Source organism: Aplidium turbinatum, chromosome 10, assembly GCF_918807975.1.
Source record: "Aplidium turbinatum chromosome 10, kaAplTurb1.1, whole genome shotgun sequence".
NCBI classification, from domain to species: Eukaryota; Metazoa; Chordata; class Ascidiacea; order Aplousobranchia; family Polyclinidae; genus Aplidium; species Aplidium turbinatum.
In genome coordinates, this window is record NC_137481.1 from 13,110,893 (window position 1) to 13,167,468 (window position 56,576).

At 39.0% G+C, this 56,576-nt stretch overlaps 2 protein-coding genes across 6 annotated transcripts; one reads left to right on the forward strand and one right to left on the reverse strand.

Moving 5' to 3' along the window:
• Positions 1–16,239: 16,239 nt before the first annotated feature.
• Positions 16,240–32,596, forward strand: LOC145778597 (rab11 family-interacting protein 2-like). Of its 2 annotated transcripts, XM_082590119.1 has the most exons (11): positions 16,240–16,423; positions 16,858–17,005; positions 18,105–18,191; positions 18,359–18,513; positions 18,985–19,114; positions 19,757–19,872; positions 24,451–24,606; positions 25,606–25,720; positions 25,937–26,066; positions 26,688–26,803; positions 29,903–32,596. In XM_082590119.1, the coding sequence occupies exons 1-11, from the start codon at positions 16,240–16,242 to the stop codon at positions 30,021–30,023; spliced, it is 1,458 nt and encodes a 485-aa protein (XP_082446245.1). In that variant the 3' UTR covers positions 30,024–32,596. The 2 variants fall into 2 exon arrangements, with proteins under 2 accessions (XP_082446245.1, XP_082446247.1); XM_082590121.1 differs by lacking the exon at positions 24,451–24,606.
• Positions 32,392–55,318, reverse strand: LOC145778595 (broad substrate specificity ATP-binding cassette transporter ABCG2-like). 4 transcript variants are annotated; one of them, XM_082590115.1, is made up of 19 exons: positions 55,179–55,318; positions 53,474–53,535; positions 53,200–53,290; positions 44,971–45,030; positions 43,961–44,075; positions 43,576–43,728; positions 43,273–43,430; positions 42,945–43,096; positions 40,119–40,217; positions 39,866–39,949; positions 39,030–39,161; positions 38,396–38,517; positions 37,890–37,975; positions 36,533–36,622; positions 36,169–36,293; positions 34,970–35,124; positions 33,749–33,838; positions 33,434–33,564; positions 32,392–33,134 (listed from the first exon to the last, which is right to left on the reverse strand). In XM_082590115.1, exons 1-19 carry the CDS (start codon positions 55,250–55,252, stop codon positions 32,966–32,968), a joined length of 2,148 nt encoding a protein of 715 aa, XP_082446241.1. In that variant the 5' UTR covers positions 55,253–55,318; the 3' UTR covers positions 32,392–32,965. The 4 variants fall into 4 exon arrangements, with proteins under 4 accessions (XP_082446241.1, XP_082446243.1, XP_082446242.1 ...); XM_082590117.1 differs by lacking the exon at positions 39,866–39,949 and having other exon boundaries at positions 55,179–55,317; XM_082590116.1 differs by lacking the exons at positions 53,200–53,290; positions 53,474–53,535; positions 55,179–55,318 and adding an exon at positions 45,875–46,263.
• Between the last annotated feature and the right edge of the window lie 1,258 nt (positions 55,319–56,576).

Here is a 56,576-nt window from a genome sequence, read left to right on the forward strand (position 1 = left end):
ACGATGGTGGATGTGTGATAAATGTAAATGCATTTACAGTAAAGGTGTCACTGGAAAAAAATTGTTTAGTGACTTGATCACCGACCGATTGATCGCTATAGTGATTAAGAAATTTTCTAGTCGATCACAATCGATGAGAAGTTGGCCATCCCTGGCCTAGTGTATAACAGGAGCAAATTGTAATAACTGCTTCCGAAGTTTGCTTAGGCTATATCTTCTTCAACAGGAATCCAAAAATAGTCAAGTGGTATAGCGTTTTGAAACAACTTTAATCCTTGAGTTCCGTCAGTTCAACAAAGACAACTTGACAAACCTTGCCTCGGAATTTTAGTATGAGGCTCAAATAGAACTTAAGCCTAATCTTTTTGTTCTTCAATAATGGTGAAAACGTCTGCCCCGAATGGTCTGTGGATAAATATCATATTTTAGTAAAATAAACAAAAAAGCAGCAAGATCAAACAAAAGTAATTTTTTAATTTTTGGAGTAGGCTATGTAACTATATGAGCTTGAGCAATGTAGGCTACTTCAAAGCAGTTCTCCATATTCAAATCTGGAAAACAAACAGTAGGCCCATAAAGAACTAACTTCATAGGACCTCCGACCGACAATTTATGCTGACGTCTGAAAATCAAATCATCCTCTCAAATCACTAGTCTGCCTTCAAATTGCGAGTCGCTTTTTTAAAAGTATGTTCAGATTGCGGTCCGTCCCGATAGCTCAGTTGGTTAAGCGCCCCCCCCCCCTTTATGCACGAGAGAAACCGCAAGGTTCTCTGATTCAGTTCACAGGGTGTACGTACGAGCAACGCATTTTAAGGACAGTTTGTTTATATTTCTGACCATCACAGCGAATAACAATATATACCAAACTTAACAGAGGTCTAAAAAAAGTAGGAGCGACAAAACGCGAAAGTTAATGACGTGCTTGACACCAAAATAGAATAATCAGCTTAAAATATGACACAAAGGTAAGCAAGAACTATCTCGAAAAAACTATCCTCTTCTTCAGGCGTACTGAGTAAACTTAGAAAATTTACTTCTAGAAAAGTTCTCATCAATATTTATTAGCCTATAGCATTGTAGGCTACACTCGCACCTACAATATGGAATTATCAACTGGGGATGCGCACCCACAAAATACTTGAATAGAATCCAAGTTAGACAAAATAAGATAATTAAAATGAAAACTAAATTACCGCCACTCTATCAAGAAAATAAAATAGCCTACTAACTGTTAATTCTTTCTCTTTAGGTATCATAGCAGATACAGCCCTCGATGTACAATGATGTTCCAGTTTGATCGATCTCGTGCTTCTTGCCAAATTTTAGTAGGGTTTTTGATAAGTGGTTGAAAATTGTGCAAAAATGTGAATCTTTGTGCTTCTCTTGACCGTTTTCCTAGAATTTTTCCACTTAAAGATAAATCTTCAAGTTCGCCTTTCCTTATAATGTGACCTAAGAACTTCAGCTGCCGCATTTCTAAAGATCTCAGTATCTGCTGCTCCTGGCCCATCTATTGGAGAACTGCTCTGTTGGTTCGAAAAGCTGTCCATGGAATTTTAAGAATTCTTCGGTAAAACCACATTTCTGCAGCTTCAAGTTTTTTTCGTGTTTTTGCCGTTAGTGTTTGATTGATTGATTGGTTTATTTGTTGTGCAATATTATAACAGCAAAATCATTAAATGATGCAGTACGCTTAACGAACACAATTGAAACAAAGAAAAATAACAAATGTACACTGCATCGTTGATAAGTAAATCACAACGGGAAGCTGCGAAGTGACCATGACGGTCTTCGAGTCAAGCAGCCACCCTCAGCCAAGTCGATGAATAAACATTTAGTAAACATTACACTAAAATATCTACACTAGCAACAAAGAGTCAAGATAGGAAACAAACTTGCTTCCATGATATGTCAAAATTTTCACATCCATACATCAAAATTGACCAAACAAAGCATTTTAACAAACGAATTTTTAAGGTTTTGGAGAGCTTTCGATCTTTAAAGATTTTTGCCATGGTGTTGAAACTTGACTTTGATAATGCAATGCGTCCAGTGGCGTAGCCAGAAAAAAAATTTGGGGGGGGCCAAATATTTGATGAATTGAAGAGAGTAACAAAGTGTTTGATTTAAGCCATCGCCAGTTGATGTGCAGTGGCGTATCCTGGTGGGCTGAGCAAGGGAAACAATGAAAGTGGTGGGGGGGTTAGAGCCTGCCGAAGGCATGCGTTTTCTAGGGGGGTCCGGGGGCATGCTCCCCCGGAAAATTTTTGAAAATTTACACTCAAATAATGGATTGTAGCGCTTTCTGGAAACACTTAAGGTAATATTTGTAGGCTATGAAGTTTATTAGCAGATAAACAGCTATTAACTTATTAAAGGTAGCTCTTACACACGAACGGCAAAAACTGCGGCTAAAATTAGAGAACACCAAAAACTCAGCTACACAAAAACTCAATAACTAGCCTACAGTACATAAAAACCCAACAGAGTAAACCATTCTAAAATTGCTTCCACAAGTTAGTTCAAAGAAACGTAAACCGCGTAAATTTTGCGCGATTTACGATTTGCAAAATTTATTGGTGTCTATCTGTGTGTCTAAAACAAGTCCTGGGGGGTGTTAATAACCAAATGTCTTGGAAAACGTCATAAATTTCGACAAATTTTATTACATTTTCAACAAAGAGCTCAACTTCGGATTCCAAAGTTGGAAAATTTGGGGGGGGCCATGGCCCCTTTCGCCCCCCCCCTGGCTACGCCTATGAATGCGTCGTCTAATTTCTTCTTCACATCGGGTGCTTGGATTCAGTATTGAGCCCAAATATTTGAATTTTTGAACCTGTTCAATTTTGTTATCATTGCAGTACACGCAAATTTTTGGTTCAGGAAGACATTGTTAATTCTACTTATTTAAGTTACTTAAGAAGACATTGTTAATTCTACTTATTTAAGTTACTTAAGAAGACATTGTTAATTCTACTTATTTAAGTTACTTAAGAAGACATTGTTAATTCTAGTTAATTCTACTTATAGCCTAAACTGGAAATAAGCAAATTTATGTTCAAATTTTATAATAATAAACTACCGGAAAACTTCAAAACTTTCTTTACACATGTATCAGCTATTCATTCGTATAACACCCGACGTTCAAGCTCTAATTCACTTTATATTAAACAGGCAAATACCCAATTATTTCAAAAAAGTTTAAAATGCATGGGAATCAAGGTATGGGACAGTTTACCTCAAAATATGAAAAAAAAACATGAAAAAAGGCTTCAAATCTTTCAGTAAAATGTGCAAAAAACACTTCTTCAATAATCAAGAGCTATAGAAACGACATCCACTACCTGACTATGTTAATTGTTATTATTTTTTGTAGTATCTGTATTTGTTTTTTTCTGTTCTTCCTTCCTTCTTCTTTTTTGTGTCAATTTGCTACAATATTTAAAAACCCAATAGGCCTACTTTCTTTCGTATAACTATTTGAATGAGAGAGTGCAGACTCGACGACCTCCTACGGCCTACGCCTTCAGGGCTACGGTCTTTCGCACTCTCTCATTGGATGCACACTGTCAGTTTTTGTTTTATGTATGTTTCGGCGTTTCGCATCCAAACAAAAATAAAATGACCATCCATCCATCCAACACCTTCGAAGAGTTTCAATATTTAGAAAACCGACGAGGAAAAAAGAGCAAGGAAAATTTTTTAAATTTATATTGGTAAAAACAAAAAATAATAAACAGTTGCTATGTTGATCGGCCTTGGTGCGTTATCAAGAGTGTTGATGGTCTGGAGGGGTGCGTTATAGTCATGGGGTGGGTGTCTCATCATGGAGGAGAGCAAGCTATTGAAGGTATTGCATCATGAAGAAGAGCTCCATTCAGCTACACTTACTGGATGGAATAATAACAACACTTCAGCAAACGGAAACTTCACTCTGCCAATCTAGGTGACCGGGCCAGCGGCGGTGGTTCAAAGCCTCTATAAGTAGGCTATGGGAAACTACAAGAATTAAGCTTTCAAAGAAGGTTTTTTAGTCCAAGAATAGAAACATCTCAAAATCAATTATCATTCCGTTGGCTACACCTAGTGCCGCCGCTCGGCACACTACGGTGCCACGGCATGCTGGTTACAAAGTAGCCCACTGGGCTGTAATGATGTTTCTGAAGAAAGAAATTTGAAAACCTTTACTTTTGTAGTTGGTGCATATAGGGCTTGGATGATGAACTGTTTTATTTTGATCAACGACGCACGAGTACAAAATAATTGACACGGCGAGAAGAACACAATAAACATAGCCAGGTCAGAGACTTTAAAGAACCGGCCTGCCACGCCCCGTGGAGGCGGGAAGCGGCGTGATTATGGGGTGGCGATGCACCCGGAAGGGAAGTCCACCAGCTTAGGTCGCGGGGGCCGGGCTGGAGAGTCTAGGTACCTGTGGAAGGAAAGTGTGGATCGAGAATTTTGTGCGACTCGTGCGCAAAAGTTAGAATGGCGGAACGGGCCAGGGAGACGGGCTTTGCTTTCTGCAAACGCAAAAAGGTCAGCTCACGACGGGCCGGGCGACAGAAGTTTTATAAAGCCAGGCAGCGCCCACGTCTCCATCACGTGACCGTAATACAGGTACGTTTAACTCCTATACCCGGTCTGCCCGTAGGCAGAGCGGATAAACTTTGGCGTCTCCCACGAGGAAGAGAAGCTTAGCTACAAGGACGATTTGAATACTCGTGGGAAACGAAAATTATATAAAATCTGGAGCAAAGGCTCAATTAATTTGTGTAAAAAAAAGATGGCAAGTGGGAATATATTGTATGCTTTACCTACCGAAAAAGTGTTGACGTTGAACCAACGAGCACGGATGTGCACTGGCCAGACGTTGAGGCAGGTTCGCCCAGATAGATCGGGGGGACTAGCGATCGAAGCATAGATATGACTAGGCTACGTTACCAGGAAAAATATAGAATAGTGGGATGAAACTTTGGAGGTTGCATCGAGTTGATCGGGAAATCATGTTTATCGATGAGTTAAAAGCAACGCGAGGTTGATCCGAGCGGGAAAGAGCAGCATATCGGGAGAAGGTAGTGTGTGATAATCTAAAATATTACTTTAACTGCAGACAGTGCACACCGTTTCGACCTCCCGGTCTCATCAGTGCAGTAGTTAAGGTGTTAAACTGTTTTATTCGCATCAACAGCGCACGGGTACAAATAATTGACACGGCGAGAGAGCACAAACAAACATAGCCAGGTCGAAGACTTTCAGAAACCGGCCTGCCACACCCCGCGGCGGCGGGGAGCGGCGTGATTTAGGGGTGACGATGCACCCGGAGGGGTAAGTCCACCAGCTTAGGTCGCCGGGGCCAGGCTGGGGAGTCGAGGTACCTGTGGAGGGAGAGTGTGGATCGAAAACGTTACATGACCCGTCCGCAAATTTAGAATGGCGGAGCGGGCCAGGGAGACAGGCTCTTTCTGCATTGACCAGAAAGATGGCCTGCGACGGGCGACCCGTCGCGTGTGGACGCTGGAACCGGCAGTAATTGACCGCCGGACGGCGCCCACGTCTCCCTCACGCGACCTCGGCGCAGGTACTTGACTCTTATACCCGGTCTGCCAGTAGGCAGAGCGGATAAAATTGGGGTCTACCATGAGGAAGAGAGTCAACTATTTAAGGATAATTTGGCTCTCGTGGCAGACGAAATTCAAATAAAAATGTGGAGCAGAGGCTTCCCATTTGTGGTACCTAAACAGTAACCAAAAATGGTAGCCTACTACTGCCTGATATTTTTTCAATGTTTTTGCAAACATTGCGAAGTTAGAAAGTGAATTGGCTAAAGACATTCATCGTGTTTGAATCATCATCATCATCGATGTATGAGCAGGTCTTTCCAGGCTAGATTGGAGGGCAGGAAGTCATCAGCCACTCAACAGTCTCGTCGTTCAGGACCCTTAGGCCATGCGCACCGTGTGGAGGCCGGTGGATTAGGCAGTGGTGAATGACATGGTCTGCGGTCTGTTCTGTGGCGCCACACTCGCATTCTGATGGAGGAGCCAGGCCCCACTTGTGCATGTCCGAACGAAAGCGGCCGACGCCAGTTCGCAGGCGGTTAAGCCTGATCCACGCAAGCCTTGCGAGGGACATCCCCGGTGGACGGGGATCGCCGTCGGGTATGAAGTCACGGAGCGTGGAGGTATATGGTTTTGCCACTCCGTGTTCCACATGTGGTTCGTCCAGTGTTCCCCACTTAACCCAAGTTCTTCTTCGTTCTTAAGTAGTTGTTGTGCGGCAGGCACAAAGGGGCGTCTTGATTTCAGTCGCTGCTTTATAGGTGGTGGTCGCTTGAATGTTGGATGGAGGGGATGGTCGGGGTCCAGAGCGCGGCGAGCGAGAGGAATCGTGGCTCCTTTACGACGTTGCTCAGCAGATTGGATGCCTGCTAGGATAGGTAGACTTAGTCTGTCGGGGTGGGACGCAGGCATCCAGTCACAGTACGCAGCGCATCGTTGATGGCGGTATTAATATGGTGGGTGTGAGAACTACGGCACCAGACTGGTGCGCAGTAGCCTACTCAGCAGTGGAATGAACAAGGGCTAGGGTAGTTGTACGAAGAGTTTTGGCACCAGCTCCCAAGCAGGAACCCGCCAATCGCCTCAAAAGTGCGAAGCGTGTAAATATTTTTTTGCGCAGTGACTCCAAGTGTCGGCCGTACGTGAGTGACCTGTTCAGGGTTATGCCGAGATAAGTAGGTTCGGCAAGCAGGGAAGGCGTTCCCCGTCAATGTTGATGTTTATCTCGCGCTGTGCTTCCCAGTTGTTAAGGTGGAAGGCCGCCGACACTGTCTTAACCTTGCTGAGCTGTAGCTTCCATTTCTGGAGGTATGCTGATAGTGTTTGCATGTCTTGGCTGAGGTTCCTCTCCACTGACTGCCACTTTCCCTCTGAGTGCAGGAGTGCCAGGTCGTCTGCGTAAGCATATTTCGTGGAGATGGTGGGGGCATGTCGTAGGTGTAGGCTATGTGTTGAACAGGACAGGAGCCAAGACTGAGCCCTGTGGGACGTCGATTTTGAGTCGGCATAGTCTGCTTCGACGACCGCTACCGGTTGTGAGGGTAAAACTGCGGTTTTGCACAAGTTCCATCATCATATGAACCATGTGTCTGTCAGGGAGCAGACGGCCGCAAAGTAAGGCCGACTAGCAAGTAAGGCCGCTATGCCATACAGTATCATAGGCATTAGGCAGCCGTGAGATTGACAACACGGCGCCAGCCTTCTTCTTAGCCGAGAAGCTGTCCTCAATGTCTTGAGTCATAAGTGTGACCTGATCTACGGTTGATCGTCCGTGTCGGAAGCCAGCTTGTTCACGGGGGAGCTGCGGATCTTTTATTGGTTCGACACGGGCGTAGATGAGTCTCTCGAGGATCTTGAAGGGAATGCAGAGCAGTGACATTGGGCGGTAGCTCTTCGGGTCCCCTGGGGGCTTCTTTGGCTTAGGAACCGCAACCACAAGGGCTCTTCTCCAGATCCTGGGAATTCTCAGGCGGCGCAAGCAGCAGGAAAGGAAGTCTTTTAACCAGGACTTTGAGGAGGCAGCAGCATGGAGTATCAACTCCGGGCATAGGTGGTCAGGGTCCGGGGCTTTACCTGGCTTTATGTGCTGGAGGGCGGCGGAAAATTCGTCCGTGGTGAACTCACCCGAGATGTTGTCTCCGTCTGGGGTTGTTACCTTCCAGAGGTCCGTCATTTCTTGTAAGACGAATCTGTCTGATTCACGGTCTCTCGGTTTGTATTTCCCGTTCTCCACAAGTTGTGAGGCGATGGAATTTGCTGAAACGGGACGTTGTTGACGAGAGGCATGTGATCTGCCAGTTAGGTTGTTCAATGTAGGCTACTCCATGCTATGCGACTGGAGTGCGTGAAGTTGATTGATTCAACGGCTTCTGTTCAGCGCTCCTTCCTCTTTGAGTCCAGCTTTGCCAACAGAGCTGTGGCTGAACTGTTGGTGTCATTGCCCTGAGGGGCGTGGAGGAAGTCGGAGAAGAGGCTTTCGCACTCCTTGTCCCAGCACGGCATGTAGTTCTTTCGTCGGCCGCGGGGGATAGAGTGTTTTGCCGCTGATGTTATTGCATCACAAAAGTCCTAGTAAGCTTCTTCCACGTTCTTGGTGTGTGGTGATGGAAGATACTGCCTGGCTTCGTTGGTGAGGAGGCTATAGTACTCCCAGTTAGCCATTCTGAAGTTCCATCGCTTAACAGGCTTGCTCGGGACAGGCATTGTGAGCGTTGGAGCCGTGATAAGCGAGGGTCGGTGTTGGGACTTGGGGAACTTCTCTAGCACACGTTTGTCCGGTTGGCCATTATCGGGGTCATCACTCACGAAGCCAGGTCGGGGTTTGTACCAGTGTTCCAGCGCCCGGAGAAGAAGCTCGCTGCACCCTTGGGATCGTGCAGTAGGGTGAGGTTATTATTGGCTGACCATGAGGCCAGGCCTTCTCCGTCTGTGTTGGTGGTGTTGTAGCCCCAGTGAACGTGGTGGCAATTAAAATCGCCAGCATAGAGGCTGGGTTGGAGGAAATTTGTTTTAATTCTCAATTGATTGGTTTTAATGCATTGCCATAGGCTACTTCATTATTACATTGTTATAGGCCTACCCTAAATAGTCGAAGATGAGCTGCCATACTGTATTTTCTGGTTATAGGCTACGATAGAAGCTGACTTTTCTCACCCTGTGGTATTTCACCCCCATCCAAAGTAGGACTTGAGTATGGTATCAGCACCATACGCATGATAATCGAAATAGCCTACTGCAGCGGTCCCCAATCTTTTTGCTCTCACGAACCGTTTTTAAATAAAAATTGCCTTGCGGACCGGCGATAGGAAAAACAAAGTTTGACATCTACGTAGGCCTATAGCCCAGGTCCAATTTTTTATTGCGGTTTAAACACACTTTGAGCAAGATTTGTAAAATATAATAGACAATGTAACAGTTGAGGTCGGAAAATGAAGCTAGTTTAGCAGGGAGTCTGTGAGGATTGCTCCCCAGAAAATTTTGACTAAATTTACGTTGCTTTGATCGCATTTTGATGCACTTTTAGGCCCAATAATGATTTATTTATGAAGTCGCACATACCTCGTAATTGATCAACATCATCAAATTAAAAATAGATTTTTAGAAGTTTGAGTGACAAATTTTGATTTAAAATTAAAGTTACTTTTTAAATATATTTTCTTTCTCGACTACAGAAGGATTTCAATAATTTATTTGTTAAAAGTTTGTATAGTAGTATATTGTATGAGCTTAAAGTAAAATTTCGAAAATCCATTTCAGGTGCCCCCACCTTTCATATATAGCTTATACAATGCACATTTCACCTTATACTTCAATTTTATTGTTGGGTAGTTGATTGATTGATCTTTATCCTCGGACTGGGAAAGCTTCTTTGAGAGCTTAATCCTGACAGTTTCGCGTACTTGTAGAGGCTTTGAACCAGCCGGTCACTGAAATTGACGGAGTGGTATTTTCTCTTGTGTTCTTGTCGGTGAATTATTCCATCTACTTGGTGCCACTAAATGGAGAGCTAAACTGAAATGCGTTGCTCAGTCAAATACACACCCCGAGAGCCGAACCAGCGCCGCTTGATCTTGTTTAACTGTAATTAGTTTATTCTATGGCTAAGGACATACTGGGTCGCGCCCCGGTTATTGGGAACCCCTGGCTTACTGTACAGCATAGCCTACCCGCGATCTTCATATTTCAAGCTGCATCGAAGAAATAAAAACAAACTGAATCTCACAATGAAGATAGAGTGGAAAGTCTAACTTTTATAAGCTAACGTCTTTCTTATTCCAATTTTGCAGTTCGCAATTTGAAAAAATTGCATCTCGAGTTGGCCCATGTTTAGTCAAAACACCAAGTAAAATGCAGAGCTTTTTATGATTATATGACGATTCAAGATAATGGAAATAAAAAACACGATAATCGTGGATGCGCAGTGTGAAAAATGGCTTTGGAGTCGGAACCTGGCGTATTCAGACAATGCCTGGAAATCCTAGACAATGCTTGGAAATTCCCAACAATGCCTGAAAGTAGCTAGGCCTACTCTACAATGCCTGACAACCCCTGAAAATGCTCGACAATGCCTAAAAATGTTCTATAATGCCTAACAAACCCGTCAACCACTGATAATGATGGACAATGCCTGGAAATCCTAGACAATGCCTGAAAATTCACAACAATGCCTGAAAGTAGCTACTCTACAATGCCTGACAACCCCTGAAAATGCTCGACAATACCTGAAAATGTTCGACAATGCCTGAAAATGTTCTATAATGCCTAACAAACCCGTCAACCACTGATAATGATCGACTCCAGCCACCCGCACTTGCTGTTGTTTCTCTGGGCAAGAAACTTTACGATAATTGCCTCTACCCAGTGATCGATTTCGAGTAATGGGTAGTACCAAATTTAAGTCATAAGTAGAGTAGACAACCGGAAACAGACATTGCAGTCAGCTGCAGCGTGGGTCAGGTGTACGTCGGAAGGCGTACACCGATGCATAGCGCTCAAGTCCGCTTTCCCGCAATGCAGGATAAAGATAAACAAACAAACAAAAAAACAATGCCTGGAAATCCTATAGACAATGCTTGGAAATTCACAACAATGCCTGAAAGTAGCTATTCTACAATGCCTGACAACCCCTGCAAATGCTCGACAACCCCTGAAAATGTTCGACAATGCCTGAAAATGTTCTATAATGCCTAACAAACCCGTCAACCACTGATAATGATCGACAATGCCTGGAAATCCTAGACAATGCCTGGAAATCCTAGACAATGCCTGAAAATTCACAACAATGCCTGAAAGTAGCTACTCTACAATGCCTGACAACCCCTGAAAATGCTCGGCAATGTCTGAAAATGTTCTATAATGCCTAACAAACCCGTCAACCACTGATAATGATCGACAATGCCTGGAAATCCTATAGACGATGCTTGGAAATTCCCAACAATGCCTGAAAGTAGCTATTCTACAATGCCTGACAACCCCTGCAAATGCTCGACAACCCCTGAAAATGTTCGACAATGCCTGAAAATGTTCTATAATGCCTAACGAACCCGTCAACCACTGATAATGATCGACAATGCCTAGAAATCCTAGACAATGCCTGGAAATCCTAGACAATGCTTATAAATTCCCAACAATGCCCTAAAGTAGCTACTCTACAATGCCTGACAACCCCTGAAAATGCTCCACAACCCCTGAAAATGTTTGACAATGCCTGAAAATGTTCTATAATGCCTAACAAACCCGTCAACCACTGATAACGATCGACAATGCCTTTAAATCCTAGACAATGCCTGGAAATTCCCAACAATGCCTGAAAGTAGCTACTCTACAATGCCTGACAACCCCTGCAAATGCTCGACAACCCCTGAAAATGTTCGACAATGCCTGAAAATGTTCTATAATGCCTAACAAACCCGTCAACCACTGATCATGATCGACAATGCCTGGAAATCCTAAACAATGCCTGGAAATTCCAAACAATGCCTGAAAGTAGCTACTCTACAATGCCTGACAACCCCTGAAAATGCTCGACAACCCCTAGAAATGCTCCACAACCCCCCGAAAAGCCGACAATGCCCGACAATGCCTGACAATGCCTGACAATGCCTGACAATGCCTGACAATGCCCGACAATGCCTGACAATGCCTGACAATGCCTGACAATGGGTATTTAGAGGTACCCGCGCATCATAGTCACTACTGTTGTATTGAATATATCCAGCTGCGATCACCAGCGCTGTAAGTCTTGTTTGCAATTCCCGATGTTTATTTTAATGAAGTGTTAATCCAAAGTGCTAATTTACATTAGCTAGCAATATTGTCGTTTTTATATCGATTCAATGTTGTCGGACATTGAATCGTTGTTAAAAAGGAGAACTAGGTTAGTTGACATCCGTAGGTAAAACACATGTCTTCATAGTTGAGAACGCTGTGGGTTAGTGACTTCACACCCTCAATGGTGACATCATAACGGAATAAATGGTCAGGTTTTATGAAAGGCGGTATGCAGTTGAAACAATTTACTGAGCTGTGAGCAGTTAAATCAATTTAAGGTCGTTAGATGGTCCCTCAGTACCGGATTACAATCCCGATAAAGCATTTAATGCGTGGTACAACGATTCTATTGCAGGACGTCGCCCAGACTTCAACAACGCTAAGTGATCATTTTAACATTGTTGCAAGTTTAATGCTATTTACTTGTGCTATCGTTATTGTATTTTGGCCTCCAAGCACGCAGATTTGGCCGCCGAGAAGGAGCTCTCGGTAGGCCACGATGGCTGCCGGAAAAAAACACGAGTTTTAAGGCCTGAATAGAATTTTCAGTTAGCACATATATGATATATAGTAAAACAAATTGAACAATACGTAGAATGAATGAATAAAGCAAACTCCAATATTGTAAACATGCATAAAAAAATTATTCTAAGTAGATGATTACATGGATGCAACCTAGTTTGTATCCTGAACAGTTCGTACCCGGAAAAGATCGAGAAAAAAAATTAAAAAAAGCGGAAGTCGCTGATCACAGTTTCCGCAAACATTTTTAAATTTTCCCCCTGAAAACATCGACAGAAAGATAGCACAAAGCTGAAGTCGCTGATTGCAGTTTCCGCTAACCGTAACCCTCACCCTAATGCTAAACCTTGCTGATCGCAGTTTCCGCAAACATTTTTCTGCATATTTCGCTAACCCTAACTCTAACCATAGACTAATTTATGCTCTAACCCTAACCCTCGCTGATCGCAGTTTTCGCAAACATTTTTCCATAGTTTCCGCTAACCGCAGTTTCCGCTAACCCTTACCTTAACCTTAGAGTAATCTATGCTCTAATCCTCGCTGATCACAGTTTCCGCAAACATTTTTTCGCAGTTTCCGCTAACCTTTACCCTAACTCTAACCATAGAGTAATCTATGCTCTAACCCTCGCTGATCGCAGTTTCCGCAAATATTTTTTGTAGTTTCCGCTAACCGCAGTTTCCGCTTACTCTAACTCTAACCATCGAGTAATTTATGCTCTCTAACCGTAATCCTCGCTGATTGCAGTTTCTGCAAATATTTTTCCGCAGTTTCCGCTAACCCTAACCCTCGAGTTGTTTGCGGAAACTCCGATCAGCGACTTCAGCTTTGTGCTATTAAACTGCAATCAGCGACTTTGGCTTTTTTAAATTTTTTCTCTCGATCTTTTCAGGGTACGAACTGTTCAGGGTACAAACTAGGTTGCACCCGATCTATGCTATAGAAAACTTTGTCATAGTTTGTCCAATATAGCGTGTATTTGTGACAAATGGTACATCTAACACTGTATCATACTGTGAAATGAACGCTGTAGCCATTTTACCATATATTGTGAATATAACCATGGAGGCTATATGCATTATGCATCACTCACTTCAGCATGACATATTTTTGTCTTTCATCTTTTCATTCAAACAAAGAATGAGGAAAGAACAAGAATAAATAAATGAGACTTTTAGTTTTGCAATTTGTTTCGTGGTTTTGAAGAAGAATACTCCAGATTTCATATACTCCAGATTTCATATACTAATCATATCACAGATGCAGAAGTTTTAAACCAGGTACATCGAGATAAGGACCATGGAACAATAATAACTCAAAGGCAACTCAAATTTCTCGATCATAATCAGAAAAGAAGAGTTCAAAGATCTCTGTCTCAGCAATCGTCTTGAGAAATGTGCTCATGGATGACATTTTATCTAATTTTTAACAAAATCAATCGATCAGCTAGGGATGGGCAAAATAGAATAATTAGCTATTCTAGAATATTCTAGAATACGGTACTGAAACTGAATATAGAATACAGATATCTATTCCAGAATAATTGACAGTTTTTACCATCGACACATTTTGGTGATTTTTATGAGTTTACAAAAACAATGAACATCACAAAAATTGCTTATTGCAGTGGAACAAATTTAGGCTTTCTAAATTTTCACCAGTCAAACGGGATCTCAACTTGGTGGCAGGTACGCAAAAATATTTTGAAACTAACTGATATAAACAAGAAAATTAGTTTTTGTTTGCTTTCCACCAAACCAGGGCGTTTTCAACAGATGTATTGGATGTTTTCAACAACGTGAGGTAGGTATCTATTTCTGAAGGCGGGTAAGCCAAATTTGCTGATTTATCTTCTCTACTGCATGTAGCATCTTCAATTCCACAGCTTAACAAGTCGTCCATGTCACTGGACTGGCATAGTAAAAGCTAAGACAAAGCCAACTACCCATACGTGCTTTCGCAAGACTGTGAGGACTACAAAGTGCTTGACAAAAAGATCTCTATAATGCGAGCAACAAAACCGTTCGTTTTTCCTACGCCGCGCCACACTAAATTGATAAACAATTCTACTTTTGCTGCAGCGAATTTATTGCATCCAAACGGAGTAGAACAAAGTCAATCGTTAAAGCGGTTTCTATTATCCGATTTTATATGCATTTTGAAACCGGTTAGGTTTCACAACCGGTTATTCTATATCCGGTATTCTATTTTGCCCATCCCTACAATCAGCCAACCAAAAACACATTGGGATGTTGCATGCTGAAAATAATTACACACTAAGCATCTAGTGCAGGGGTCCGCAAATACTTTTTGGCGCGACCCAAAAAACAATCGTTCGAAATCTTTGCGACCCAAATGTTTCGGAAGTATGTAATTTTGCGCAAAACACTTTGCAGATTAATATCAATTTCAATACGGTCGTCTTCGCTTATTAAGCCCACATCAGGTCCGGACGATTTTGGCTTATTAAGCGGGGGACAATTTTCTACCACTTCTACACCTTCAGTAATTCCGAAACGGACCAAATTGGTCTTAATAAGCGAGTGGACCTATTAACCGTGGGCGTCGACGTACAGGCCTCTGGGGCCGAGGGTCTACTCTATCCTTTTACTACCCCAGACTCACGATGTTCCCGGACTACACTGAAAGGCCACTAGAGACTAGAGAGCAGCCAGTCTTTGATTTCATAATCCATGGCGCGTAGACCTTCCACTCCATTAGGTGGCTTGAAGATGGTACAGTCATTGATGATGTGGTCTGCGGTCTGTTCCTCGGCACCACATTCACAGGAAGAGGCCATTCCCCATTGGTGCATGATTGAGTGGAAAAGCCCGACGCCCATATGAAGACGGTTGAGGCGAACCCATGCCTGTCTTGGTAGTGTCAGTCCGATGGAGCGTGTGTTGCGTCGGGGATGAACAAATGGGGTCTGGTGGTACTTGACTTCTCTTCAGAATTCCATTTATGGTCCGCCCAATTTCATTTATGGTCTGCCCAATTCCATTTATGGTCTGGGGCTAAGCCGCAGAGATGTCTTGTTCATCAGCTTCGTTGATCAGAAGTTGAGCGGCTGGCACGAATGGGTGTCTTGATTTCAGTCGATGGGGGATTGGGGGTGCTCGTTTGGGAGAGCAGAGATCTTGCGAGAGACAGAGTGGATTCTTCGCGACGAAGCTCAGAAGATTGGATGCCAGCGAGAATGGGGATATTGTTCAATGGTATGGGACGCAGGCATCCGGTCACTGTGCGAAGGGTGCTTTTTATGACAGTGTCGATGTTGTGGCAGTGAGCACTGCAGCACCAAACAGGTGCATAGTACTTTGCTGAAGAGTAGACAAGGGCTAAGGCTGCTATAGTGTCAGCCCTCTCCCCCCTATGGCTGGAGCTTGCCAGGCGCTTGAGTGGCGCAGCGCGGGATGTCAGTTTTTTGTGCACTGACACCAAATAGTGGTGGTTTGTGAGCGATCTGTCTAGTGTCACCCCAAGTTATTTTAGCTCGGGCAGAAGGACAGAGGTTTTTTATTGTTCTGAACATGTAGCTCACTATCAGATTCCCGATTGTGGAGGTGGAAAGTTGCTGCCAAAGTTTTTGTTTTGCTGACTTTCAGTCGCCAGTTTTGGAGATAAGATGGGAGAGTTTTCATGCCTTGGCTCAAGGTGTCTTCCAGGCTTTATAACCGTGGGCTTAACGACTGTACTACAATTGAAAGTATAAATTTTCTTGTACCAAATTGTACGAAACTCAGCACATATTAACAATAATTATATGCTAAATATAGCCTCTGCCTTAAATATAATTCATACACAATGATGTTGCATATTTTTTTACACAGATATTCAGAGTTTTGAAATATTTATAATAACTTTTTACTGGTACATACCAATGTTTAGTCCCACACATGTTGTTGTTACCGTTCGGCAAGCCAGAAACTTGTTAATAAAGGCAAAAAGTGGTGTTAATGATGCTTATGCTACAATTGAATTTTCAAAAGAAAAGTATGTCACTGGATCAGAGAAGTCCCTTGCTCCTAAATGGCACACAGAATGCACATTTTCATTGCCACAAGGTGAGTGGATTTCATAGCATTGTACAGTAACTTCTTTATCTGACATGTAAAATGCCAAGTTTGTAACAAAATTAGCAACATGAAAGTGGAATGATGGATTTCTGTCTAGCTACAAACACAAAGATTTGAGCACTCATGAGTACAAGGAACTCACTGCATTTTCCTATCCTCTTTAAACTTTATTTCATTGGTTGATTGCTTTTATAACAAAACTCACGTAATTAACTAGGTAATAGAGTAGTGATTGATCAAGGATTTTGTGGTGTGATACTGATGAGACCAAACACATACCGGTATGCTTAATGTTGTTAATTCTTGTTATTCTCAACTACTAAAAAAAATCAGTGACCTTTTGTGATATGCATACGTTTAAAAAGTTTTAACAGTATTATATATTGTTTCAAAGTATCAACCCTTGTAATATTTTTTTACAGGGGGAGTGTTTAACAGTAAAGTAATAGTAATAATTTGTTTGTACCATAAACGACATGGAAAACTTGGATTAGAGCATGATGAATTTTTGGGACAACTCCATGTTCCACTGTCAGCTTTAAATTCTAGTGACAACAAAGAAAGAAGCAGGTAGTTTACAATTTGAGTGGGTCTGCTACTATTCGGTGAGTCCGATTCGGTGAGTTCCTAACCTCTAACCCCTAATCCTAACCCCAAACCCTAAAACGGCAATGATAATTAGGCTACGGTACCCGATAATTTAAAAAAATCCCCCGTTAAGGGATCGGACTCACCGAAACGGGCCATTCCGATTTGAGTTGCTTATACTACTTCATTTAAGTTAAATACAGGATAAAAATTACAATAAGTCTAAACTATGTGTGAAACAACTTTGCAAAAGATTGTTTTTGTATGCGTTTCTTAAAACAGATACCAAGCATTGACATTTGAGGTTAGGCAAACCGAGCATTAAACCTTGTGGAGTTGACTGGTGGTACAGGTCCTGAAAATTGCAAAGAGAAGGTTTTACAAACTACATAGCTCAAAGTGGCATTTTTTTGTCTGACTCTTTAAGAGCTTAAACTTTGTGCATTCTTGATATAAAGGTAAAAGTGAGTCCCATACTTGATCCAAGCATCGAGGGATGAGAAGATAAGGTTCTCATTGTACCAAACCTTTGGCACTAACGAGTGTAGAGAGGCCAGTTCCTTTCTCTTGACCACTTTTCTTTCAGTAACTATGCCCACCCAATATATTACACTCTGGGTGGTGGTGAGCGGTGTTTTTCAACAACCAGCTGAAGCCGGGAGGCAAGCCAGGATTGCATGATTGGATAGCGAGTACCATATCCGCTGCGTGATTCCCCCTATTCTTGATATAGAGGCAATTAATTTTCATGAAGATTTAGCATGTGCTGGTCTGTCATGCCAAAACACGAACAAGTACTGCATTTATTAAAATGAAAACTGAAACACCAGCACTCCAGCAGTGCATTTATTGAACAAGTGCGATTGTGCAATCTAAGTTAGAATATGGAAAATACCTTTTTTGATAAAAAGACAGTAGCCTGAATACCATGAAGCATCATGCCTGTAGATTTTTTGACCAAAGTAACGATTGCTGCCAAACTATGTTAATCTGTAAATATATGTTATATATACTTGATTTGTTACTTGTAAATACCGTACTTAATTACTGGTACTTAATTTGTTTTACTTTACGTTAATAGGTGGTATAGTCTTTCTGGTAAGAAGAAAGATAGTAAGAAGGAGAGGGGTGAAGTTGAACTTGCTTTTAGGTTCACAAGTCAACATAGGTAAGTGCAGGAATACACTTACTTATATATTCAGTTATTAATATGATTATTGATTATTACCATGCAAAATTTGTGAAATTTATTGCTCCCAAGATGTGCTTCTATGTTTCATAATATCATTTTTGATTTATTCTATTTAACAAATGTACATTGTACACTTTTTCAAGAGAAAGTATTCTTCCCGAAAGAAAATCCAGCCCAAGACCCTTAAAAGCTTTCACTAGCAGCATTAAAGGGAAGTTGCGACGTCGCTCTGAAGATGAAGATTCTGGCCTTGGTGTTTCCGAAGGAGACAGATATCAAGCTTCTGGAATGGGAAGAGGTATAATACCGTATATATTGAAATAGGTATCTATGGTTATAAGCAATTGTTCGTAAACTGTTTTTCGTAAAATGAAATCCGTAAAACAATTCTTCGTAAAGCATTTCTTCGTATACATCAAATTTTTACTGCATGCACGAACAAATGCTTTAGGAAGAATTGTTTTACGAAGAATTAATTTTACGAACAATTGTTTTACGAACAATTGCTTACGAACAATTTGTTGGACACTGGTATTAATTGAGTGTTGGTTCATCATTTTTTAGGCGAGAAAGTGTTACGAGCTTGTGTTTACAGAATTACATTAGATTGTCATATTTGAAATCATGTGATCGACGAAACTTCACATTTTCGTTCACTTTTGTTCATGAGGTGCATCAAGTGTACGCATTTGTCGAAGTCGATCAAGCTTGTGTGGTTAAGATCCATGAGTGTTCCTTCATGCTTGCATGTTTACATTTCTATGCATAGGAAGCTCATTTGAAAACTTAGCCATGCCAACAGTTGTTTTATCCCAAAGTAATTCTTTGGAAAGAAGCTTTCGTCCAAGTTCAACAAGCGGTTCTCCTACTATACTACACTCAGCAAGAGGTTCAGCAAGGTAGGTTCTTGTGTATATATATAATATAATATGTTGTTATTTTATGGCAATAGTGAGATTACTACCATGTTTTCAAAGATCACTAAACAATATTTTGAAGCATATGTAATGTACTGTATAGTGTATATGTAATAGCATAATATGTAGGTTGTAAATGGTTACATTGTGCCTGATAGATGTTCCACGTATCGCTGCCCGCCCAATGACACTGGTCATCAGTTGCCTGGAGAGTTAATCAAATCTCGGTGTTCTATCTTATGCCCACCAACGTAAAAAATCAGTTGCTTGAAATGTTCTATTTGATATTTCCCTTCATATTACTTGGAAATGGAATTACTTTTTCAAGTTTGTTTTGGCTTGAGAATATACTGTATATAGTGTATATCAAACTGATTTAGTTCTAGCAAGGTTAGAGATTTTTTTGATTCCCTTGTCTTCAGCTTGCTTAATCATTTTCAGATTGTCTTTGATTTGTGTAATCAACGCATTCAGTTCATGTTTTTGACCATGTACATTGTACTATTGTACTTGCATAATGCATATACCAATTAGTGGTTCCAAAGTGCTAATTAACTGTATATTCTGCATGGGAAATATTTTGACTAAGCAGATTTAACAGAAAGTAGTAAAATTTTATTTTAGGTTATTACAATCCAATAGTAATCTTCCAACCAACAAAGCTCTGAGCGTTGAAGTTCTCAACAGTCCCGAAAAGAAGTTAGATACAACTTCTCTTTCTCGTTCCAACTCTGGTGGAGGTGCTTATCTTACTCTCTGCATGTTGTTTCTCAGTGTTAATAGTTTAGTTTTGCAGGCTATGCCATGATAGTGTCGACGTAGTTTCTCGCTTTCTATACAGCAAAATCCGTCATTTTTACATTGTAAAATACGGGTCTGCTACTATTCGGTGAGTCTGATTCGGTGAGTTCCTAACTTCTAACCCCTAACCTTAACCCTTAACCCTAAAACGGCAATGATAATTAGGCTACGGTACCCGATAATTTAAAAAAAAAATTAAAAAAATCCCCCGTTAAGGGATCGGACTCACCGAATCGGACTCACCGAATCGGACTCACCGAAACGGGCCATTCCGGTAAAATACAGGTAAAAATGGCGGATTTTGCTGTCTGGGTTGGTATTTCATCTATTTTTATCCAGGCTTAAACTTGCAAGATTTTATCGAAACTTTGATCGTCTGGTGTGGTCATTATGAAGATGCTTGTAGCGCTTTTCCAACAACATCCACGTTGTTGCATGGCCGGCTGTTTTGTTTGCCACACTGTTTTGCATGGTGCTCTACAACAGGGCGGTTATTTAAGAGACTAATATTTTTCTGATTTCTTATAAAACACGGTTGCTGTGACTGTTAAAACCACAATATTATGATAAGAGTATTGTGCATGTGTTTAACAGAAAAAAAGGATCAATCACCAGTTTTTTGTTTTTGAAGAAGACACTAAGACGTATAATTTAGACTCGAGGTATTGTTGAGTGTCGTAGGGAATTTATATACAGCTTCAGTCACTGTGCTGTGCATTTACCACATTTAGATTCAGTAAACATCGTAAAATGTAACTAGCTAACATGAGTAAACATGAAAAATTGATTGAAAAAACGCACATAGCACTTTTCTTTGTATGCTTCATCGTAGCTAAGAATTTTTTTTTTCACAGTACTAATGTATCATGCTGTCCTATATCTTGGTTTTACTGTCAGCTGTGTTTCATGATGTATATACTTGTTTGTGTTTTGCCATTGCCAATCAGTGATATAATGGTTGAATTTTGAAAGTTTTATTTTCATTAATCTTCAAGTTGTTTTGCTTGCTTCATATCATTTACACACTTTTCCACGTAGTTACAATGATGGTTCTGTCATGTGGCACTTGCATACTGAGTTACTGCAAGAACATATCTATTCATTTGCTATTCTTGACTTATTGAGTGAGATAAGATTCGATTTATCATGATTTGAAAAAATTTAACCATTTTCAAACTGTCTTTTACCTAAGCAAGCTACAAAGCTGAAACCACACGCTTTAGGAATTCCCCGCTTCCGTTAAGCAAAGAAGTACATTTTTACTGAAATCAAGTCAGCAATATCTTCACTGTTTACCAAAACACTGCGAAAGCATTTTTTTTTACTTTTTCCCATATCGGTTCATTCCAGTTGCGTCAATATCAACAGGGTTCATACGTGGACTCATAATAATCTTTAATTTTCTCCTAATCTTTTCTCTCGGGCTTATCTCTCTTGAATGGAGTTATCTCGGACGTTTTGTTTATTAATTTTGTGACGTTGGAAAAGCGTAAAATTGAGCTGCGAACGACGCTCGCAATATCTGATTTAGAGAGTATCATCATACAATGAACGATTGAACGAATTCAGCCTGTTTGCTTAACATCACGTAAACAAAGCTTAAAGTCACCCATACGCTATAACAACGTTGTCGTTGACTTTCAACTTCATCCTGCCAAGTATGAATTGAAGAATCATATTGGTTAGAATGCTTGGTGTGCATTAGGGTGTACCATTTTGCAAAAAGTTTTTAGAAATTAGTGCGGCTATGTATTACGGGTTTCCGCTTCTGTTAAAAAGTATTTTGGTAGAGTTTCAGAATTTTCCCGCCAAAACTGTGGTTCTGCCGCCATTTTGAAAAAGTGGCGGCCATGTAAGATATCATGAAAATCTACAGCCTTAAACTGGCGTAATGTGATCATATGATATGTCGATTACGGGGTTTTTGGGGTCACAGAACACGAATTTGGAGTCAAAAATACTCTACGAGAACAATTTTGGAAAGTGAAATTTTATCACTTGAAATTTATGGTGAAATTCTACAGACATGGACACAACCTGACCAAGAATACCTCATCCCAGAATGAATAATCTTTAAATATTGTCAAACTTTTGAAATAACAACACGATTCATTTACAAACAAATTGAGTTAATCACTCTCAAACATGATCCATCCCGGTTTCTTCAGTCTTGATTGATTTCACTTCCCAGTATTTCATCAACGCAACAGCCTACCACAGTTATGCAAACACTCATTTCACTGAATTCTTCATGCATTTCTTTAACAATTGAGTTTGGCTAAGGTAGCTTTTTTGTAATCTGAGAACTGTTCTCTGTGCCTTTGCACGACAAGAAAGATAGCTTGCCGGTGGCTCTTGTCAGAACACTTGTCCATAAAATCAGTGATTAGCACAACCCCGCGTTCCGCAATAGTTGACCACCCTTGACCACCGTTGACCACCCTTACGTTCAAAACAAATTTGTTTAGTTTCTTATAGCCTAATTACTGAATTTTTTCCATTCTGATACTGGTATTTGTTGCCACTCTTTATCAGTAAGTTCCGAATTGCTTTCCCAATTGCTGCCTCCAGCAATGTACAAGCACCTTGCCACTTCCCTGAATTGGCGGCAGTCGTATCAAACACCGGCACCTTTCACTCTCCAGTCTTCCACCAACTTTATTACGGCCTGTTCCTGAAATGATCCGGTGCCGTCTGGTAGCTCAGGCACCCCCAGCAGCTGCTTTATTTCTGCATTACCTTCATCATCAAAACTAACGCCAGACACATATACACAGCACTGTTTTGATGAAACATTTCCTCTCATTTTCAGAATGTTACAGTCCCAGTGAATTATTGCCAAATCAGAGGCCTGGAACTCATTTCTGACATTTTGGGAATGAGAGGACCTAGTCTTATTAGCCAGTCTATGAGCTGTTGTGACTGAGATATTAGTATCTTCGACTTGTATGCCGGACGCTTGAACTGCAGCAGCCACGAACATTGTTCTTTGCCTATAATTGCTGAATCCAAGTCGACCAGATGTTAAAGCTGTAGGCGACATAATATCCATTTTCTTTCTCTTCTTTTCAGGAGTTTTCCTGTTGTCACTGTCACTTTCTGTTTCTTCATCTGTACTTAAGTCCAACTTTACTGTTTTCAGATTGTCAGCAACATCGTCTTTCTGTTTCCTTTCACAAGCTGCGCTGTGTCGTTTTTCTTTAGCTGTCCCGTCTTTTCTACAGAGCATCTCTGCCTAATGCGCAACCTACTTGATCTCGCTGGAGCTGATTTTTCAGATGTTCCAGATCTGTCTCCCAGTCAATGATACCAGAATGCATGAGAATTGACCAAGTAGTCTTACAAATATCCAGAGGATCCTTGAGATTTTCTTCCATATCATGGAAACGTTTTTTAAATGAATCACTATTATTCCTCTCCCGCCTGGAATCAAGTTCTACAGTAGTTGATACCAAGTTTCATACAAATTCTTCAGATGTCGGTCTATATCCGAATTTTTAACAATAACCTTACACGATTCTTTCTCTGTTCAGACTGTTTCTCGTTTTGCTTGCCAAATCCACGCTAAAATGATGTTTCCATGCCTGGCGAATTTCCTCCCTTGCTATCACGATGGATTGGTTGATCGGTCTGTGACTTTCGTCTCTGAGGAACAACAGCCTAGCAAGAACGTCAGAGCTTTTAGGAAGCTTAGAAACACCTAGTCTTTGCTAGTGTTCCCAATGAGGAAGTACTTTCTTTTTGGTCTTTGTGCCAATGACCGGTATGCTTCACCAGCCGTCTCATTCAGTGGCATAACGGATCTGAATCTTGTAACTTGCGTACGATCACTAGCTATACTCTTCGAGTCAATGTAGCTAATGATGATCTTCGTCGTGTAGAAGTACAGCATTTACCCAGTTGGGACAGTTCACTTCGGTTTTTCGAACCTTTTGGTCTGCCGTCCATTAGTTAGTGAATAGGTAGGTTAGTAACTAAGTAGGCTACAGGCTACTGTAGACTAGTTAGTAGGTTTTCATCGGATGTGAAAGTACACGAGAAAGTACATGCTAATTTTCCCCTCATGCAGATTGATATAATCACACCGACTAGAAAAGTTTATGCATACATGCATTTCAAGGTTAAAATGACAATAAGATGCTCTTTTTTTGTAAATCTGCAGTCCAAAACAGTGTGGTCACATCTATATGTCAAAATTTACTTTACAAATTTGTTGCCGTAGAGCATTTTTGACTCCAAATTCGTGTTCTGCGACCCCAAAAACCCCGTAATCGACATATTATATGATCACATTACGCTAGTTCAAGGCTGTAGATTTTCATAATATGTTATCTGGCCGCCATTTTTTCAAAATGGCGGCAGAACCACAGTTTTGGCGGGAAAATTCTAAAACTCTACCAAAATACTTTTTAACAGAAGTGGAAACCCGTAATACATAGCCACACAAATTTCTAAAAACTTTTTGAAAAATGGTACGCCCTAGTGTGCATGCTGCTTAACTTTATTACTGATTAAAGGTGGTGGTGGTAAGCTAGTAAAACGCTTCATTAAGCAACACACTCGCAACCGCTCCATGCCCGACTCCCAATTGGTAACCATGATGGGGCAGTTACGGAAAGATGACACTACGAAAAGTGCTGTCTGCATCAACGGCTCTCATCTATACGTGCCAGGTAGAAGTTAGTGTTGACAACAGAAATCTTTGCTTAAAAATACCTTAGTGTTGTTGTGGCGTCAAATCTTTTGTACAAGAGAAACTTCTATTCTTTTCAGTGAATGTGTTAAATTTCTAATTCTTAGCATTTTGTGGACTGATTTATAGTAAGGGGACTGATTTGGTATATTACTGTATGTTAAAATGACTATTAAAATCTTATTTTAATAGTATTGTATCATCTTTTTTTTATTGTTGCCTTTACGTTTTTTTATATTTCTTTATCACCAATGGTTGCAGTGCGCCCTTCATCGCTTGAAGACTATTCATTCACATCCACATTTTTTCAACGTTTCATTCTCATTCCAATTCGTGATGATAATTATTTGCATGCTGCTTTCTTGCGCTTGCTGCTTTAAAAAAATAACTGATGTTAGAGTCAGTGTATGCTGGTGATAGAATGAAGCCACAGCAAGGTTTACAACTATTGAAACTATATGGCTGACACATTTCAAGGACAAAATGATGAGATCTCGGCAACTAGTTGTACAGTATTTTTGCTAGTTACGGCAAGAGCGTAGTCTACTTTGGAAGGAATATTCCAGAATGGAATTTATAAGTCTACAACAGAGTAGGAGGAATCTTTCACAGTTGCTCAAATCCACACTGTTGAGCATAAGCCTGAGACCGTTTAGTCAGAATTTTTGTCGTTTTTTTTTAATATTGAGCGATACATTCTTTTTCTCCTATTAAAGAGTTTGTTGGTTTAACTTAGCGTAATTATCTTTCAACAACAAGCTTTAAACAGTTATCGTTACAGCCATTTTTGAAGCTTACAGCACGTAGTAGGTATAGCATATTGAATAGAAGATTTTAAAAGGTATGAAACATTTAAAATTTCTATTTCCAAGTTCCAGCCATGCCCTGATCTAAAATCCCACACAATTTTTTCTGAAGCAAATATAACGCGAAGCTAATGTTTGAAGGGTTGTGATAAACAGTTTTATCTAATCTCCAGGCACAAAAGGATTAGGGAGCGATGACTTGTCTGCTTCCTCTGAAACTAAGATCCGGAGTTCATCCATGGAGGATGTGTCAGCAAAGAAAAAGAAGTCACCCTCCAAATTGTTGCTGTGAGACTTTTTTTTGTTTAGGGCATTTCTGCATTGAGATAGAAAAGTAGTGTTGAAACACTGACTCGTGTAACATGTCTGCCTAAGCTTTTAGTAGATAGTAAATATCATAAAACATTTACTGAAAAGCGTGATGCGTTCCAGCTACAGTGCATCACTTGTCTACCCATGGGTTTCAATTTAAATCTTTGTGCAAACATATATTGCTCATGACAGAAACAAGAAAACGTCGAATGGTTCTAGAAGACACAGTATGGCCGATTTGGACGTGAACCAGCAGAGCTCGATTTCGCCGATCTATAAACCAAAGAATTATTACCGGCTTGACGTGAAAGAACTACGCAAGGTACTTTTGTCACTTTAAAAGACTAGGCTCACTTAGCTTCTGATTATGATAATCCATTTTCATACCCAACCAGTAACGGAATGGCCCGTTTCGGTGAGTCCGATCCCTTAACGGGGGATTTTTTCAATTTCTTTTTTAAATTATCGGGTACCGTAGCCTAATTATCATTGCCGTTTTAGGGTTAGGGGTTAGAAGTTAGGAACTCACCGAATCGGACTCACCGAATAGTAGCAGACCCAACCAGTAAAGTAGTCATTTTTTACAGTGACTCAACGTTTGTAAACGTCTAAATGTAAAAAAAAGTGACTGGTTTGCTGGCTGAGTGAGTACATGTATTTTCGAGTGAGCAGTGAGCACCCATGTAGAATTATGTCATGTGACATGTGAATTATTTCCACGTGGTCTCTCATTCCGTTAGATAGTTAACCTTAACCGTGGAGGTGGGATGTCTCCAAATTATCATGTCGAGTGTTTCGATTCTGTGAAGTATTTGCGAGATGTAGCTCTTTTCCATCTCTGTTGTTGTCGCTTTAGTTTTGCTGTATCTTAGTTACTAAGTAAATACATACCTTCACCGGTTGTCGGGAATATATTTACAAACGTTTGTGTGATTCTACACAGGTCTCCACCATACACGAAGACACCAACACGTCATTCCAAGCGATGACCCATGCCGAACTTGTACAATTGGCAAGTAACCAACAAAACATCATCAACAACAAGGATGGTTACATAAGGTATGGACCTCATCACTGTCCTTTAATCATGATTCATTGTCTTAAAATACTGTACTTTGTTTCTGCCCAACTTTAAACTGTTGAGGCTGTTGTGTGGAGGCTACACCGGTATGGTTAGCGAAACAATGCTCGCTGTTCTATAGTGAGTAGTCAGGTAGTGCTGACGCTAGGAAGATCGCTCCTTCTCAACAGTGCATATCCTTTGCGACAGTTAGTTTAGTTGTTTCTTTCCAAAGGTAAGGATTCAATTGACTGACAAAAGCAGCGGTTGAGAACTATGTGGCATGAATTAGTGGTGTGATACTGATGAGTCCAGCGGAACACGTGTCTATCGCTGTCAATTCTTGCTACACTGGACTGCTGAGAAATACAACTTTAAACTTTCATATCATTACCCTATTCTGCCACTGGTTAGCTTTTGCGTAGTCGTACTGCTGTTCGATGAGTTGCGTTCATGGTTGTCATTGACTGTGAGCGGAAAGTTCGACAAAAGAATGCTTTTCTTGTAAGTGGCCTCAGTGAACGATTAATAAACGCAGACACTATTCTGTTTGATCACATGATCAGTTATGACGCACAGTTTTGCGAACGCAAAAGGAAGTTTAGTATGTTGCATGTCATACTCGTCATAGCATATATCAAAGCGCGCCAATTTGCAGTACGGTTGCATCACTTATTAAAATAGACTGACATCATTTTATACAGCACTACACATATTTTTTCTCGTTTAGTTTCAAAACCCTATCCAGCTAGTAAAAATATGTGCTTTTTTACATTGATTCAACGTCTACATTACAATCTGGGTGATTGTTAAGGCTAAAGGGACTGTTCTGCTGCTTCTTAGTATACTCCATTTGCTGCTTCTTTCTTAGGAAGTATTTATTATTCGCCCAAAGCATACGTCTTATTTTCTAAGCCAGTGGTTTTTTAACTCGGGGGCGCCCCTCTTGGGGTTCATGAAGATTCTCCAAGGGTGGCGCAAAGGTGGTAGGCCTTTGCGCTACTTTGCTACTCTATTGTAAAAGTGGTAAACAGAAATGGAGGTAACATAAACATTAAACAGTATTAAACACACCTTACCTTGTGTCACGATTATTGACTGGAAAAGGAAATGTAATCTACTGTAGTTTTAACTTTTTTTTCCAGCTCTTATGGTTGTTTAGTTTATTGTTCTGTAACAATGGCTGTTTGTAAGCCCAAAAAAGTTTAAGAACCCATGCTCTAAGTGTATATTGCCCTTTTGGTTATTACGTTATGCAAATTTTGACCTAAAAACAAACTATTTTCTTTCAAACATTCTTGTATAATTCCAAAACAAAACTTCGTTCCTAAACTTTTCATCAAATTTTCCTATAATTCAACTGATGATCCACTGGGATGCACGGTGTGACAAAACATTTTAAATAAAGTAAACAATATCACACCAAATCAGAAGAATCGGTTTATTTAAATACAGAGCTTTTGCCACACAAGTGTGGCTTCATCAGTATAAACTTCTATTTGAATAAGTTTATACTGATGAAGCCACACTTGTGTGGCGAAAGCTCTGTATTTAAATAAACCGATTCTTCTGATTTGGTGTGATATTGTTTACTTTATTTATTCTTGTATAAATCCACTATTAGATAAAAAAAGAAACAATGCTCTTTCAGAATTGTATTGTTTGAAATGTCTGTTATGGTGGATGTCACCAAAGCACGCGTTGACAGAACATTTGTAGGGCCAAGTTTGTTTGTTTTTCATATCTTTAACCTGCATTGCGGGAAAGCGGACTTGAGCGCTATGCATCGGTGTAGGCTACGTCTTCCGACGTACACCTGACCCACGCTGCAGCCGACGGCAATGTCTGTTTCCGGTTGTCTACTCTACTTATGACTTAAATTTGGTACTACCTATTACTCGAAATCGATCACTGGGTAGAGGCAATTATCGTAAAGTTTCTTGCCCAGAGAAACAACAGCAAGTGCGGGTGGCTGGAGTCGAACATGCAGGCTCTCGACTGCGAGCCCAACGCGCTAACCACTCGGCCACTGCTGCCGACAGTTGAGTTCTTGCAGCTGTACAAGAAAACACGCGTGGCCCAAGAAGGAATGCTTCATTAAAATAAAGTTCTCATAGGAAAAGTGACGTTGTGTGCTCTAGCATCGTCACAAACACGTCATCGTGTAAACACCCAGTTTGACGGTGGATATGGCGTTAATGCGTTATGAAGCCTACTGTATGTTTGTACAGCAAGATGTGTTAGATACAAGGTAAGAAAGTATTGCTTCCAAGCATGAGATTGCACATGCACAATCTGTACGTATCAACAGCACAGGATGACCGAATCATGAACTCGTCTGGCCGACGTTCGAATAGTCGCTGGTTCGACGACCAATCAGAGCACTTACACAAAACTCATTATCTGAAAAGATAATGCGGTAACTGGTGATCGAAGTTTACTTGATTAAGGGATTCCTGAAGTTTTCTGCCGCGGTGGCCGAATACCACGTGAAGAAACAAGTTGCAGACTTGGTCATTCTTGAGCGCACCTTAAGGCACCAAATCGCATAATCGACTCTTCCTGTTTTACGTCTCATTTCATAGAATCAGGGTAAGTCTGGCGAGGCACAGCGACTATTCGACTCGATGAACTTAATGCGGTTGGCGTTCTTTCCTTTCTCACCTTATCAAAAGCATTAACGAAATCAATTCTATTAAAGCATTAGCTCAAGTAAAGCTGTTTCAGTGTTTCTGTATGTTGGCTTTGCAGCAGTTGAACATATTGTCTGTCGAAGTTTTGTCACTTTTCAAGGCGTTCATCATCGTATTGAGAAATTTTTTGATGCTAATTCGCCGATTGTATTTGTTAGCTGTCTCGGAATATTTTTGATGAGATATGTTTTTACAAACTTGCGCATAGATCGTCAGCTTACGTAACTATTCAAGCATGCCGGCTCTATCTGGGGGTGGCTGTTTATGAATTTTAATTATTACTCTGTCCTAAGATAAAGAAAAACTTCGATAAAAATATCTTATTACCAGAAGTTTCGCAGCTACCATCGTTTTCAACAATCAACATTTCTTACAGCTTTGTAAAGCAAGGTCTTTTTTTTTCAGGGAATTAGAAGATTACATCGACAGCTTGTTGGTCAAGGTGATGACGTACACACCTCAGATTCTTGATGGTTCATTGAACGTTTATCAGTCTGTTACGGATAACGCCCTGACTAAACTATAATGGATTGTGGCATAATATCGGTTTTACAAAGTTTTTGAGGGGCGAAATTATTACAGTTCGCCTATTAAGTTATGCTACGTAGCGTTGAAGTTGCATTTTAATTTCAAGATATGAATTTATCTGTAAATGTAAGCTGGGTGACTGCAAGATATTGGAAGGATCTCTGTCTTGATTTCGACGTCTCCACTGTCAGCCCTATTAAGTTATGTTTGATATCCTGTTGGAAACATAATCATCCGTTTGTCTCCAATCTTTACGTGCTGCACACAGCTGAGCACACGTTCTCGCAGAACCTTGGTGTTGTGTTCATATTGCCACCATCCCATTATCTTTCGCTACTTTATACAAGATTTCCGTCAACAAATCGTATACGGTAATACCTTAGACAGCAAAATCCGTTATTTTTACACAGAAGGTGACTCAATGTAACTATGATAAATTTTTCTGTCTGAGACAGAACAAAAAACGATATTTTGTAAACGTTACTTTGCTGTTCCACCCGGACCCGATTTTTTTTCCACAAACTTTCTGCATATCGCGGAACTGTAACTAAAATGTTAAATAGAACACGACGATTTGAAATCATTTCATCATTAAAGAATACCACTTCTGTTTGGTTTGAGATTACAATTTAATTCTCAAAATATAGTCTGCAACTCTACATGCATATAACTTAGTTCCAATTCTTAATGGCTTATCATACTGAATTAAGGTAAAGCGCTCTCTAAAATTGGGGCCAGTTACAAATAATGTTAATTGTTGGTGTGAAGAATTTCCAAACATTACAGCTTTAACATGTTCTTTTTGAATGCGTATTTTGCCAAAAAAAAAACAATGCTCTGAGCGGAACCAAACCGACACGTCCATGAACATCGCTTGGGCTACCATAGGCGTCTTGAAAATTGACATGAAAGTCAACGTAAGACACTCAACTAAACCGCCCTGAGTTGGTGCTCCCAACCAGAAAGCTCCAGTGCTAAGACTGCCATGGTTTAACACTTTCTTGGAAGAAATGAAGGCTATGCAGTTTTAAATAGTCTTGTTCTGCTTGGTGCTCAATTATATTTGTAAAGCACCGTTTACGAGTTTTTGTTATGGACAGTAGGTACCGTATAAGCCAATGCCGGTTACCTCGCCGTAATCGACAGTGGCTTTAATTACGACGGTATGCAAAACGTTTGTGGGAAAACGATTTCGCCACCCAGACGATAAACTGGAGATTTTTCTGCTATTAACTTAGCATCGATCAGAATTTAAAATCCTTAAAAAAATTGTAATCGATAACAGCAGTTAGTGACCAGAACGAGATATATTTTTACTTCGTGCCTCCTTGTAAATATCAATAGCGTTGCTATTAGTGCTGTGTGCAGCCTGTAGCAACCAAAGTTATTGTCCCATGAATTCACGTTTTATATTTTGTTGATATATCAATGTTTTACCTTGTTGCACTTTTTTATTTCAACAAATTTAGCTACGAAAAGCCACTGTCAACGATACAGAATGTACGCAGTCGTGGTAGGAACTGTTTAAAAACAACTTTTTCGAAGTCATCACAATGACCTATCTCTTTGCGTCTATCTCATTTTCTTTTTCGGAAGTGTTCAAAGTCTACGCATTTCCCGTTATTTCAACTATTCGCTTGTGCTCTATATTGTAGTCGTGGTAAATACAGAATTTTTTTCTAATTCTGCAAATAGGTGAAAACTCCAACGGCTCGTAATCTTCAATTTTGAGATTGACTTTTTTTGCGAAGGCATACGCTCAAGGTGATTGTTGGAACAGTCATTTTCATACTAATCTTGGAATACAACTCTACTTGAGAAGCTATTTTTTCGCTTATATTTTTTAATTCCAGTACTTTAAATACCTACCGCGTTTAAGTTCGCACTTATTGAACATTAGATCTCAAAAGCACCGTCTCTACAACGGCACCCAACACTTTATTCTTTGCTGGAGAATAATTTCCGTGTAACCTGTTTAACCCGCTATTAATACCGTATTTGAAAAAGTGATCCATTGTAAGAGAAACTACATACTGCAGTTTGCATCTAAAAATGCTGTTTCGTGCCACGCCGTACCTCTTGAACGTATGAATTGAATCGGTAAAAGACGAATTAGCCGAAAAAAAGGTTTCGTGGAGATACGAAGAGGTTGAGAAACAACGACCCGGGCTGTCAACTAACGATGTCAACTTGACGAATTGAGACAAATTCTACTGTGTTATTTCTAAATAAGTAAAATGTCGTGTAAAATATTCAACATTGTCCAGGACACTGTTTTAAACACATGCACAATTTTCTGCATCTCCTTTAACGCACAGCATCCCATAAACTGTCTTTAATTTTTTTGTTTTCAACTCCAGTCTGTATAATAAACAAAACAGTTTCCTCACTTAAAACGAAATTAACAATCTGCAGTGAAGATGTGGTTTTAGCTGCAAGAGTTAGCAAGTGTGTCCGAAATTGTCATAATTTATTGTCGTGGTTTTTGGTGCCGCTTGCTGCACGCCTTTCGTATTGATCGTGAGAAATAAAAGACGTTCAATAAATGATGTAATCATTTTCCGTTGGTTTGTTGAACAGTGAAAAGGAAATTGCTCTTGGAATTGATAAAAGTAGCACAGGCCATTTGCACATGAAATCATTAGGCATTTGCATTTAGAACTTAATTGCATCGTGTGGTCTGCAACTAAAACAAAATGTTCAATGAATTGGCAATTGTAATGGATTCTTACAGTGAAAAGAATTGCGTACAACAAAGTGAAAAAACTGATGCTTTGACGACATAAAGCACTGTCAATCAGAAATGAACTTTCAATATCTAAACTGCGATATAAGAAACAAATGCAAATGTCAAAAAATCAAGTATTTATGTTGTTGCAAACAATTACGTCTGCTCAAGCAGTTCGAGAACGTTCGTTGGTGGTCGGCTTGTAAGCAAATTTACGTCGTCGTTTTCGTTCTCATCAGTTGGATGTAGGTCAACGTGAACATGCCGACAGTGATGACCGATAATGCGAGCACATTCACCCACAGCTCCCAGTCAGTGACAGTGACGCCATCACCGATGCCAAGTCGCTCGTACACGAATCCTTCACCGGTTACTACGTAGCTGAACGTTAGAAAGATGTAAGTCAGTCGCACGATTGCTCTCATGTCCAGTGCGTGCAATGTGCATAGTTATTTTTTTTTTGTTAGATTGACTTATCTAATCTTTGCCAAACCAAAAACTACACACTGTGAATATACGGCATGCCGCGGTGTTGAAGGATGCAGTCGTTAAAAGTTGTCAATAATTTTAAGAATCTGCTCAACAATCTGAAAGTACTAAATGGGGAACACTTTCACAAAGCACCTGATCAAAAACATTAATCCCTGTAACACCAAAATATCTTGACACAACATGCTTACCAAGTTTGATTGTCGATGATTTGTAAGTTGTTGGCATAACTGACTGCTTGGCCTAAAAAGCTCGCAGATGAAGTGGTGGTAGTGTTGCAAGCCACGAATGTGGAATATCGGAACTCATTCACGCTCAATCCCTGAAAGTTATGAAACGCATCACAAGCAGGAGGATGGTTGTTGGTAGAAGAAGGCAATCGTTACAATTAATAACGAAATCCTTAGTCACTGACTGTTAAAATGAAAGTATGTGGAAACAGCCAAGTTCTTCAGAATTTCAACTATTTAAAACGCTTATCATAAAATATATTGTCAACAACTCACCGAAAACCCATATTGAGCAATGCTGAGATACTTGATCCATGCAAGCCATGGTAGGACTGTGTCGATGTTAAGAAGAAGGCCGGCAAACAACTACAATACAAAATCCAATAAAATACACAAAACTGGTTTGAAATTGAGGCAAAATAATGCTGGAAATAGAAGACATCTTGGGTTGTGATATCTCACGTGCTATTTCGTCGCCCCGACAGCTCAGTTGGTTAGCGCGTGACTTCTGGAACAAAGAAGCTTAAGATTATGCGGCGCTGATTCGACTCTCGGGGTGTGCGCTTGAGCAACGCACGTTAAGGACTGTTCTACATTCAGTGGCACCTAGTGAATGGAATAATTCTCCGGCAACAACCCTTCAACAATCGGAAATTTCACTCTGTTAATCTCGGTGACCGGGCCGCGAAATTTTTTTCCCACGTACTTTCTGTCTCATTTACATATTTTTTCAACCACAAACATATACATTACAACCAAGCAACCACACGGCATTTAACATAATCTATTAAAATTGAACATAAACTATATATAAGCTACAAACGTTTTCGGCCATACACGCGTTGCCCTTATCAAGTACATTATCAAGCACTTTTTACATATTTTGGTAAAAGTTTGTATTAAAACCGTGTGAATGCAACAGTTTCTCATTGGCACGGTTGGTTTAGTGGTTTCATCCTCTGCATAGTGTTCATGAGAACGAGGGTTCGACGCCCGTCGAAGTCAAACTTTTTTTTTTCTTAAAATTAGTTTTTGCGGTGCACAAGAGCTTTTCGAAAAAAGTAGGGTTAGGGAAAGCTTGTATTTTATTATCATTGCAGAATTTCATTGGTAAATAGTTATTTCGCAATCTGAATCAACCAATCTCTCAAAACACTTTCGGAAAATCTTACTTTTAGAGTGACTAGAATCAATGAGACAGAAAGCTCGTGGAAAAAAAATTCGCGACCGGGCCTGCGTCAGTAATTCAAAGCCTCTACAAGTATGCGAAACTGCCAGGTTAAGCTCTGCAAGAAGCTTTCCCAGTCTGAGGATAAAGATTCAATCAATCATTTTTAATCCATTGCGTTTTGAGTTTTCATGCTGTCATGCTTTAAAAAGTACCCTACTTGAGGGTTTGACACGATTCCGCAACTTACCCTCTAAACACATGTTATATCATCTGTGTGAATACCACTGCATGCAAAAAATAATCCTTGTTCAAATAACAATACGTACGATTGAAAAAACAAATGAGAGAGAGATGAAGATGCTGGCCACAGCAAAGCTTTCAAAGGTGGCAGAAAAGAAAAGTGCGATTGAAGTTGCTCCGTAGCCAATCAGGATGAGGAATAACACGAAGATGAAGAACGCTCCGACATCAGCTTTCAACCCTGAAAGTACGGATTGGTTACGTAACACTGATCTAATAACTCCTAGCCACCTACACCGCAGGTTCCAATGTGTTTCGTGAAGCAGCAAAAGTGGTAGTTGCATTCAGCAAAAAAAAGACATTCAGATACGGTAACGCCTTAAGGGGGTAATGTGCTCAAATATTTAAAAAAAATATTTTTTTTTTCCATTTTTTGTTTTTGTTGGTTTTGGATAGGTTAAGTCTTCTTCTATAAAATAAACTCATAAAACTTGGAATATGTGGCCTATAAGGCATTGAAATTCAATTTTTGCGAAGGCCACTCTTGTTTTTGACAACCGATTTATTGCGTTTGGTTAGCATTTTATTGCTAACTTTGCATGTTGTTTTATCGTTATTTGTCCCTTTCAAAATGAATAAAGTTTAATAAAATTTCCCATAATGCATTGAATGTGTTTATACAGAAAAGCTGACTGTGCATGTTCACTTGTTATGTATTTCCAGTCGTATATACTTCACATAGTTTCTCAAAAGTGTTAACCTTTTGGCTATTTTGAATTGTAAACTTTGGAAGGCAATATCTCCAATTAGTGTTTTGGTGCATGTGGCCCCGCGGGAACAAGCATAACTCCATCACCAAACATCACACCTACAAAACCATGAGAGCGTTTTTTATATTATTTAGGCAAAATGGAGATATTGCTAAAAATAATTTGATTGGCTGTTGCTAAGTTGCCATGGCAACCAAAATTAAATACAAAAACATAGTTTTGTGCGCAATTAACATTAGAACATATTTTGCAAGTTTGGTGCTCGTAGCTTAATTGGTTTTTGAGTTAAGCTTGTTATTGTTTTTTGTTACTATGGCCCCCCCCGTTGGTTACCATGGCAACCAAATGATTATAAACGATATTTTTCAAATGTACTTACCTTGTGTTATAATAATATGCATAGCAAACGAATGTCCATTTTCTTATAGTCTCAAAATTATGCCATTGAAATATGTCAAAATTAAGGCACATTACCCCCTTAAGTACATCGCTTTTAAACCTGTTATTAAACTTACCGACCATCCAGTACGTGACAGACCCGAAGATAAGCGGCGATATTGTTCTCATGGGGATCAGATCAGCAACAAGTTTGGATAGAAAGTAGGCAATCACTGTGTAGTAGCCTGACACGTACTCATGTCTGTTGATGACAACATGAATCAATTCGACGTAAAAATGCTGACTCATACCTTAAAGAAACGTGACAACAAGACGTCAAAAGTTAAATGTGCTTGTTTTAGAAGCAGCGGAAGAATCTATCAATGTCCATTTTAGCTATCAAAAGTCACACATTGCTTTCGAGAAACAGCCAACAAAATTCGAATGTTTCTGTGTCTTACGATTACAAATAAACGAAACATAACACAATTGTCGAATTACATAAAAATGTCTTTTTCTTTGTTGAAAACTTCAGTGGCACTGATGGAGCTGAACATAAGGTTGGTGACGATGAAAAATAAAACACCGAACCTGTGAAACAAAGTTGGAGTCAGCAGATTGTATCTTGCACAAAATTAAGTAGTAAATACAGTGGAGCTTACAGGGGAGTCCACCAGGGGGTTCTTTTGGACTCGAGCCCGAAATAATTTCAGGGGCCCGATCGGTTTGACATTGTGCGTTTTTAGAAGTGTCTTAATAAGGGTCCCCAAGGAACTCATTAGCACCGGGCCCAAATTACCCTCTCGACAGCTCTGACCGAATAACTGCTTACAACTGATGTAATAATAATGCCAAGAATCATTCATTGTATACTGTATAGGATAACATTGAAAACTTGGTCTGAGCTAGTCGGATAAATGATATACTACGATGTTGCATCATAGACAAAAAAACCAAAGTAACCTTAGTGAATTATAACGTGCTGTATTACACAGAGATATAATTTCAAAAAATCAACTCAAACGTTTTCGACACGTACGCGTGTCCTCATCAGGAATTATTAAATCTGCTATATTTTATCATAAAATGAAAATTGTAAGATAAATCTGACTACGCGCTATAGCTGTGAACACTCCGACAGAAAAGCACAAACTGAACAAGTGATACAAGGATAATAACGAGGAAATTATATGGCGGGAAACAGATCACTTGAGGTGTAAACTATACAGGCATGTGACAAACAAAAAGAACACACACAAAAGGAACGATGAGCCACATGCGAATAACTGCCGGTGGAGAGACGGATTATTACGTTTGATTCTTAAGGCTTCAGTGATCTTAGTCTGAAATTCAAATCTGCCTCGAGAGATGATTTTAAATTGGTCGATCGAGACATTGTCAGTACACGTTTCACAAGAAGCGATGTGCTCTTTAATTGCACTTTTGGTTGTTAAGTTTGGGTTTAAGTGCTCCCCAGCCCTTGTCAACAATTGTCTGGTTAACATACCAATGTATGTCTGGTTTGCGTCACGCAAACTACTAAATTTATACACAACATTCGAGTGAAGGGGGTAGGCGACTTCAGTTGAAAATATTGGTGCACTTTAAATGTTTTAAAAACAGGATGAATGTCACATGAAAATTTCTTTTTTATAAGTTTAGCTAGGTTTTTTGTAAAACTTGTTGAAACTTTTCCTAAAAAGGGTATACTATAAAATAACACTAAAATCTTCTTCATGCGTGTCCTTTGGACGTCACACCAATAAACAAATCTCAAACATATTTTAAAGCGGTTAGTTTTTCTTAACCATCACTTTCAGTCGATGCGCAATACAACCCAAATAACAAGCTGACTTACCGATTCTGCGTGCCTGTGGTAGGGGAGTCATCCACTTGATAAAACAAAAGACCAAACACAATTCCGACAACAATGTTGATAACAAGCTAAAGACATGCAAATAACAATTTCCATTAAAAGTTCCGTTCTCAAAAGAAACGTAAATGCAGCCTTCAAACAAGTTTCGTGATCACTTCAAACAATCTCAGCCAGTTAGGTAAAAAGGTGAGTGCCATACTTGAATCCAAATATCGGGGGATGAGATAAAAAGGTTCTCATTATACCAAGGAGCTCAAGCACGCGGTCGCGAGGACATTTTGATGCGGACCGCGACGCATTTTTGATATTTCAAACATTTAACAATTAAAATTCACTCTTATTCACTAAACAAAATAAAATTGCTGCGCTATCCCACAACTGTAGCCAGTTAGGTACGCTCATTTAAGCACTGATAGACAATTTTAATGTTTGTGTTTCTAAAACCATATAAATGAAGAATTCAAGATGTGATAAAACGGTGGACTCACATTTCCTACAGATGCGATGGGATTCCTGATCACGTTTTTTAACGCTCGCTTAGAAAGAACACCGAACTGGTAATAGAAAGGTGTGGCGTAATCGTCGTAATCCTTATTCCGCTTCCTTTTACCTGTAAAACAAGCAACTTTTGAGCAATTAAATAAAATGAAACACGATATTAAAGTTACAATCACAACGTAGCTAATTTATGAAGCCACATCGCTGTAGAATTTCAAAACGAAACGCAGATTTGAAAGGACAAATTCTGTAGCTTACCAGTTAACCACAGCATACCCATAACGTCTGGTAGTATTTAGGTATTACCCATTATGTAACCCAAAGAAAACTTAAAGATAACCTCACGTATTATTTATGCCTGATACGGCAACACACGACTCCTGCGTTAATGAGAAAAAAAATTCTTGTAAAGCCTATAAACAGTCAATAGTAACCATGAACATAATACACTTTTATTATTAATCGTACGGTACTTTTAAACATTTAAACAGCAGTCAAAAATTGATGAAAACCAAAACAAAAATGAACATTGATGACAAACATAAATTTTTTAAATGCTTCATTCAAGCCACTGTTTCACAGACCCATTGCCATGGAATCTTCACACAAAGAAGGAAAACTAACTTTTGCTGGTGTCACTTATGGCAGACAGCTCCACTTGGTGTGATGCGTAAATGTCTGAACTCGCAAAACTGTCGGCAAGTCGTTCAGCTAAACTCGTGTTGTTTTCAGCCTCTACCTCTTCGTGAGCGTTGTCTGAGATATCAATAAAAAAATATGTCAGTTTGGTGGCGATGCGGGCAATACAAATGTAGAACAAGACTAGAGATACTCCAATTTAGGCTAACACACTTAATTAGGTTATAACACTGATAGTCATGAATATGACCGAGATAAAAGTGGATTTTGCACAACGAAAAACAGCAGCAACAAGCTAATCTTTCACAACTTCAATCAACTCTTGCAAACTGTTTTAAAGTATTTCCAAGAAAATTATGGCTGAATGCTGTACTAAGGCATTTCATCCAATGCAGCAACGAAGCATAAACGCTTCGACCAAAAAAAGTTAAAAAAAAAACACTTCAAAAACTTAAAATTTAAAAGGAATTTTTGACATGGCATCACCAACATTCAACACTGATTGAAGTTTCGGTATTAACAAACAAATTCGAAAACAAACGAAAGTAACACCACACGAGAGGTAAAAAAACTTATAGCCTAAAGGTTTATACAAATAAATCAGCATGCAAAAGAAATAGTGAGGTTTCTGTACAAAATCACCTCCAGGCATGCCACCACTCAAATTGTATGCATCGCATACTTCCTTCACATTTGTCCGCTGTCTTGGAAGTTACGTAAAAGTCTTCGACTGCCGGGTAGTGGTAAACAAACAAAAAAATAACTGAAACAAGCCAACTGATGGAACAAACACAAAAAACAAAAGCGTCATTTCTTCTCACCAAACAGGGAACTACCAGATCGGACTTCAACTTTGTTAGGATCTTTTTCGGGCCTTGAGGCACTGTGGTGCCTTTCTAGAATCACTGGTGACACATGGACAAACTAGATTAAAAAATGGCCTCTATTGCACCCCAGCTGCTGCAAACTAGCCCTTTTTATATTTCTTTGGCATGTACAAAAAAGATGTTTGTGCCAACTTGGAAAAGACAAATTGAACTCTTAAGGTTGGTAGCCACAGCTCAACAATCTCACCTGAAGCTTCCTCGATTGAACTTGCAAGAGCTGTGGAGTCTCCGTTGATGACGTCAAGTAGAAAATCAGCAGGGTTGTTATGTTCTTGACAATGGTAACCTGAATATTGCCAATGCAAATACAGACAATGATATCAAGGTAGTCGATGCATTGTGCGTGGATAGCATTACACAAGAAAGAAGTCAACATAAACAATTATATATTGCGATAAGTGCGGCAGCACCGATCCACCAATTGGGAACATTGAGTCAAAAACAGCTTTTACATATAAATTTTCAACAGACAAAATACACTACACGCTTTATACTGAAAAGTTTGGGTGCTCATCAAGACAATCGTTTCTAGCACTAGTTGCAACGTTCATCTGATGAAATTGAAAGTAAAAGCAACAACAGGATGGTTTATTGCTTCACTGACGTTTCGCGCACCATGACAATGCGCATCCTCAGAGCGAAGAACATACAAAATAAAATTTCACAAGGTTATACACTGCAGTTTGAAGACAAGAAAAAAGAAAACACACAGTATTTTAAAAAAATGGCCAATGATGTGTGAGCGGTTACTTTCCACGTTAAATTACGTAAAAACTTCCAACATTAAACATAAAATTCGAAGCAGCGACGACCAACAGAAAAAATGCGATTGAAGGCAAGAAAAATAGAACACAATATTTTAAAGATTGGCTAATGATGTGCGGGCGGTTACTTTCCACGTTAAATTACGTAAAAACTTCCAACAATAAAAATAAATTCGAAGCAGTGAAGACCACTAGAAATTCGAGACGAAATTAAATTACAATAACGTTTCCAACTGTGTAGACTTGAAGCCTGCGTGTCGAGACAATAATGATTTATGTATAAGGATTTGGTAAAAGGTTTCCGTCGTTCCGGTTGAGTACATTGCAATATTTTGATGTGATATTGATGAAGCAACTTTCTGCGGTGGTCAGGGTTGTCGGTATTTTACCCGACCCAAAAAAACTCGGGTGGGTTTTTTTAAAAAAACCCACTTAAAAAAACCCAAAAAAAACCATAAAAAAACCCAGAGCATCATATTTGTCCAGTTTTTAATAGAAAATTAAAAAAATGAACAAAAACACTACAAGGCACTTAAAACAAACTTTAAATTAGGACTTAAGGATGTGATTGTGCAGTAAATTTCCAAGAATAAACTGAAAACGCAGTGGATATTGTACAGTGCACAAAAATCAAGTAATGCCACTTTGTGTATACTACGCTAAAACTCATTTATGCAAGAAGGCCTTATAGGTAAACTGGTGAAAGTACTACTCTATATTGTAGTCTGTATATATGATGTGAAATGCAATTTAGGAGGTTATTTACCAATTACAGATTCTGGATCCTAACGCATGGCTGTTTCAGAGCATTTGCCTAAATGGCCATTGGCCACGCAATTGCTCATCCATTAGTCATTACTATATAAAATATATATATAAATGATAAAAAATATTTAAACATGATGGCATAAATGCTCCTTGCCTTCAAATCTAAAGCAAATGATGCAATAATGTGATTTCTATTTTCTACCACGGTAGCATCAACTTGGTATAGAAATCATTGGATGATGCAACATCCAACTTGATCTTGAAATTAATGGATGATGCAACATTCAAGCAACAACAGCCCTAGTGCATTATTTTATTGAGTTATGCAAGCATGTACTGTGAGTGAAAGGCACTTCATTCGTAAAAAGTAGTTTTGAGGTGAAATAAGCATGAATCTTCCTTTTTTTGCATCTTTTTTAAAAAAACCAATAAAACCCAAAAAAACCCGGTTTTTTTTAAAAAAACCCGGTTTTTTTTAAAAAAACCCGGGCGGGTTGGGCTTTTTTAAAAAAACCCGGGTTTTTCTCAACCCTGGCGGTGGTGCGTTGATAATAATTACTTTCATTTTTCAAAATTTTTGTTTCTGACCAGTTAATTTTGTGATCCTTTTTTAGCATGTGTGAACAAAGGGCTGACTTTTCATCTTCCATAAATTATTTTTGACAACTCTGCGATGTTCTTTGACGGGGGAATTTATACTACGTTCAGTTTGGCCAATATAAACTGCGTCACAATCATTACATCTACATGGAATTTCATAAACAACACCACATTTATTGTGAAAAGGGGTAGGATCTTTTGGTAGTGATAAAATATTGCCGATGGTTCGAAACGGTTTCAAAGCGACTTTAACTCCGGCGCGATTCAATCCGCGCCTAATCGACTCCGAAACTCCCTGTATGTATGGAATGATGGTGAATCTGTTATAAGTTTTGCTGTTGCTTTGTTTGACGTGACGTTTGGTCCAGAAATGAGTGTGACGTTCTGCCATTTTCTTGGGAAATCCATTAAGTTTCAAAGTGTTATAAATTGGTTTGTTTTCGTTTTTCTTGTTCTTTGAGGAGGTGACCAAGTTGTTGGCGCGGTTGTGAAGTGTTTTGGGAATAGATAATTTGTGTTGAAGTGGGTGGTGTGATGAGTATTGCATGTACCTGTTGGTGTGTGTCGGTTTTTTGTAAATCTCTGCGGCTAATGTACCGTTGGTTTGTCTGGTGAGTAGGTGACCTTCACATCAAGAAATGCTATGCTTTGGTTGCTTTCAACTTTTTTAGTGAATTAGATGGAGTTACGCACTACAACCACGCGTGTAATATATACCACGAGTTGATACACATTATAATGGCATCAGTAGTAACGATTTTCATTCCTCCAATTTGGAAATCGTTATGTAAAAACGTGTTATGTAACAAAAATGCATCATCATGTTACGTAATAGGCGACGCGTTCCTTAAGTACACAACAGAGTTACATAAGTTGTTTACCAAGATTTTCGAAATAAGGGAGCACTTTCTCGTATGAACCGTGGTAGGCAAGTCTGCCCAGCGACAGCAAGGTGAGTGAATCGAACATTCGGAAGATGCTGTAGCGAGGCTGATGGATGGAGCAGATGATGGTGCGTCCTCTTCTTCCCATTCTGAAAGTTTATGAGTGAAAAGATGAAAGATTTACTTCGCTCGTTTTTTCAAATATAAAAATCATTTTTTAGAAAAAAATGCGGTTTGAAAACACTAAAAAAGTAAACCGAGACATCGAACTTTTTAATGTCATGAAAACTGTGTTTCAAACGTTGATGTTTGATATGTTAGTCACCTTTTTAGGAGCAACATTACGGCGTTGGCAGTGGAGGCATCCAACCCTGTGGTCGGTTCGTCCAGAAATAAAACTGTGGGAGCAGTGATCAGTTCAATTGCAATCGATGCTCGTTTCTTTTCACCTCCAGAAATTCCACGAATGATTTCGTTGCCAACCTTAAAGTTGACATTTTGATGTTTCTCACTATCCTTTTGCGGCGCACTCAACGTACAAAATTGATAAAAAGCCTTTGCTTACTGCACTACAAGCTACTAAAATTTAAACAGCTTTCATGTTTCTCTGTGTTGTATTGTAACCCACCTTGGTGTCAGCACACCCGGTGAGGCCAAGATCGTACAATATTTCGTCGATGCGCTTCGATTTTGTATCCCTCGGCACAGACCTCGAAAGGCGGAGGTTAGCAGAAAACCATAAGTTCTCGCGAACAGTTAGCGTTCCAAGCACAATGTCTTGCTAAAAAGATACATTGACTTCAATGGAGAGTAGGTTTCTAAATGATTTTTGTACTTCACTATAATAAATAATTCAATAACAATCACATCTATCAAAAGTTCAAAACGATACAATTTAATACCATAATATAACATGTCGAAAGCAATTCTTGCTACCGGCAGAGTGCAGATCTTAAAATGCACCAGTGCCGTAAAATCACTGCATGTAGTAAGACAATGCCAAAGAAACACACCTGCACAACATATCCACTGATTCGTTTAAAGTTTTTAGGCAACGGCATTCCATCGATCAAGACCTGTCCAGAAAGTCCACTCGGATCTTTACGTCCGGCAAGAATGTCTAGCAACCTACGCGCAACATAGAAGCAATGATGGCAGTGTGAAAACCTAGTTCAATGACGTTTGGTGTCACTAGAGATAACTGACACACTTTTTGCTTGCTCACGATGATGCAGGTTTATTCAAACTGAAATTGAGAGGAACGCTTACAGTTAGATCGCGTGTAAAACACGAATACTGTAAAAGGCTTGAGAACCAGTTCAAGTATTAACCAGAAATCGAAGAAATTTTCACTGTTGAATGTTGTTGAACAAACTAGCTAACTACTACGAAATCGAACGTAACTGAATATCATAAATCAAAAGAAAAAAGACTGCATTTTAACGATTTTGTTTACAGCATATTTGCTTTTTATCTTGTCTCTTCCCACTGTGAGAAAACAACATTACTGCACATTGGCATACTATTTATCTTGTCTCTCATCTTCCGACCGTAAGAAAACAACATAGTGAAATGTGGCGCAAGTCAACAGGTCTTTACCGTTTACCAAGTACCAACACACAGCGTAGTACCGTACGTATATGGCGAAAAAGTTTTGCGCCTTTAGAAGTAGAACTTTCAATTAGAATAAATCTTTATCTTGTGGAAGTGCAATTCATCTGTGAAGGGGCCAAGAGGGTATATTTGCTACGACACGGTCACGAAGTATAAGCTAGATGCGAAATGTATGATCCCAAATAGCAGGTGAGGGTAAAAGTATTTTTGGAATGTCGGTAAGCGGTGAGCACCGTCAAACCCAAACAAATACAAACAGAAGCTTGACGTTTTCCCTCCAGTAATCACAAAAGAATTTGACTCCTTTACCGAGCCTGCAAATGTGTGGCAGAGATGGCTTATCGTGATATGGCTTACTGCTACAGTCTGCACCTGAGAAGCTTATCCAAAATAAGTAGAAGATACTCACGATGACTTTCCACTCCCAGTTGGCCCCATGATCGCATTCAGGCCTGGCTTCATTATACCACTGAAACATTGAATAAAGGATAATCAAGTCGAGAAATAAAGGACGTATATAAACAATGTTTGCAAACATTCGATTTGATTTAATAATAAATGAGAAAACAAGAGTCATTCACGAAATAGATTCTTTAATAGAGAGTTTGGTTTGTTGTATCACAAACATAGTAATTCTTGTTATGAAATATGAGCTGAACACGACAGATTGAGGTAAGATTAATAAATCTACAAATTGAATTAAAATTGAAATATACTTGGAGTCATAAATTATCCCAAACTGGCTTGATTAATTATTACTGAAAGCAAACAAATGCACGATCTCAAACAAAACGTGACCAAGAAGCAAGCAAAAGTTAATAATTATTCAAAAACTAAATTCAGGTCGAAGCATAAAGAAATACTAGCATTGATCATTGCTGTATCTTTTGTTTTCTGCCCCACGGCATGATGCCATAAATGAAGATTTTTTTGTCTTGTATAAAACGCTGTTGTGTTAAAATGATTGACATTCAGTCCACCCATGCTGAAATTAACGTTCTTTTTACCAAAAAAAAAATATATATGGAGTGTGCTAAGGAGTTTCGCACTGAAAGGAAATCATACATGCAAAAGTCACAGCAAATTAAAAATCGGTCTAATAGTGTTACGAGGTACAATTATTTGCCATCCACAAATTTTGCGTTAGCTCACCTTTGTTCATGCTTTGGAAATTAACTGAAAAAAATTATCACACACATCACATATGACTCAATTAAAGCGATAGGTAAAAAAAACGTCATGCGTGTCGCATTTGGTATCATTGGTTTGATTTTCGTCCAAAGCAACGCAAACTGAGTCTTCATATCAGATACCTGACGTCAGTCAAAATCCTTTTCGGTGTCTTAGGTCTACAGGCGCCACAGGGACTTGTTGAAAGTTTAACTGTGTAGTTGACGTCATGAAATGACATGACAGTGCGTTTGAAATCAGTGTGTTCAACTTTGACTGCAACAGTCGAGGACTTGCCGTCACGGACCACATCTGTCCCATTCGTTGAACGAATAGACATTGGAATAACAGCATTGGAGTCGCCCATGGTGGCAGTTAAAATCAACAATCTCTAAGCTTAAAAAAATTTACACACACAAACCTAACATACAGTGGATTGATATTAGAAAAAATGTGCACAGAAAAATACTGATTAATTGATGGCACAGTATAAACTTGATAGCACGCATGCCCATTAGGGTGGAGTGAATTTCACTTAATGTTTTGGATTTTGATTTAAGGTGTTGTAATGTTGTCTTTGGGCCTAAAAAACAACCCCGAACATAATTTTGGTTCTCCTACCCCTAAATTGACCCTCCTACCTGAGGTCAAAGGTCACGCAAGGTCAAAATTGCTCTATCTCCACTTCTACTGGTGCTAGAAGTCTGTTTAATGGCTTAAAAGATTCAGAAGACCTATATTTCTATCTGTTCTAAGAGAACTTTTTCTTCTATTGCTAGTAGAATTTGACTAAACAGCAAAAATATAGTTTTGTGGTATTTTTGCTTATACAACATTATAGTTAACGAACTTCAACAGCCAAAATAGTAAATTTCAGCAATTGGTTGGATTGTTGTTTGAGAATCACAAAGCACTGGAAAAGGGAGCAAGTCTTTTAGGCGCTGACAGTTAGGCGCTGGTCTAATAGGCGCGCACACTGTGGCGTCTGGATATTTAGGTGCGGAGCACTGTGGCGCCCGGTCATTTAGGTGCTATTCCTAGTAAAGTCTGTAGATTGTATCAGCTTAGCAGCTTGCCAGAAAATTATATCATGGCTTCCGTGAGTGAAGCTGCTTAAACCGGCAATGCTTTTCACACAAAATGTTATATTGAACAGAAAAATATATTGTTGTTTTATTAATTTATTATTGTTTTATTTGTTGTTAGTCCAGGTTTGCGTTGGTGAAAGCTTTATCAATAAATTATTCAAGCTTCCGAACATTATTGAGTTCACTTTTTAGTTAACTCTTTCGCGACCACGGACGTATACACACGTCTTGGGATTTTTGCCATGATGACCAAGGAAGTATCCCTACGTCCAAGGTTGAAAGGTAGCCTATTTCAAGCAAAAAAGATGTAAATGATGGTAGACATTTGCAGGACATTTGCAATGCATCCTGAACACAAGTTGCAGCCAGATGGAACTTTACTTAGTCTGTTATCTTTCGCAATTACTTCTGTTCGGGATGGATTGGCCATGTGACGAGAACGCGTAAGACGCTCTACTACTGTTTACATGAATACATTTCTACAGGGCATATAGGCTACACCTTGGCTACAAGTTGCAAGCATAATGGTGAGACTTCGCTCGTTATTAAACCTAGTCGGGGTTTTGACGGAAAACTAAGTTACTCTTCACTCAAGCCTACCGCCCGCTTGAATACAGGCTACGGTATATTTTTTACTGATGTTTAGTGTAGTTATTATTTGACCTAACTAAAAGTGAACTCATACATGTTCGGAAACTTGAATAATTTATTGATAAAGCTTTCGCCGACGCAAACCTGGACTAACAACAAATAAATGCTGAACACGCGCATTAAAAAAACAACATATTTTTCTGTTCAATATAACATTTTACGTGACAATCATTGCCGGTTTAAGCAGCTTCACTCACGGAGGCCATAACATATTTTTCTGTTCAATATAACATTTTATGTGAAAATCATTGCCGGTTTAAGCAGCTTCACTCACGGAAGCCATAACATATTTTTCTGTTGAATATAACATTTTGTGTGAAAAAGCATTGCTGGATTAAGCAACTTCACTCACTGAAGCCATGACCAACAACGCACACGCATTAACAAAACAATATATTTTCCCGTTCAATATAATATTTTGTGTGAAAAGCATTGCCCTACGCCTAGGGATGGGCAATATAGAATATCGAATAGTTACAATCCGAATACCTAATTATTCGAATTGAAATGACATTTCGAATCGAATTTTCCAAACCGAAATGAAAATATCCACTTTTCAGACTACCAAAATTTTTTATCGATTTTTCGCCGATCAATTACATTCGGCTCAACGACGGCTAGCCAGCTCTCTTTACCAGTGCAGTTTGTAGACGTCGGAAGACCGTTGTGCTATGGATTTGCATCTATTTTTATCGTACGAAACACAGTTCAACTCTGGGTGAGGCTACCGCTACACCTAGTGTCATAATTTCCGCAACAATGCAGCAATCCAATGAAACGGATGATCTATTGAGCTCTGGTGTTGAGGCGACAAATACTTCAGCATCAAGTAACCATGACAACGAACAGCTTTGAGTTGCCATAGAAAGCCGATCCTACTTTAAGGCAAAAGTGTCATATAGCGATGCAATTGAATTGTGAAACAAAAATCAAGAAAAGTTCCCCCTGTTGTTTGATCTTGCGAGGAAGTATTTAGCCACTTCTGCATCCTCAGAAAGACTCTTCTCGAGTGCTGGATTAACAGCATCAAAACTGCGATTGCGGCTCACTGGAGAGCATTTAGAAGCTTTAAACATTCTTCACTGCCACAAAGACATGCTCGCCTAGGCAGTTACTATTGTTTTTCGTTTAGTTGCCACTTTCCATTATGTGTCTTCAATAAAACTAGAATAAAAACTAAGCTTTTTGGCATTTTCTGACATTGAAAAAAATTATTCTAGAATAGGTATTCGAAATTCTAAATTCGAAAAATTATTCTAGAATAATTCTAGAATAGCTTACTCTTCTATTTTTCCCATCCCTACCTACGCCCCTACCTGCCAAGCTGATACAATCTACAGACTTTACTAGGAATAGCACCTAAATGACCGGGCGCCACAGTGCTCCGCACCTAAATATCCAGACGCCACAGTGTGCGCGCCTATTAGACCAGCGCCTAACTGTCAGCGCCTAAAAGACGTGGACCCCTGGAAAATACCGACCTGCAGAACAATTTGTGAATTATAGACTCAGATGGAACCGCAATTATGACAGGTAAACACCATTGCAGCATTGCCACATTAGAAGAGTTGGTGCAAAGACCTTCGCAATAGGTCATCTGTGTCCTGCATACCAACGAACTACCTCTCAGGCATGTCTTTAAGCACTAATTGGATGGAGTCTCTTTAAACTCCGACTCGTTTTCAGGCCCAATTGGCAAAGAGCTAAATGGTTTAATGTCTGATTGGCATGGGGTTAAGTTTAAGCCATTATCTTCTATTGAATTTCCTCAAACGCCAAAAGAAGTTATGGAAAGTTTGAATTCCGATCAATTTTATGCATACCAAATTTGTTTGGCTGTCATATCTGGAAACCTTGAGAATGACTTAGCACAGTTTGAAGTAGGTGGCTTGTCACATGCAAGATGGTTGACACTTGCATGTCGTCTTTTGAGATACTACACCTCCCAAACAAAGCCGAGCCAAAATTTTAGAATTCTGGTAGAATTTGTTTAAAAGTCTACTTCCTAAATTGGTTTGATGTCAATAGCCTAACTCTAAATAAATAAAGTAGCTGTCAACTATTTTCGCATGCTCAAACGAATCAACCAATTTCCCTAGAAGCAAGCAAGAGACATTGCATCAAAAACTTTAATACGTAATGGCTTCTCAGCTCACCCCAAAAACATTCTTCTTTCGAAGATGGTTGACGCCTGACGATGATGATACAATTCGATCGCAAGTTGTCAATATTGTGCTATCGCTACGCAGAAGCAAAGATGTTGAAATGACCCCAGATGGTGAAAGTGCAAAGGCAAATTCTTTTGCAGAGAGGACAGTAACTGTTCGAAAATTCATCATACCGGAGATCAATATCAACGCCGAGTTCTACCACAACATGGTAAATTTTGATGAAATTCATGTCACAGAACCTACCGCAACCAAAGTCATGAATGATGATGCAATACAAAACTTCAAAACAAACAAGCTTGAACTTGATCACCCATGCCACAATCAAGCTGTAGAGCGTCATGTGAAGCTTGTAACAGAAGCTTCCATGCATGTGGCTAGGTTCGAAAGATGCCTGGGATGGTGTGATCCGCAAAAGGATCAAATCCCGGAAGTTGATGTCCTTTTTCAACACCAAAAAGCAATTTTACTGCTGAATACGATTGCATAATAACCACTTGTTTTTTCGTTATAGTTACCAGGGGCATAGCCGGAACCTAAATATGAGGGAGGTAAAATGTTTTGTGACATTTTTTGAGTGTTTAAAAGTGCAACTGGATTTTCATTTCCAAGCAATGGGATTTTCATTAAGTGCTGCTTGACTTGAAGACCTGTCGGTGGTCCCTTCGCAGCCTTCCCGTTGTTGCTGGTTAGTTCATGCTCAATTTAAATTTTGATTGTGTAATAATTATTATTGTACGTAGTGTGACTTGACAAAAATGTATCTCTCTCTCAATAATTTTCATGCCTTTCAACCATTGAAATGTCATCTTAAATGCATCAAAACATTAATTTCATACTTAGTTCAAACTTCAGTTCCTCATCAATGCTGCAGATAACAATATTTCGATGTTCAATACACTTATTCTCAAACAACAATCCAACCAATTGCTGAAATTTACTATTTTGGCTGTTGAAGTTCGTTAACTATAATGTTGTATAAGCAAAAATACCACAAAACTATATTTTTGCTGTTTGGTCAAATTCTACTAGCAATAGAAGAAAAAGTTCTCTTAGAACAGATAGAAATATGGGTCTTCTGAATCTTTTAAGCCATTAAACAGATTTCTAGCACCAGTAGAAGTGGAGATAGAGCAATTTTGACCTTGCGTGACCTTTGACCTCAGGTAGGTGGGTCAATTTAGGGGTAGGAGAACCAAAATTATGTTCGGGGTTGTTTTTTAGGCCCAAAGACAACATTACAACACCTTAAATCAAAATCCAAAACATTAAGTGAAATTCACTCCACCCTAATGCCCATTGCCTTTCATTATAATTGTACTTTAATTCTCATATTAACTAAACGCTTTTTTAGGTTTGCAGCCATCCTTGCTGAGCACGTTTTATGCATGTATCACTAAAAAAGATAATTATGGTTTCCATTCCACTGACAAAGATAAATTAACAGATGTCAGTGAAAAACCAAAGTCTTTGCTGTTTCTACAGCTTTTCGGTTGGTTTTGGTTGGTTTTGAATATTTATCCTCAAACTGACAAAGGCTTGATAGGTTATTTCTGGTAGTTTCGCATTCTTGTAGAAGCTTTTGATGCAGGGCCGGTTACCGAGATTGACAGAGTGAAGTTTCCGATTGTTGAAGTGTTGTTGCTGGGGAACTATTCCATTCATTAGGTGTCGCTGAATGGAGAGCAGTCCTAACATGCGTTGCTCAAGCACATACCCCGAAAGTCGAACCAGCGCCGCTTGATCTTAAAGCTTCCTCGTTTACGAACTTACCAACTGAGCTATTGGGGCATTAACTAGTATATGTAACTATATTTTATATTTTTTGTATGTCGCTTTTCAGATGAATCAGAATGCTCACTCTCCACTACAAGGGACGAAAAATCCAGCTGTTTACTAGGTCTTTGGATCAAGCATACTAGAACCACATTCTTGTGCACCATTCTAAAGTGAACCAACATTCATCTAACAACCATACCAGACAGTTTTAAACTCAGTCTTACTCGTTTCTCCTTCTACGCTATAACTATCCAAGGTACGTTAGGACTTATGTAATAAAATATTGGCTGGGCTTTAGCAAATATTTGCTTCAAAACGTCATAGATTTTCAACAGTAAACAGAAACCCAGTGATCAATAATAGCGACAAGAGGTTCATTAGGGGAAGTTTTAAAGGAAAAAAAAAAATATTCTTTTGGCAGGAGCAACCCAAACCAAAAGGAAAGTTAGTCACATGCTGAACGACTAAACTTCAAGTCGATGGGAAGAAGAGCTTCCCAATTCACTAACCAAATAAGGGAAATGTGGCCAGTTTATTTTTCTTCTTTTGTCCTTGTTGTATGCACTATGCAGTAATTGTAGTCACATAATTTTTTACCCTTAGTTGAGGTAAATTTCATCCATGAGCATTGAGCAACCAGCATAGCTGTGGATTAAGTCAGAACCACATCATTAGAGCCTTAGAGGTCAATGTATCTATTCACAATGTCAATTCTGATTCAATATCAGCAACTTCATGATACTGTAATATATTCTGTGATCTTGCCATTTTTTCTCAGAAAAGTTTTTGTTTTGTCTGTTCAGAAACAAAACAAACACACTTCACACTTTTTCAGCACAAGATTGAAAATCATAATATTTGAAACTCAAGTAACAACGATTGAAGCCCACAATCAATGAAAGCGATCCATAATATCTGAAGAAAAATGACAACACTAAAGACCAAAGTGTGATTACTTACAATAGACCAAATAAAAAGATTACACTAACAATGTGAATGAGAAAATGGTAAATTTTATTATATTGTATGACCATAACAAGTAACAACAGTGAGACTATTCTAAAACCAGGACATAAATTTGTGTTACAAAATTGTCTTCAAAATATGTTTTACCATTGATACATTATTCTTAATTACTATTTTACGCTAAATTATGTAATGTATACTATATATATAATAATACATCAAATCGTTTCTAGCACTAGTTGCAACGTTCATCTGATCAAATTGAAAGTAAAATTAACAACAAACAAGATGGTTTATTGCTTCACTGACGTTTCGCGCACCATGACAATGCGCATCCTCAGAGCGAATAACATACAAAATAAAATTTCACCGGGTTATATTCGCACTGCAGTATATAACCCAGTGAAATTTTATTTTGTATGTTATTCGCTCTGAGGATGCGCATTGTCATGGTGCGCGAAACGTCAGTGAAGCAATAAACCATCTTGTTTGTTGTTAATTTTACTTTCAATTTCATCAGATGAACGTTGCAACTAGTGCTAGAAACGATAATTGTCCTGATGAACACCCAAACTTTTCAGTATTCAATACATCAAATAATAGTTATTACTCTCTAACACCTCTACAGCCTGTTTCACCCCAAAAGGATCCTCCTTTTGGGGTGAAACAGGCTGCAAAGGTGTTTAGAGAGTAATTCGCTCTGCTTGGATTTTTGCTTGGCATTGAGCACTTTTTGTAGTATTAATAGTATTTATTGTTTACAATTATATTGTAACTGTTAATGGTAGATAAGATGAGATATAACAACTGACTTACCTCACATCAGCAAGAATCTGTTTGAATGATAACTTTTTGCAACATGGCATTTTTTTGGCAAGTGAATAATTCCTTGAGTTTTCTGGATTTTCTTCAATAAAATTTTAACAAGACAGCAACTTGTTAGAAATATAATAATCAGTCATCAATACAAACTTTTACAAATTAGATCACGAATTGACTGGTTGATTACGTATTTGACATTAAAGCACTACCTAGTTAACATGTATGACTGTACTCTTATTAATATATATTACAATATGATTATTATTACCTCCAACATGATAGTACAACTGGTGAAAAGAAAGTGATACTTGGGAGTCATATGGTAATAACCTGGAATAAAACATAACAAATAGATTAGAAAAAATATTATGAAATTCCAGTTAACCCATGTAGAATTAACTTCCTGCAACTCGTGTTACTGTTACAGGGCATACTATAGTTTGATGACTCACAGTATTTTTGCTGCATCATTGCTTTCTATAGTGCTGGAGAAGTCCACAAGAACAATGAGCTATTGTTCAATTTTTTTTGGCATTCACCTTGTCTTATCATCTTGACTATCACAGAAAACTCCTCTAATGGATTATTGTTTGTCATTGTTACAGTTTGATTGTATAGATGTTTTTCAAGTTTGCAACATGATTCTTCATTTGTTAGGTAGGCTCTTTTTGCGCAACCATAGCGCTAAGTGTGAAATGTAGTGCCGTGCCGGATTAAGGATCTGCTGGGCTAAAGTCGTGCATGCTTTAATAAACGTATGCAGGTGGCGGCATTAAAAAATGGCAAAACTAACATTTTCAAATAATACATGAGATAAAACTGTTTTCTTGCATTATATACATATTGTTAATTATGGCAGCCATCAAACTTACTCGTTGACAGTAAAAATAGAGTGCATAAAATCAGCCACTTTGGTAAACTCGGCTAGAATAAAACATGAAAAAAAATTGACTCAGTGACCCAGAGCAAACAGTTGTGCAGTAAAGATCACATGCAAGTTCATTCGACAAACGTGGTTGTTCAACCACTTTTGTTAAACGAAAATTTACCAAGAAAAATTCTCTAAGTCTAGCAAAATCAAAAAAATTTTAACAACTAAAGTTGATTATTCATAGCCTACTGTTACAGCTGGAAGCAGCAAAAAAGCACTCTTATCGATAAAGTTCTAAAAAAAAAATATTCCTGGGCAGTGTGAAACTGACGCCCTGTGAAATTTGAGACCAATGCAGCCAAGGTCAGATATTCATAATGCTAAAATTTGTCGAGCTTAAAGGTTATAAATGCAGCTTTCTTTTTTTTTATTGTTGAGAAAAGAGGCGAAAAAAATATATCATGCTTGAGTAAACAGGTACATATAGCCTCTGAGGTTATATATACTCACAACATATGGTGAGAATAACCACTGCATTAAACTTTAGAATAGAAAGTAAAATGCAAAAGACTAATTGCATTCATAACAAGACTTAATTTAAGAAACATTGATTCTCAAAATATTTTAAGAAACATAATAACAATACACAATTATCATCGTAAACAATACTCCCAGTTCAAGAGCTATTATTGTGACATCACCACAAAAAGGGAAAAAGATAAAATTAATTTGGCCATAAACAGCAGTGACAGCAAAAACTACTACAGTTTGAGTTATGTTACGCAAAGAGGGACTGGCTCAAACAACTATAGTTACAGTGCTCACTGAACACAAGTTTGTCACATCTGTCAAGTGCAAACTTCAAGATTGCAATTTATAAAATTACTGACACTTCTAAACTATTAAATAAGGCAGACCATCACATATTTGCAGAGGTTAGAGACCGATCCTTATTGCAATTAGCTTAAAACTATAAATAGTTGGAACCGCTCCAAAATCTTTTAGAGTTTATGTTGATTTCTCAAATGCAATGTTTTATCAAACAGAACAAACCTTCCTAATGTACCAGGCGTCCTAAATGAGAAAACTATGAAAAACTTACCTTGCTTTTGGAGAGATATTACTTCCAGATTCAGCATAAACAACAGTTGATTCATCATCATCCATCTGACACATTGAAATACTCACACGTATAGGATATGGATAGGTGAAACAATATGAATGATCTTTTTATTCAAGAAACTAATTCACCATTCAGTACAACTGCAATGGGCTATGGTGCAAGCTTCCAGTTGAGCTATGTACAATTGTACATTAGGGTGGATCGTTTTTCAACTTTTTTTCTTAATCGCCTGTTAATAGTGCGGAAAAGTTGTGCACTGACATTGTAAGCATAACACAAAAAAAAAATTTCAAAAATTTTAATATCTTGGATAGCCCCAAAGAAGTTGAAATATTGGAAAAGATGGAAAATTTCCAAAAAGTTTATTTTTTGTTTTAATTTTTAATCGCTTTTTAAGAGCGCGGAAAAGTTGTGCACTGACATTGTAAGCACAACACAAAAAATTTTTCAACAACTTTAATATCTTGGGGCCCAAAAAAGTTAAAATATTAGAAAAAGTGGAAAATATCCAAAAATTTTAGTTTTTAACCGTTTCAGAAAATTTCCGAGAATCATTATTTACTTCGCAATGCTGATGTCATGATAGTCTGTATCCTGTTTAATAACATGAACATTCACCAACGTTTGCATCCTTCCCTTTAGTGCGGGCCTTTTGTGTGTTATGTGTAGGCAACACAGCCATGGGCTCTATCCAAGGGGGGGTGAGGGGGTGGTCACCCCCCCACTAATTGGAATGGGAGGTGATCAATGCAAAATCACCCCCCCCCCACTCATTTGGCTTTGAAAAGGTTTTGTGATATTTTATTGATCAAATTTTGAAAAAAATATTTTCGCTGTTAGCACATTTTGAATTTTTTTTCAATGAATATATGCTTCCATTTGAAAGTCACAGTTACGAGTGTTACGACACTGAAAAATAATTCAAATGTCAAGTGAAAGTGTCAGTAACTCATACCCTGAACTACGAGCCAGGCGTTTACACTGTGTTTTAACTTAGCTTGCTTGGTAGCCACTTTAACAAGAAAAAATTCTGCCACTGCAAATGACACCGCCAGCCAATTAGAACATGTTATAAGAGGCTACCGTCCAATTGTGACCTTTTTCGCACTCAGCCAGAGAGTTAATCCTTGTTTTGAACTTTATTTGGTAATTACAGAAGAAAAAAGAGCAATAGCAGTTTTGAGAATCGAACCCACGTCAATGAAATTACTACTTTCTAGCCCTACCCCCTAAGCCAACCATCTAATAGAAAAACCAGCACTTCATTTGCTTTGTATCATCTTCTTTTCGCCCTTTTTCACATCAAGGAAAACGTAGTTTATGATTGGTTTGAGTTTTCATTTGCTGTGGCAGAATTATTTCTTGTTAAGTGACTAC

Coding starts and splice junctions, on each gene's coding strand:
- LOC145778595 (XM_082590115.1), bottom strand. CDS start 55,252: ATGTGTCAGATGGATGATGATGAATCAACTGTTGTTTATGCTGAATCT. Junction 44,076..44,970: donor ACTGGGAGTGGAAAGTCATC/GTGAGTATCTTC, acceptor TGTTGCGCGTAG/GTTGCTAGACATTCTTGCCG. Junction 35,125..36,168: donor TGTCACGTACTGGATGGTCG/GTAAGTTTAATA, acceptor CCGTACTTTCAG/GGTTGAAAGCTGATGTCGGA.
- LOC145778597 (XM_082590119.1), top strand. CDS start 16,240: ATGTTTAGTCCCACACATGTTGTTGTTACCGTTCGGCAAGCCAGAAAC. Junction 17,006..18,104: donor GACAACAAAGAAAGAAGCAG/GTAGTTTACAAT, acceptor TTACGTTAATAG/GTGGTATAGTCTTTCTGGTA. Junction 19,873..24,450: donor TCGTTCCAACTCTGGTGGAG/GTGCTTATCTTA, acceptor TACTGATTAAAG/GTGGTGGTGGTAAGCTAGTA.